Raw genomic sequence first — 72,089 nt, 5'->3', positions numbered from 1 at the left:
CCGGTGCTGGTCCCGGATGGGGGTTCACCCGGAGAGACCCAGCCAGTCGAGAATGATGGGGCCCTGGACCCGGGGGAGGAGTCACTCCCTAATGCCTCATCATGGGGGAGTCCCGTTGATGATGCAGTTTGCATCTCCGCTAGTCCTTTCAGCTATGCTGAGTTGGGAGAGATGCTGAAACGGATTCCATCCGGCTCAGATGTTGATGTGCCTTCAGTAAAGATGTTTGAAGCGGCGGAAATGGTATAGTTTACTTCTTGATTTTTCTTGCCATACTAATGTGTTTGTCATATGGGTTGTAATTTTGCACTTCTTGTTTGTGGGTTTTTCTGCAGCTGGTGAGCGGTATTCGTGGCATGGCTCAACAACGTGATCTTTTTTCTAGTCTGCTGCAGACTGCTGATTATACGAAGGCCTTCGTCTCTCAGCGCAAAAACAGTGAAGAGGAGCTACGCTTGAGACTAGAGCAGGTTGAAGCCAGTTTATCCGCTGCTCGAGAGGACAACGAGGCTCTCCGGATAGAGCTTGCTGAGGCAAAGATCCGGGAGGAATCTACAGACGCCCGCCTGCATGAGGCGAAGGGCGAGATGGCCCAGCTGAGGGGAGAAGTGAGGCAACTCCGGACAGAGGTGTCAATCGAGAAAAAGCAGAGAGAGGATTTACAGTCGCATTTATCAGCACAAAAAGAAGAGTTGGAGGCTGAGTTTGTTGTGGAAAGGGAGGAACTTGAAGCGGACTACCAGAAGCAGGTAGACGAAATGTACTTCTTCGGCTATCGTTGTTGTATGAAAAAACATGGTATCAAACGGGACGTCTCTTCGATTTCCCCAGGTAAGGAGAAGAAGCTACGCGGCAAGCCTGCCCAATGAGAACTTTTCTTTTTGTAATTTTTACTGCTATCCTTTCCCTGTATTTTGTAGTCCGGAGAACTCTTTGTATACAATTTTGACAAGTATTAATAAAACATACTTATTCAAATTGCACTTCTATTTCTCTTTCATTGGTAATACTGCTTTAGATTAGATACATTCCATGATCGGAGCAATGGGGTTTCGTCTAGCTTTTGTAAATGATAAGCTCCACTTTCATTTGTCTTAGATATTATATAGGGGTCTTCCCAATTGGCTTGAAACTTTCCTGCTCCTATCTCAACAGTATTTTCGAAAACCTTTCTAAGGACCAGCGTACCATTTTTTAAGCTTCTGGGCCTCGCTTTGCGATTGTAGTGAGCGGATGTCCTCTATTGATAATCTGCCATCCGGATGGATGCAGTTTCTCTTACTTCGTCTGCCCAGTCCAAGTTTCTTCCTAACTCTGCATTTGCATCGTCCTGCCTTCCTACCTCAGTCCAGATAATGGGTAACCCTATTTCAGTAGGAATGATTGCGTCCATACCGTATGCGAGGGCGAAGGGAGTGTTTCATGTCGGACGTCCGGGTGTGGTTCGATAAACCCATAAGATGCCGGGTAGCTCCTCCACCCATTTTCCTTTGGCTTGCTCGAGCTTTTTCTTTAAGGCAGTGATTAGAGTCTTGTTTGTGGCCTCTGCTTGCCCATTACTTTGGGGATAACGCGGTGTGGAGTATGAATTCCGGATGTTTAGTTCCGAACAGAAATTCCAGAAAGCGATGCTATCAAACTGTGGACCGTTGTCAGCTATAATGGTTTGGGGGATTCCAAAGTGACAGATGATGTTCTTCCACACGAACTTGGTGACATCTTTGTCTTTGATGCTAGCGTATGCTTTAGCTTCCACCCATTAACTGAAGTAATCCGTGGCGACGAGCAGGAATTTCTTCTGGGCGGGTGCGGCTGGTAGGGGTCCTACTATGTCCATGCCCCACTGTGCAAAGGGCCAGGGGCCTAAAATTGGTTTCAATGTCTCCGACGGCACATGTGGTATGGGGGCATGCCTTTGACATTTGTCGCATTTTTTGACGTAGGCTGCCGTATCCTTCTTCATCGTGGGCCAGTAATATCCTTGCGAATGGGCCCTATGCACCAGAGATCGTCCTTCAGAATGATTTCCACATACTCTCTCGTGCAATTCAGCTAATACATACAGGGCCTCTGAATGGCTTAAACACCGAAGGTAGGGACCTGTGAAGGACCGTTTGTACAAGTGCCCCCCGATCAAGGTGAAACGGGCGGCCTGCACCCGGATCTTATGTGCCTGCTTGGGATCCTTGGGCAGAGTGTCTGTCCAGAGGTACCTTATAATGTCGTTCGTCCATTCTTGGTCGTCTGCTTGTTTTGCTTCAATGGTATTGCAAGTGGAAGCTTCTGCGACGGAAGGGTTGGCTTGCACATGTATAGGCAACAATATGGCTTCTTTTATGGGAAGGGAGGCAGCTATGCCTGCCAAGGCGTCAGCGCGCCCATTTTCAGTTCGTCTAATTTTCTCAATCGTCCACTCGGTGAATCGTTGTAAGGTGTCCCTTACTTTAGTTAGATATCGCGCCATGCGCACATTCTTAGCTTCGTATTCCTTGTGGACGTGTCTTACCACGAGTTGGGAATCACTATAGACCTGGAGCTTGGATATGGATAGAGCCAGGGCGAGGTCCAATCCGGATAGGATGGTCTCATATTCCGCTTTATTGTTAGAGGCGGGGAACCCCAGTCGGATGGCTTGCTCCAGATGTTCTCCTGTTGGGGATTGCAGCAGGAGCCCTACCCCGGATCCTGATGATCGGGAGGCTCCATCAACTCGCAAAGTCCACCATTCTTTTTCACTTGGTTCTTTGTGTTGGATAGGCTCTCGGGAGTATTCCAGCACAAAGTCAGCCATCACTTAGCCCTTCATGAATAACCTGGGTTGGAACTCGATTCCATATTCGCTCAACTCTATGGCCCATTGAAGCATTCTCCCGGTTAGGTCCGACTTGTGTAGAATGTTGCGAAGGGGCTGGTCAGTTAGCACGACCACCGGGTGGGCTTGGAAGTAAGGACGGAGCTTCTGGGCGGCACTTCGAAGAGCTAAGGTCGTTAGCTCCATCTTTGAATATCTAGTTTCTACGTTCGCTAATGCTCTGCTGATGTAGTAGATAGGTTTCTGCTCCTTGGGCGATGGGCAGCGGAATAGAACAGCGCTAATTGCCCACTTCTATATAGCCAAATACATATACAATTTTTCTTCAGGGAGGGGACTGTTTAGGATGGGCGGTTGCATGAGGCAGTGTTTGATTTTTTCAAAAGCGTTTTGATAGCTGTCTGTCCATTCGTTTGCTCCAGCTTTTCGTATTGCCAAGAAGAAGGGACGCAGTTCATCAGTGAAGCGGGTTATAAAACGCCCTAGTGCGACGAGCTTGCCTGTGAGACGCTGTAATTCCTTCTTGCTCCTGGGGGGTGGTGTTTCTATGACTGCCTTGACTTGATCCGGGCTAACCTCTATCCCCCTTTGGCTGACCATAAATCCCAGGAATTTGCCAACACTTACGCCAAAGGCGCATTTAGAAGGATTCAACTTCATGTCATACTTCCTTAAGAGGTGGAAGACTTCTTGCAAATGGAGGACATGTTCTTTTCGGGTTTTGCTTTTAACCACAATATCGTCAATATATACCTCTACTGTGCGGCCGACCAGAGGTTTGAAGATCTTTGTCATCAGTCTCTGATAAGTGGCGCCAGCGTTTTTGAGTCCGAATGACATGACTTTGTAGCAGTAAAGACTGTGTGGCATTATGAAGGTTGTTTTTTCCTCGTCAGCCGGGGACATGGGGATTTGGTGGTATCCAGAGAAGGCGTCCAAGAAGGAGAGCATCCCCTACCCAGCAATGGAATCCATAATTTGATCTATCCGCGGCAAAGGGAAACTATCTTTTGGGCATGCATTATTGAGGTTGGTGTAGTCGACGCACACCCGCCATTTGCCTTCTTTTTTGGGTACCACCACTACATTTGCCAACCAGTCCGGGTACTCCACTTCTCTGATGAATTCGGCTTCCAGCAACTTGTCTATTTCATCCAGGATAATTTTTTGCCTGTCCGGGTGAAAATGCCTAACCCTCTGCCGGATGGGTCTGGCTGTTGGCAAGACGTTAAGCTTATGAGAGGTAATGGAGGGATGAATTCCCTTCATATCAGAATGTGCCCATGCGAAGACGTCATGGTTTTGTCTGAGGGCGTTCTGCATGTTCCGGGTTTCTTTTGGTGTCAGGAGGGAACTGATATTCGTAAGGTGAGTACCTTCTTCCGAAATTTGGATCGCCCGCAAGGGATCCGTTGCCGGGGGATCTTTGTCCGCCGAACTCAATAATTGCTATTGGTCACGTGCATGGTTGGACTCAGGGAGGGATGCATCCTCCTGACTGGTCTCTGCTTCTTGCGCTATCTGGTAGCATTGGCGAGCGGCTAACTGGCTGCCATATAGGTCAATTTACTCATCCTTGGTAAGGAAGCTTACCATTTGATGATATGTAGAGGGGATGACTTTCATGTAGTGCAGCCATGTGCATCCCAAGATAACAGTGAAGGGTGATAAATCTTGTACCATCGAAAATTGTACGTTGAGAGTGACTTGGCCAACTTGGACCGGTAGTACAATATCTCCCAAGGAAGTAGTTGATGCCCCGTTGAATCTGAACAAGATTCGCCCAGGGTTTTCGAGGCCTGTGAGACTGTGTCCCATGTGGCTGATGACTGACGCTTGTACAAGATCGGCCAAGCTGCCCGGGTCAACCAGGATGCGTCTTATGTCGAAGTCTCCTATCTCTAGGGATAGGTTGAGGGCGTCGCGGTGCGGCTGCAATATCCGGGTGGGGTCTACTGGTGGGAAAATGATTGTCCCATCTATGGGGCGAGGGCCTCCCCTAGTTATCCCAGGCCGGATGGAGTTGACACGCTCGCGCACCGATGCTGCCCGCAACAACTTTTGTCTCTTTCGTTTGGAGTCGTACTCCTCGTCAGATGGGCCTCCGTTAATATAGTTTATAACGGCTTTGGGGGCGGTTGGGCCCTAGGGGCTCCAGAGTTGTGATTTCGAGAAGCGTCTCTACCTCCAACCTCTGAGCGGAGGTATTGCTTTAAATGTCCCGCCCTTATGAGCCTTTCGACCAAATAATGGAGGCACCTGCATGTCTCTGTTGTGTGACCATGTTCCTTGTGGAAGACACATTTTTTATTATGATCTCTTTTGGATGGATCCGTTCCGAGGGGTCTAGGCCACCTGAAGTCAGACATGTCTTGGATCATAGGGAGAAGTTTCTCATAGGATATGGAAAGGGGCGTGAGGGGCGGCCTTTCCGGGCGACTTGGCCCTTCCTGCCTTCGATCGAACGGCCTTGGCCGGTCCGGAAGTTTGGCACTTCTTTCTGCGCCATTTCTGGATGCCTGTCCAACAACCAAGACTTGCTGGGTGGCTACTCGCACGTCAGAACAAGTCGTCCATCATTATAAGAGGCTTTTTAGCAAGTGATTCAAAAAATGGGGTGCCTGGACAGATGCTTCGCTTGAAGATCTGCAAGACAACATCCATGCTGTAAGCCTCTACCTGTAGTACGGCCTGACCAAACCGTTTTACGAACTCCCTTAAGGATTCGTTATCTTGCATTTTTATGTTTTGCAAAGTGCTGATATTCTGTTTATGTCGAGCGGAGCATAAGTATTGTCCCACGAAGGCTTCCGATAGGTCTCTGAAATTATCAACAGAGTTGGGAGGTAGGCGATGGAACCATGAGAGAGCCTGCCCTTGTAGGCTGGCGAAGAATACTTTGCATAGCAGCGCGTCATTGCCTATATCGAGAGTCATGAGCTATCGATAATGCATGATATGGTCGAAGAGGTCACTGGACCCATCATATGTGGAAAATTTTGGCACGAGGAATCCCCTTGGGGGCTCGTAATGAATGATATGAGAGCAAAAAGGCATGGAGAACATGTCGTCCAGCATTTTGCTGATGGAGCCAATGGGTGGCTCGTTTGGGAGGTTTCTCCCAGCTTGTCGTACCGCTAGGTGCGGATGAACGTTCTGCACCATAGGGGTGACCATAGGGTCACGGTGCGGGAGAACATTCTGCATCCTAGGGGTGACCATGGGGTCAAGGTGCGCTGCCCAGGTTGTGGCTACTGGTGGCTTTGGTCTCCCAGTCTCCTGTAGACCTAGCCTCGCGCGCATTGAGTCTGACAACTGGGATTTTTTATCGTGTTGTCTTTTTGTTGAAAAATGAGTAGAATCCAAGCTTTCCTCATGGGGAGCTCGGTGCATGGGCGTGTGTGGCTCATGCGGTCTAATGTTGCCTGTTTCTGGGATGGCTCCTGCCATCCCAGGGTATATTGACTCTAGGTCTGGCCTTGAGTTTGCTACCTGGCCTCTTGAATGCTGACGACGAGGAGGCCCCGTCGATGAAGCTTGGATGCGTAGCACCACGTTTTCTTCTCTTAATCTTATTGTCTCCTGGAGGAGAGCTTGTAGTTGTCGTTCGCTTGCCAACTATCTTCTTTCGATGGCTTGGCGCCATTCAGAATTATCTTCCTCTCCCCTACCAGATGATCGGCTACGGGAAAGTGTGGTCATCTTTACCGGTGACTGAATCAGTGATTTTCCCACAGACGGCGCCAATGTTGAGGCCTCGCGTCCCTGGTGATCCACGTAATTGCCAAATGGATGGACGCACGATCTTAACCAATATAGATTCCTGGTTCAGTCGTTCCTGCAAAAGGCGTCCGGACACCCTGTCCGAACGCACCCTCCGATGGTTTTGTCAGCCATGGTTAGAGAGATAAATCAATTGGCCTTTTATTAAGTATAGCAAGCTTACCTTCCTCCTTGTGTGAAGGTCCATATATATAGTATCAGAAGTTCTGTCTCTCTCTTTAATGGTAGGGAGATATTTTGGCTTGTCATGATGCCTCTAGGGAGTGGCAGGGTCATCATCACCCTACGGGCGGCTGACAGAGATCGTGGGAGGCGTCGCGGTTGTTAGAGATCGTTGGAGGTGACTTGTCATCATTTCATTCCTGTCCTTTCACTCTGCAGGTGGCGGAACGTGGACCATGGCAGGCTGTTGTAATGACGTGCAAGACTTGCTTACTTCTGTCAATGATCCGGACAAACATATCTGGATAGGATATGTCGGTCGTCCGGATGTGATATGGCGGTCGTCCGGATGTTATGTTTGTGAGTGTCGTGTGCCTCTCCCTGAGGGAGTCCGGATAGGAGAAGCACGCCACGTGTACTCTTGGGGGGAATCCGGATGGGGTTAATCCGGATAAGAATGCGTGTCACGTGTCATCAGGAAATGTGTGTCATGTGTCACTAGGGGGAGGGGTCCCTATAGCCACCAAATTTTCTTCCGTGTTCTTTTGTGTCCTAGAACAGGCGGGGACAAGAACAGCCAGCGCAAGTCAGCATGTATGAATGCCACAAGCTTCTATATCTTTCATTGTAATATGGGTATATTATCAGTGTTTGATATCCTTATCAGCATGCCATCATCAAAGGCTAGCTGTGGATGACAAATTCATCTTTGGGCTGTTTGAATATCCCAAGAAATTAGATCATTGTGTTAGTTTGTTTCTGAGTTAAGGAGTTCATTCCAAGAAGAAGAAGAAGAGAGAGGGAGAGAGATTATTTTCCATGGTCAAAAGATGAAGAAGGAGTTCTACTATTCACTAATCCCAATCTGGAGGCCCCCTAAATTTATACAACAATACTTTGATATTAAAGCCTTCTAACCCACAAAAATTCCAATTCAGCCACTGAAGCTTATCATCGTCATCCTCGAAACAGCTCCTATGCAGAACCCTAGCAAGTTTAGATCTTGCTTCCATGGCTTTCTTGTGCTGCAAATTTGGATAAATTGAAGAACAAACCGAAGAACCTTGAGGTTGGATTGGTTTAACTTGGCGATTTAAGTCAAGATGGGTTTTTAGTGAACAAGGGTTTGAAGGGTAGTGTGATTTCCAGGTTTTTTAGGGAATTTAATAGGCAAAGCATAAGTACTCTTCCCTTGTATATATTAGAGAGCCTCGACAAATAATAAAAAATATATATATATATAGTTCATATATTAAATCCCGATCAAATAAATTGATATTAGCATGTGATTATTCAAGCTAAGGTTGTCATATGTTTATATTGACGTTTTTTCTTATACCATCCAAACTACATCAAAATAAAAAAAAAATAAAAAAAAACAAAAAAAGACGAACAAAAACAAGAATTCAAATGCCACATGAAATCCATTGAACCATAATTCAAAAACAAACACGAACACAACTGCTACAAAGATGCAAAAAACAAACTACAGGAGACTCGACAATAACAGAAAACAATAATTAAAACTCCATATCAAGGTAACTAAAACAACTGCACTTAACATCATTATTAGCTTCATCTTCAAAAATGATCAATGATTAATGGTGGTCTCCCTCGCTCTTGACATTCAAAGCAAAACACAGCTTCAAATCCGCCCGAAAAGTCCATAGTTCGATAGTGTCGAGTTCTGCCCTCAACCCATTGTTTTCAACGAGCTTTCTCCACCCACGATTAAAGACAATTTGATCCAAACTCGGCCACTTCTTCAACATCATACTGTATCTTTCACCCCTCCTCCTCCCACCTCTCTCCTCTCCTCAGGCGACAGCACCCCTAACAGCACCAGAGTCTTGGGTAAGAAAAGGCGGTTGAGATGCACATCTACGTCGGATCTTTCTAATATCTTTCTTGTCAGGAAAACAAAATCACGCCCCCCCATGCCTTGAGCAGTCTGTAGTAATGCAAAAGGCAGCGAATCTGGAGGGGAGGCAGTTGATGAGCTTCCGGTTTTCTTTATCCTGCTCTTTCTCCTCTGAGGCACCAAATCCTTTCCAAATAGCCTTATGGACTTCCTCTTCTTTGTTGTCTTGCCTTTTACATGCGGTATCATCTCCACGCCAAACAGCTTCATCAGCCCAGAAGAAAAAGAATAGGAATGAAGGGATTATGGATGCAATTCTTGGACACAAATAGAGGATGAATGCATGGTAACTTGGGCGTCTTTTTGCTTGCCCATAAGCAGTCTTATTCTGTTTGGGGATGACGTAGCCCATGTCCCATCCAAGTTTTGGGGATGATGTAGACATTCATCAATGAAAAAAATATGATTGATATTGGGGGGATTTTAAGGACAAGTGAAAAGTTAGCCTTATGATTGTTGGGGGGATTTTAAGGATGCTTCCCTAGATATTTGACCCGTATTATTTTCCCAGACGGTGCCTTATACTGCACGTCAATTTGCTCGATGCGTTCCGTTAAAAGGTTAAATCTTCTTAAAAGACAATTTTCATATTTAAATTAAAATTATTTATTTAATATCATAAAAAAAATTTATTTGAAAATAGTTAAAAATTAATATATTTTATTAAATATTTTTAAAAACCATATTTTTAATATCAAATTTTAATCTTTAGAAAGTCCTCAGTAAAATTTATACAAAAACCGTGTGTGGACTCCGGTGCATTCCCACTCAATTTTTATCAATTAAGACAAAGCAGTCGCTATTTCGCTATTCCTGACAACTTGAAAACAATTGTTAAGATCGGCTAATTAATTCACAACCCCCAAGTTATAGATATGATGCAGTGAGTAATTTATACAAAAAACCGTGTGTGGATTTTTCCCACGGTGCAGTGAGTAATTTATACTCAATTTTTATCAATTAAGACAAAGCAGTCGCTATTTCGCTATTCCTGACAACTTGAAAACAATTGTTAAGATCAGCTAATTAATTCACAACCCCCAAGTTATATATATGGTGCAGTGAGTAATTTATACAAAAAACCGTGTGTGGATTTTTCCCACGGTGCAGTGAGTAATTTATACTCAATTTTTATCAATTAAGACAAAGCAGTCGCTATTTCGCTATTCCTGACAACTTGAAAACAATTGTTAAGATCGGCTAATTAATTCAAAAGCCAACCCCCAAGTTATAGTGGATTTTTCCCACGGTGTAGTGAGTAATTTATACAAAAACCGTGTGTGGACTCCCACCGGATACTCAATTTTTATCAATTAAGACAAAAGTCGCTATTTCGCTATTCCTGACAACTTGAAAACAAACCTTGTAAGATCGGCTAATTAATTATTCAAAGCCAACCCCCAAGCTTATTACTAGATATTTTTGCCGTACCTAATGGAACTGTTGAAGTATCTCATATTTTTTTTTTCCGTTAAAATTTTTTTTCATATTTTAATTATTTATTAAAAATTCTTATTAATATCATAAAAAAAAAAAAATTATATTTGAAAATAGTTAAAAATTAATATATTTTATTAAATATTTTTAAAAACTATTTTTAATATCAAAGTAGTATAAATTTTAAAATACAAAACCGTGTGTGGACTCCACATTTTCTCGGTGCATTCCCACTCAATTGCGAATTTTTGTTTGGTGAAGATTTGATTTTTAAAAAAACTTGGAATCGCCACTTATTTTTATTTTATTTTTAAAGGAAACAAAATAAGAAAGAAAACAAAATGATCTTTCCATTTATTTACTTATAAAAAAAATCAATTTATTTTCTCAATTTCAGTTGTATTCAATTTTCAAAAAAGTTATTTACACTTATTGTATCAAAAGAATTACAAAATTTCAATTTGGGTACAAAAATTATTTTTACTTGCTTTTACTAGAAAATAATGAATTTTTACAATTTTATTTAATTTTTATAAATTATTTAATATGACACAACTTTATTTTAATTAAAAGGAAAAACAAATATTTAAATTCTCTATTTCTGAAAAACACTTTTAATTTTGTTTTAATTAAGGAAGAAAAAGAATTCGTTTAAAAAAATATTTTTAGACAATTTTACTAAAAATTAATATTTGGGACAACTTTATTTACAAGACAATTTTTGGGCAATTTTTATTAAACATGAACAGTGTCATTAAAAACAATTTTTCGAAATCTATTAAAAACAATTTTTTTTGCATTTTTCTGAATTTTCATAAATAGATAAAAAATAGTAAAAATAAATAAATAAATAATAAAAATAAAATAAAATAAAAAACTTTCTTTTATTAAAAAGGATATTTTGAAATTAGTATTTTATTAGAACATATTTACTGAATTCATCATCTCATTTAAACAAAATTTCTAATTTGTTCGATGTTCAATTCTGTACACACTCAATAAATATAAACGAACAAATATTTACAAGAGTTAATTAAAATAAAACCAAATAAAAGTGGTAAATAAAATATATACCCCAATAAACTTACAACAAATTCCACATGTCATCAATTCGTACTCAGCCAATAAGATTGCAGAATGAGTCCATGCAAAAACAAAAACAGCGCAAATGTAAATATCCATAGATGTATAAAATCACAAACAAATATACCCAAATCCCAATTCTCAAATTAGTCCCATAAATTTTGTCAATTTAATAAATTATTATAGGTCTTAACCCAGAACATCCAAATTAATAACCAAAAATACAAACACAATCAATCAAACCTAAAGTTGGATAAATTAAAATAAATTTTACTAGACCTAAACTTAATATTTTATAATATAAGCCTAATTTAATATACACCATAATTGTCCTATGTCCAAATTAAACAATTTAAATTGGCCAAACCCATATCAAATATTCAAATAATCCAATTAACAAGCCCACATAAAAAAAAATCACATGGTCAAGAGAAATAATATTTCAAGCCCAATTCAATAAGCCCAAACAAATAACAAGTTAACAATAGGCCCAAGTCCAAATAAACAATATGTAATTGATATAATCTAAATATCCTCAAATTAATCACCCAAGTTGGGGGTTGGATTTCCAAGTTATGGGGAAGTTAGCCGCTTATTACAAGATATTTTTCCCACGGTGCCTTATACTGCACGTCAATGCCGTACCTAATGGAATTGTTGAAGATACTCATATTTTTTTTTTTCCGTTAAAAAAAATTTTCATATTTAAATTAAAATTATTTATTAAAAATTCTTATTAATATCATAAAAAAAAAATTTATATTTGAAAATAGTTAAAAATTAATATATTTTATTAAATATTTTTAAAAACCATATTTTTAATATCAAAGTAGTATAAATTTTAAAATACAAAACCGTGTGTGGACTCCACATTTTCTCGGTGCATTCCCACTCAATTGCGAATTTTTGTTTGGTGAAGATTTGATTTTTAGAAAGGAATCGCCACTTATTTTTATTTTATTTTTAAAGGAAACAAAATAAGAAAGAAAACCTTAAGTGTGATCTGTGAAAAATCGAGTCTGAGTCCGAGGGTCAAGTTACTCATTGGAAAGGTACGGTAGTGAGCCGTAGCACCCATCTAAGCCAGTATACGTACGGCCTCTACTAAAGAGGAAATTGTGGCAATTAATTAATTAATTATGGATATCAAGAAAAATAATCAATATACAAGTCATGATGAAAATTAAAAAACGATGATGAAACACAAAATAAATAATAAGAGGATTGTGCAAAATAATTTATTCAAATAAATAAATAAAAGATATTTAAAAAAATTTTAAAGAAATTTCAAACGATTCTATAAAATGATCTTTCCATTTATTTACTTATAAAAAAAAATCAATTTATTTTCTCAATTTCAGTTGTATTCAATTTTCAAAAAAGTTATTTACACTTATTGCATCAAAAGAATTACAAAATTTCAATTTGGGTACAAAAATTATTTTTACTTGCTTTTACTAGAAAATAATGAATTTTTACAATTTTATTTACAAAAGTATTTACATTTTCATTTAAAAGAGTGATTTTTATAAATTATTTAATATGACACAACTTTATTTTAATTAAAAGGAAAAACAAATATTTAAATTCTCTATTTCTGAAAAACACTTTTAATTTCGTTTTAATTAAGGAAGAAAAAGAATTCGTTTAAAAAAATATTTTTAGACAATTTTACTAAAAATTAATATTTGGGACAACTTTATTTACAAGACAATTTTTGGGCAATTTTTATTAAACATGAACAGTGTCATTAAAAACAATTTTTCGAATTCTATTAAAAACAATTTTTTTGCATTTTTCTGAATTTTCATAAATAGATAAAAAATAGTAAAAATAAATAAATAAATAATAAAAATAAAATAAAATAAAAAACTTTCTTTTATTAAAAAGGATATTTTGAAATTAGTATTTTATTAGAACATATTTACTGAATTCATCATCTCATTTAAACAAAATTTCTAATTTGTTCGATGTTCAATTCTGTACACACTCAATAAATATAAACGAACAAATATTTACAAGAGTTAATTAAAATAAAACCAAATAAAAGTGGTAAATAAAATATATACCCCAATAAACTTACAACAAATTCCACATGTCATCAATTCGTACTCAGCCAATAAGATTGCAGAATGAGTCCATGCAAAAACAAAAACAGCGCAAATGTAAATATCCATAGATGTATAAAATCACAAACAAATATACCCAAATCCCAATTCTCAAACTAGTCCCATAAATTTTGTCAATTTAAAATGAGCCTAAATTATTATAGGTCTTAACCCAGAACATCCAAATTAATAACCAAAAATACAAACACAATCAATCAAACCTAAAGTTGGATAAATTAAAATAAATTTTACTAGACCTAAACTTAATATTTTATAATATAAGTCTAATTTAATATACACCATAATTGTCCTATGTCCAAATTAAACAATTTAAATTGGCCAAACCCATATCAAATATTCAAATAATCCAACAAATCCCACCCACATTGTGGACCCCAAAATTCACATCAATTAACAAGCCCACATAAAAACAAACAAATAACAAGTTAACAATAGGCCCAAGTCCAAATAAACAATATGTAATTGATATAATCTAAATATCCTCAAATTAATCACCCAATACAATATGCCCACAAACCCAAATTAACAAATTTCAAATTAATTCACTAACAATAAATTAAATCAAATTATGTATTAATCTACCAACAACAAATTAACCTCAAATTTCATATTAATTCAACAATCCAAATTTCATAAACAACAATTACTACTAAAATAAATTAAAATAACAACAATAACAATAACAATAATAATAATAACAATAACAATAATAATAATAATAATAATAACGGAAACGGATGAGATGGGAAAGGGGTCGCCGGCCGACGGTGGCTCGCCGGCGATCTTGCCGGCAGTAGTGGATGATTTTTTTTAGGAATCACAAATAAAATAAAATAAAATACACTGAAATAAAAATAATAAAATAAAAAATGAAAATGGAATAGGAATGGGGGAGTTGGTTGTTGGGTGCTTTTGGGGGAAGAAGAAAAAGGAAAAAATAAAAAATAAATAAAAATGGGGGTCGGCTCTCTTGGGAAAACAGGAGGAGAAAAACTAAAAAAAGAAAAAAAAAATGGAGAAAGGGAAAAAAAAATAGGGGTTGGCTGTGGGAAGAAGAAGAGGAATGGAGGAAGAAAAGAAAAAAAAAAAAAAAAACTGGTCCGTTCCCCGTCTCTAGAGGGAGTAGCAACAAAAAAAAAGGAAAAAAAAAAAAAGTCAAGAAAAATAATATTTCAAGCCCAATTCAATAAGCCCAAACAAATAACAAGTTAACAATAGGCCCAAGTCCAAATAAACAATATGTAATTGATATAATCTAAATATCCTCAAATTAATCACCCAATACAATATGCCCACAAACCCAAATTAACAAATTTCAAATTAATTCACTAACAATAAATTAAATCAAATTATGTATTAATCTACCAACAACAAATTAACCTCAAATTTCATATTAATTCAACAATCCAAATTTCATAAACAACAATTACTACTAAAATAAATTAAAATAACAACAATAACAATAACAATAATAATAATAACAATAACAATAATAATAATAATAATAACGGAAACGGATGAGATGGGAAAGGGGTCGCCGGCCGACGGTGGCTCGCCGGCGATCTTGCCGGCAGTAGTGGATGATTTTTTTTAGGAATCACAAATAAAATAAAATAAAATACACTGAAATAAAAATAATAAAATAAAAAATGAAAATGGAATAGGAATGGGGGAGTTGGTTGTTGGGTGCTTTTGGGGGAAGAAGAAAAAGGAAAAAATAAAAAATAAATAAAAATGGGGGTCGGCTCTCTTGGGAAAACAGGAGGAGAAAAACTAAAAAAAGAAAAAAAAAATGGAGAAAGGGAAGAAAAAAATAGGGGTTGGCTGTGGGAAGAAGAAGAGGAATGGAGAAAGAAAAAAAAAAACTGGTCCGTTCCCCGTCTCTAGAGGGAGTAGCAACAAAAAAAAAGGAAAAAAAAAAAAAAAAAAAAAACCACATGGTCAAGAGAAATAATATTTCAAGCCCAATTCAATAAGCCCAAACAAATAACAAGTTAACAATAGGCCCAAGTCCAAATAAACAATATGTAATTGATATAATCTAAATATCATCAAATTAATCACCCAATACAATATGCCCGCAAACCCAAATTAACAAATTTCAAATTAATTCACTAACAATAAATTAAATCAAATTATGTATTAATCTACCAACAACAAATTAACCTCAAATTTCATATTAATTCAACAATCCAAATTTCATAAACAACAATTACTACTAAAATAAATTAAAATAACAACAATAACAATAACAATAATAATAATAACAATAACAATAATAATAATAATAATAACGGAAACGGATGAGATGGGAAAGGGGTCGCCGGCCGACGGTGGCTCGCCGGTGATCTTGCCGGCAGTAGTGGATGATTTTTTTTAGGAATCACAAATAAAATAAAATAAAATACACTGAAATAAAAATAATAAAATAAAAAATGAAAATGGAATAGGAATGGGGGAGTTGGTTGTTGGGTGCTTTTGGGGGAAGAAGAAAAAGGAAAAAATAAAAAATAAATAAAAATGGGGGTCGGCTCTCTTGGGAAAACAGGAGGAGAAAAACTAAAAAAGGAAAAAAAAATGGAGAAAGGGAAGAAAAAAATAGGGGTTGGCTATGGGAAGAAGAAGAGGAATGGAGGAAGAAAAGAAAAAAAAAAAAAAAAAACTGGTCCGTTCCCCGTCTCTAGAGGGAGTAGCAAAAAAAAAAAAAGGGAAAAAAAAAAAAAAAAAAGCCCCCTTCCCACCCCCCCCCCCCCCCCCCCCAAAAAAAAAAAAAAAACCTCTTCAATGGCCGACTGCAGCCAAAAAAGGAAAAAAAATAATAAAAAAAATCAAAGTCGAGGGGTCCGGCGTGTTTCGATGAGGGAAAAAGAGGAAAAAGTAGAGAGAAGAGAATAGGAAAAAAAAATGGGGGGAAAATCTTATCATTGTTGATATCATCTTTGGGGCCTATTTTCTTCATGTTTAGGGTGTGTACATTTGTATATATGTATGGTAAGTCGAAAATTGAGTGACATGAACCATCAATTGTCAAATGTGTGATCTCCGTAATCCAAATCGAACCCAAACATCAAGGAAATGTCTCTCGAAATAAGGAGCATGATGACATACAAATGCCAAAAAATACGGGTCTGACTAGATGGCTCAAGAGAGGCTCCACCGAGGGACCATGATAAAACAACGAACATGTCCTCGTCTCAGTGTGCATCCCGCAAGTGGGAGTGATCATGTAGCTCCATGAAGATCTATAAATCTCAATCAAAATGAAAATATACCCCAGTATAGAATCAGATGTGGAATAAGCCAAAAATCGGACAACATCAAATAATCTATCATCAAATGTGTGATCCCAATCATCTAAATCCATAGTTGAATCCAACCCACATATCAAAAGGCGTATCTCAAAAGAAGAAGCATAAGGACATCTAAATGTCAAAAGTGTGTGCCTGACTGAATCACTCAAGAGAGGCTCTCCTGGGAGATCATGATAAGATAACGAACACGTCCTCGTCTCGGTGTGCATCCCGCAAGTGGGAGTGATCATGTAACTCCGTGAAGATCTATAAATCTCGTCTAGTCGAAAATATGCCCTAGTATGTCGTCGAATGTACGGTAAGTCAGAAACCAGGTGACATGGAATCATCTATCATCGAACATGCCAAACAACTAGGGAACATCTCCTTGGATAAGAAGCATGGCGGCAACCAAATGCCGAGAAATGTGGGCTTGACTGAATGGCTCCACAGAGGCTCCACTAAGGGATCATCATAAAATAATGAACCAATCAATCATCTCAACGTACATCTCACAAGTGGGGATAATCATGCAACTCCCTGAAGACCTATAGATCTCGCCCGAAACGGAATATGCCCCAGTATGACATCGAATATGTGATAAATCTGAAAAATCAGGTGACATCAAATCATCCATCGTCAAGTGCATGATCCAGGTAATCCAAACACAGCTGAATTAGATCTAAACATCAAAGAGACGACTCCCAGAAGAAGAAGCATGACGATATTCAAATATCAACCAGATCTCAAACACCTGTCCAAGTAGAGGCTGTCGAAGACGACATCTGATCCCATGGCCTCAGGGTGGTCTTAAGACACAGGACGTAACGTAGGCCAAGGTGATAGGGTGATAGAAATAAAGGAAAACTAGGCTCAAATACCCAATGATAAAAAACTCATACCCTCGTATATGAAATGCAACATGTATAGTGAATCTCGTGAGCCATAGACCTAAGGATGCCTAATGTGAATATGATGTCGATAAGGAGACAAATGAAGCAAATGAACTGATAGTGATATGTGTAATGATGATGCGAAGAGAGTATCAAACCCGAGATGGGTTGCTGTAAGAAAAGAATAAGATGTGAAGTGAAAATGATGAATCAGAAGCAAAAACGAGGATGATGATGGAACAAATAACACAAATAGGAGTAGTGATCAACTCAAATCAGACATAAAGTGAAGTCACATCAATAATGAACGTAATGATGGAAGAGACAATGACCCAGAGCTCCTAGGAGAAGGTCACTCATCTCACTCTCGAAATATACAATAAAAATGAATACAAAGCATGAAGGGCCTCGGAAAGCTCACATACGAACTCCCATCAACAAACATACTCAATCAAGTGACCCTCGAATATCAATATACACACTCAATGATAAAAAATAATACACACCTGCGCTTTTTTTTTTTTCAATTTTTTTTTCCTTCTTTTTCTTTTTTTTCTTTTCAATTTTTTTTCATTCATTTTTTTTTTTTTTTTTTTTTACATATATACAAATGTACACACCCTGAACATGAACAAAATAGGCCCCAAAGATGATATCAACGATGAATAGACACACTCTCAAAACTAAGGTAACAAAAACTTTCTCTGACAAGATGACCTTCTCAAACTAAGAATCTCTGAACCAGTGTTCATAGAATAAATAGTGGAAATGATGTGATTATCCTTCATGTAATGAACTGAGGAGGATCACCACTCAAGGTGGAGAGCATATGAAACAAAACAAGCAATAGATAGAACAAAGAAGAAAAGATGAAGGACAACCACTAAGATACGATGGAATGCAGTAATGTGATGGTAGGAAAAAATGATGAGAGAAAGATGCACCTGTAGGTCCAAGACTCATGAGACTCCCAAACAATGCATGCATACACTAAAGGGTCCCTATCCCGGTGTAGAAATGTGTGCAAGGCGATAAGAAAGAAAGGTTATAATGCACATGTGAGGCTCAATGGGCTAGCAACGGTCTATGTATCAAAAAAGTGAAAGGGTATATGGCTAACCGAAATGATGGCCACCCATCCTGCAACCATGGTCTCAAACATAATTCCTCTTTAGCTGATCCACATTGGTCAACTCTGAGAATCGGTTTCCATCTAGATCCATCAACCATGCAACGCCCTCTGGGGTCAACTCCCTGATGAAATAAAGTCTGCTCCAGTTGGGTCCGAACTTCCCTCTAGGATCTCTAATCAATCCTCTGATGAACCTCAAGACTAAGTCACCTCTCTATAATGGTCAATCAATAATCTCTGCTATCTTCCCCCACCAGCGGGAGATGAAGGAAGAAATGGATTCATCTGATCTCTGTCTGAAACCCTCAAGCTCTCTCCTCGACACATCTACGACAGTACTAAATGAAAACTGTCACAAAAACTCCTAAGCTAGGTCATCCTATGTCCTGTGTCGCGAGGACTCCAAAGATGCGAACTAATGCTGGGCTACGCCACTCAGAGATAAAAGAAACATGGTGATCATCTGTGACTCGTCTAACCCATGGACCTTCATCACAGTACTGTAGAGTCGAAGATGAATACATGGACAACCAACGCTCGTGTACCTCTCAATGTCAGGCATCCTGAACTTGGCTGGTAGACTGGCTACTGGTATACTATCAAGATCATCCCAAGTCGATGAACTATCAGATACTCTCAACTGCCTGATACGCTACTCAATACGATCCATACATGAATGAGTATCCTCAAGGACTGTCTACTCTGCTGATTGTTTATCTCCTGCCTGAGACTGGCCAAGGCCTCCTAAATAGAAGCCATGGCGGCCGTGAACTAATCAATGTGACAACCCGCTGATCCATGTCTGATCTCTCGGACAAGCGAACTAATATCCCCTCTACTCTGACCCAAGATGACAAATCCACATAGAGAATGAAAAACCAATCCTGAAGAGCATGAAGCACAAGATACCTGAATAGAATCCATGGCATCTGTGAACTAGCCAACTGTGACAACCCGCTGATCCATGTCTGATCTCTCGGAAAAGCGAACTAATATCCCCTCTACTCTGACCCAAGATGGCAAATCCACACTGAGAATGAAAAACCAATCCTGAAGAGCATGAATCACAAGATACCTTAATAGAATCCATGGCGTCTGTGAACTAGCCAACTGTGACAGTCTACTGATCTATGCTTGACCTCTCGGAAAACCAAACTAAGCTCCCCTGTACTTTAACCCAAGATGGTAAATCCACACTGAGAATGAAGAACTAATCCTGAAAAGCATGAAGCATGAGATATGGTAGGCATAGGGAAAACATGGAAGAAATGCTAGTCTGAATTGGAATGAGCAGGGCATCAAAAACGAAGACGGACCGTCTGACCATACCCAAACTCGTACTGATCTCGGTGCACTCTCACTAGAGACTAAAAGAGGGAATATTGAATCCCAACTATGATCAAAAAGGCTCTGAAGGCCCTCAGATGCACCCAGGTGTAGGGAGGGAGTCCTAATTGAAGAATCTACGGCTCAACCTACAAGGTCAAAGTGACTCTAAAAGGATAAGGGTGGACTTTAAAAGATCCTTTAGCAGAAGCGATCATACCCTCTGACGGTACGCAACCCTCTGCACGCCTCCGAAGAGGCGGGGTGCTTCCATGCAAGGTGGTCATCACCTCCACACATACACTACCTCGACATCCTAGGGGGTTTCCTATAGTGAAACCTCTTAAAACTCTCAACTCTCAATGGTCAGCTAGAGTGCACAGTGATGGTGTGGGTGCATCCGAAAAACCTTACGAAGCTAAAATAGAAAAAGAAACACACTGACTACACAAATATCCATGAAACCTAGCTTCGGGCTATACAGGTCTTCAATGATCGGACTACAATCGACATCAAAGTGTCGCTTTCCTCCACAATGCTCCCAAACATCGGTATAGCCCGTCGCTAGACCCTACTCCTAACCCCTAACTCGGTCAAAGAGCAAACAAAGTAACAAGTCTCATATCGAATACGATATCAAGTGAAACAAGGTTGACCGAGTCTAGGGAGTTGAAGGTAAGGGGATAGATGTGTGTCCCACACAAACAAGCAATACATGCATCACATAAAAGAATAGCAGTCATGCACCAAAGCAGTCATGCAAATAACAGGTATATAACTCATATCTACACACAAGCTAAGCAAGAATATGATAAGCAAGATAGAAATATAACAAGAATAGACAATATGTCGAGATAAACAAGATAATACATAACAAATTGAATCAATCATGCCAAGATGAATAAGATACAAAAATGATAATATACATGTCTAGGAAAGCAAGATAAACATACAACAAGAAGAGTCACTATTCTAAAGTAGGTAAGAGAATCAATCGATGTAATCAACATATCAACATCACAAATGAACATAACAACCAAACATATATTACAGACAAACATATCAAAGCTCTCAATGTGTAATCAACAACCAATCATACCAAGACACATAGAGAGGGGTATCCATTAATCAACCAATCAAACGTCACATTCCCTTCAACTTGAGTTCAAGTTTGACCCTCTAAAAATCCCTAGTGGAGTCGCCATTTTATGGACCCTGTATTTTCTCGATGCGTTCCCACTCGATGGTGAAACTCGCTTTTTATTTTGTTTGGTGAAAATTCGATTTTTAAAAAAAGACTTGGAGTCGCCACTTATTTTTGTTTTATTTTTAAAAGGAAAAACAAAATAAGAAAGAAAAACCCTAAGTGTGACTCTTGAAGGAAAAAACGGGTTTGTGAAAAACCGAGTCTGGGTCCGGGGGTCAGGTTACTCATTGAGAAGGTACGATGGTGAGCCGTAGCACCCCTCTAAGCCCGTATACGTACGACCTCTACTAAACGAATTAAGGAAATTATGATAATTATTTAATTAATTATGGATATCAAGAAAAATAATCAATATACAAGTCATGGTGAAAATTAATATGCACAAAAACGATGATGAAATCTAATTACAAAAATACACAAAATAAATAATAAGAGGATTATGCAAAATGATTTATTGAATTAAATAAATAAAAGATATTTAAAAAAAGTTTTAAAGAAATTTCAAAGGATTCTATTAAAAATGATCTTGAATTAGTGATTTCCATTTATTTACTTATAAAAAAGAATCAATTTATTTTCTCAATTTCAATTGTATTCAATTTTCAAAAAAGCTATTTACACTTATTGTATCAAAAGAATTTATTACAAAATTTCAATTTGGGTACAAAAATTATTTTTACTTACTTTTACTAGAAAATAATGAATTTTTACAATTTTATTTACAAAAGTATTTAGATTCATTTTCATTTAAAAGAGTGATTTTTATAAATTATTTAAAATGACACAACTTTATTTGCAAGAGAAATTTTAATTAAAAGGAAAAACAAAGATTTAAATTCTCTATTTCTGAAAAACACTTTTAATTTTGTTTTAATTAAGGAAGAAAAAGAATTCGTTTAAAAAAATATTTTTAGATAATTTTACTAAAAATTAATTTTTGGGACAACTTTAATTACAAAACAAGTTTTGGACAATTTTTATTAAACAAAGAAATTTTTTAACAATGTCATTAAAAACAATTTTTCGAATTCTATTAAAAACAATTTTTTTATTATTTTTCTAAATGCATTTTTTTGAATTTTCATAAATAGATAAAAAATAATAATAATAATAAATAAAAATAATAATAAAATAAAAATAAAAAAACTTTCTTTTATTAAAAAAGATATTTTGAAATTAGTATTTTATTAGAATATTTACTAAATTCTTCCTCTCATTTAAACAAAATTTCTAATTTGTTCGATGTTCAATTCTGTACACTCAATAAATATAAACGAACAAATATTTACAAGAGTTAATTAAAATAAAACCAAATAAAAGTGGTAAATAAAATATGTACCCAAATAAACTTACAACAAGCTCCACATGTTATCAATTCGTACTCAGCCAACAAGATTGCAGAATGGGTCCATGCAAAAACAAAAACAACGTAAATGTAAATATTCAGAGATGTATAAAATCCTAAACAAATATTTAAACCCAAATCCCAATTTCAAATTAGTCCTATAAATTTTATCAATTTAAAATGAACCCAAATTACTATAGGTCTTAACCTAGAACATCCAAATTAATAACAAAAAATACAAACACAATCAACCAAACCTAAAATTGGATAAATTAAAATAAATTCTACTAGACCTAAACTTAATATTTTATAATCTAAGTCTAGTTTAATATACACCACAATTGTCCTATGTCCAAATTAAACAATTTAAATTGGTCAAACCCATATCAAATATTCAAATAATCCAACAAATCCCACCCACATTATGTGCCCCAAAATTCACATCAATTAACAAGATCACATAAAAAAAAAACACATGGTCAAAAGAAACAATATTTCAAGCTCAATTCAATAAGCCCAAACAAATAACAATTTAACAATAGACCCAAGTCCAAATAAACAATATGCAATTGATATAATCTAAATATCCTCAAATTAATCACCCAATATAATATGCCCACAAACCCAAATTAGCAAATTTCAAATTAATTCACTAACAATAAATTAAATCAAATTATGTATTAATCTATCAATAACAAATTAACCCCAAATTTCATATTAATTCAACAATCCAAATTTCATAAACAACAATTACTACTAAAATAAATTAAAATAACAATAATAACAATAATAATAATAATAATAATAATAATAATAATAATAACGGGAACGGATGAGATGGGAAAGGGGTTGCTGGCCGACGATCTTGCCGACAGTAGTGGATGATTTTTTTTAGGAATCACAAATAAAATAAAATAAAATAAACTGAAATAAAAATAATAAAATAAAAAATAAAAATGGAAGAGGAATGGGGGAGCAGGCTGTTGGGTGCTTTTGGGGGAAGAAGAAAAAGGAAAAAATAAAAAATAAAATAAAAATGGGGGTCGGCTCTCTTGAGAAAACAAGATGAGAAAAACTGAAAAAAAAAATGGAGAAAGGGAAGAAAAAAATGGGGGTTGGTTGTGGGAAGAAGAGGAATGGAGGAAGAAAAGAAAAAAAAAACCAGTCTGTTCGGGGGGGATCGTGTGGGAAGAATGGGAAGAGAGAGCAGAAGAGGGTGGGGTGGTTGGGGAGTAAGAAGGAGAGAGGAGAGAGGAGAGAGAAAAGAAAGAAAAAAATAAATAATAATAATAATAATAATAAAATAAAAGTATTAATAATAAAATAAAATAAAATGATATACAAAATAATAAAAACTATGAAATAGTGAGTGGGCCAAAAAATATATGTAATTGGAATTCAAAACTGGACTCAAAATTAATGTAAAGATAAAATTGTAACAAATTTTGGGGTCTACACCGTGACATTTTAATAAATATATTAAATTACAAGTTATTGTTGAAATTAAAACTGTATAATTTAACAATAAAAAAATTTATATGTTTAAACTTAAAGATCTAATATTATTTCAATAAAGATAAATTGATAAATATAATAATAAATAAATATTTTATTTATTTTAAATTAATAATCTTAAAATAATAAAATTATATGATATATAAATAAGATATAAAATTATATAATTTATTAATTTAAGTTATTTAATTTATTATATTTTTAAGATATTAATTTATTTGTATTTTAAAAAATTTATCTTTATTTAAATAATAGTATATTCTTAAGTTTTCATATATAGATTTTTTTATTATTTTAAAACATATGTTTATAATTTTACGTAAAAAAAAATACTATTATTTGTACACATAACATATATGCCTTGAAGATACATTTTGAAATTAGTTAATGAAATTACTTAGAAAAAGTCTATTATAAAATATCATTTTCAATAGTTTCATCAAAGTTACAAAAAAATATCTACTAAACATTTAGATAATGAAAAAAAAAAAAAACCAAAAACCCCTTTCTAATAGTGGCAAGTATTACATGTGATATACTTTTATATCTTAAAAATAAAATAAAATAAATATCTTAAATTAATAAATTATATAATTTTATATCTTATATATGTATCATATAATTTTATTATTTTAAGATTATTAATTTATTAATAAATAAAATATTCATTTATTATTATATTTATCAATTTATCTTTATTAAAATAATATTAGATCATTAAATTTAAATATATAAATTTATTATTATTAAATTATATATTTTTAATTCCAACATAATTTAATATTTTTTTAATTAAAAAAATTAATGAAGTTCAATTAGTAATTAAGGTTTTAGTTCAAAAATAAAATCTCAATTGTTAATTGTAGTTTCAATTAAATAATGAAACGTTGGTTAACAATTGAGATTTTAACTTAAATTTTGAAAAGAAAAAAAATTATGACATGACTTGGTAATAAAGAGACTAGTTTGACCATAAGTTTTACAAAGGGACTAAACTTTATATATATATTTTTCTATAAAATGACTATTTTCACATAAAACTAGTAGAAAGAGATGTTTGATTGATAGGAATAGTAGTACTTTCTTGGACTTAAGATTGCGCGCGTCTCATGCTAGACAAGTTAGATGATAAGGAATATTTTTTTAATAGAAACAGAATATGTATGTGCAGTTTTTCCTTTTTTCTTTTGGGCTTAACAGTTAAACAAAGCATGGCAAGAGAAGGAGATGACTTACAATGTACCACCAACTTTGTTTGTGTTAGCATCAAGCTGATTACTACCAAAAATCCTAGCAGTTCCAAAGTCTCAGATCCTTGGGTTCATCTCTTCATCCAACAAAATGTTGCTTGCTTTCAAATCCCTATGGATGATTTTGAGCCGAGAGTCGTCATGCAGATACAGAATCTCTCTTGTTATTCCCCCAACAATGGCAGCAAGCTTGGCCCAGTCTAGTTGCCTGCTTTTTGTAAGAACATAAGAAAAAAAAATTCAGGGGAAAATCTCATAATAATTTTGAGGTTTAGACCATTCTTGAGAAGGTTTTTCATGATACTGGAAGAGCAAAGTATTAAGAAGATGACGCTACATGTGTGTGGGAGAGAGAGAGAGAGAGAAGAAGAGAAAGAGAGAGCAAACCAAATAGAAAGGCATCAAGACTAGTGTTGGCCATGTACTCATAGACAAGGAGCTTTTCCTCTCTCCCTATGCAGCAACCCAGCAGCCTCACAAGATTCTTGTGTTGAAGTTTAACAATTAACATAACTTCATTCTTGAACCCTTCAAGACCTTGCCCTGATTTCCTCGAAAGCCTTTTAACCGCTATCTCTTCCCATTATGCAGCTTAACCTGAAGGCATTTCAAACTCAATCAAACAAGTAGTGGCCAAGCATTGTTGTATGTCATGAAAGTAAGATTCACAGAGTTTAATGTGCATATATCGTGTAGCATCTCTTAGAACCCTTTTTCTCTAAGGAAATTAAGTTCTTTCTTGACCTTGTAAACAGGCCCAGAACCTCCCTCTCCAAGCTTATTGGCATCAGAGAAGCGGTTCATAGCAGTCAATATAGTAGTTAAATTGAAGTCATGCATTTCCCCACTGTTATCTTGATCCCTTGCTTGCATCTGTCCCTCCATGAAGAGTGTGCCAGCAGTAGGACGATTTAAAAAAATTTCTTCACTTACGTGCTCCTCTGGGTGATTATAACATCAAAATTAGAAAAATCCCAAAGACTAAGATTACAAAAAATATTAAAGAGAAGATGACTTTCTGCAAATAAGACTAGAAAAATGCCATAAACCAAGTGAAATTTTTTTTTTTTTTTGCATTTCTCATATTTGAAGCATCTGTGACTCAAAAAGCCAGCTTCTCTTGTCAATATTTTCAAACAAAATTCCTCTTGGTCATGGTGTTACCTGTAAGCTAACTACACCAGCATATAAATCCCTCACGGTGTGCCCACCAGCTGTATTGGTTCTAAAATCCAAACAAAACCCTTAATGAGAACAATTTTTTCAGACCAATGCCATTAAATCCTCCATACCAGCTTCGAAGATCCATTATCCTCAAAAACAGGAAATGATTTTCTAGAAAATATGAATGTGAAGTTTTTCAAGCAATGGTATCTTAGTAAGTACTATGTTTGAGTAGTAGATGATAGGCCACCAGTAGTCATAGAATTCAATTACAGAAGGTCCACTAGAAAGTAATGAATTATTGGGTTATCATTTGCTCATTACAATTTTCGTAATAATATCCCATAAAAGAAAGCTAAAAAATAAGAAAATTTAAAGTTACCAAGAAAATTTATATAGCTGGACGAGCAGGTACACATATTATAGCAGGATGATGTCCTAATCACAGCATTTTGGCTAAAATTATAGTAATGGCTAATGATAAATCATCCCTTTGTGATTACTGGTTCTATCCCAACCATTTTAGTCTAAAACTACAGATGCTTCCCATAATGTCATTCCGAACCAAAGCCCATGAAGGCAGTTGTATAGAACCAAAATGTGGCAAAAATGAATAGTTCTAGAGCTTGACTCTTTACAATTTTGAAATGCAAAAATAATGTATGCCCACCAGTTTTGTTTGGTTATTATGGGTCAGCCTCACATACAGCAAGGCTACCAGATGTCCAATTACGAACAGTGGTAAAAGTGATAAGCTCAAAGAATATGAGCAAAAAAAGCATTGCTCATGAATGATATGTGTGTGGCCCCAGAAGAATACCATTTCAGCAGTACAAGATCCATAATGAAGGAAATCAAAACCAAACAAAGAAGAAAAGAAAAAGGATCAATATGAAAGGTAAAAAACTAGTTAAATTATGGAACTTTAATTACATTTCAGGAAATGAAACAATTTTGCGTGGTCAATTCTTCACTGCCCTACCGAATTTTGGATTTTACTTGCTAGAAGTTGAACAAAGATTAGCAAAAGGTATTAATTGCAAAGCACTGAGAAAACCAGCTATAATTGTAAGATGAATTCAGAGCTTCAAATGGAGAGTTCCATTTCTATCATTAGAGTTCATGAGACCAATTTGGCGGAAAGCTAATAATATATTTAAAAAATGGAAGACAAACAAAGGTCTATGACTGTGGTCTTGTCCGAATCAACATGAACATACCAGCAAAATACAAGGGTCATGTAGACCTTCATATAAGAAAAAAGAATGACCTATTTAGGGTGGGGTGCTTCATTACAACTAGTTCTAAACCTAACGCAGAAATTAACAATCAAAGGAGAAATATTTACCAAATAATCAGCGAGGCAACCAAATAACTTTCTTGACTCCAAGATAGGACTTAAGCTCAGCCTCTATTTGCTCCTTAGTCAAATGTGGGTTCCTATTTTTATTCAAGAGGCAGTCCTCTGTGGTTAGGCAAGTCCCTGAAAGAAGAAAACAAATCCTGAATCAATCCAAACCACGACGGTTATAGTGGCAGTGCACATATATATTTTAAGGGCAACATCTATATAAAGAGAGGCTAAATTCTGATCATGCTGAGCAAAGGGCTTATATAAGAAGAAGCTATGAAAAGGAAATGTCTTCTTAAACTATTTAGACAAACAGAAGTAAAAATCAAACAATCTCCATGTGATTCATCAATGTAAATACTACATATTTACCTTCTCAATCTCCATGTGACCAAATTCAAGTATTTATGCATGAAAACTGTAAAATTGAAAATTTATTTTCCTTAAATTTCGATAGGAATCGCAATATAAAGAAGAATTTCTTAACAAAAATGTACAGAAAAATACATAAATAAACAACATTCTCTAAACATACGTATACAAGTGCTAAAATAGGCATGAACACAAAAAAACCCTAACCCTAATCAAACACCAAAATCTCGTGATTTTGACATCCAAATCCTAATACCAAAACCCTAATTCTGCAACTCAATATTGTGATTTCCACAGCAATGGAAGAAAAATACACATACCAAAAAAAACATAAATTCATAAAATAAAAAAATAAAAATAAAAAAACCCTAAAAGAAAACAGCACAAATAGGTTGAAGAATTGAAGAAAACTAGAAATCCAAACGGGAACCCCAGATTTGGACATGTTTGATACTATGGTAAAAGACAAAAGGCAACAAAAGCATACCTGTGGACGGGCAAAGAAAAATAAAAAACAAAAAAGGCAGAGTCAGTTGTCCTTCGACGAGAAGGTTTAAACTGAGAATGCTGGCGGTGCTGCTGCTCCATCACAATTCAGAGAGAGAGAGAGAGAGAGGACGAGGGGAGATGGAAAGGAAGGAGCTTGGAAAGTGCAGTGCCACTGAAGCACATGTAAAGAAGCCGATGATGATGGGTATCCCACGCCCTTGGATCTGCGTCGTCCAGTTGTGACAAGAAGAGGTTAGGGTTAGGTTTCACCGTATTCTTGGGATTCCGGGATATATGGGAAAATAAGAGGTCCGTTTTTGACGGGATTTGGGTTTTTCAGATTGAGATCAACACGAGGAAGGTGTTGGGGTTTCTGGATTTTTGGGTTTGAAGAGGGATAGAAGCAGATGGAGGATGGAGTTTCTGTTCAGTGTTAGTGTGAGGCAGGGCAGGGTAGGGAGAGAAAAGTGAGGGTGTTTTCAGTTTTTTGTTTTTTTTTTTTTATCCGGTGTGGAAGCTGAGCTGGAGGAAAGGAGAGGGCAATTCGGGTATAAAATAACAACTAAGCTGCAACCGCATCAATCCAAAATTATATTTTTGGAATCGGCACTTGAAAAATCAAGAGTTGAGTTTCCAGTTTCTTATATTTTGCCTATTGCCTACCCAAAAATGGATTCAAACAAATCCTTTTAGCAAAATTTGTATTTAATTAAAATTATTCCATTTATATTTCAATATTTGGCATCATTATTATTTTAAAGTTTTATGAATTTGATATATTATAGAAACAAGTTTTGGAAATATTTTCTAATATAATTTTAATAGACTTTATTTTATTATTCAATAGTTTTAATTAATTTTAGTAAAAAATTGTTTAATTATTTAAATTTAACAGTTAAATATTAAAAATTCAATTCTTCTTCCATTTCTTATTTTATTTAATGTATTTAGTTTGTTATAAACTCTGAAGGAATTTTAAAGAGAGAAAGAATATTTATTTTTAAGGTTTGACCGTCGAATAAACGACGAATAATTTGAATGAAGTATTAGATAAAAGACCAATTTAGAACCCAAAAAAAAAAAAAACAGTAGTTCCTTTCGTGATTGTTGCATATACATCTGCTGTATTTTGCATTTACAAAGAAATAGAACAAGTTTTTCTCTTTCTTTTTTATTTTATTTTTTTATGATAGGGAAAAAAGTTATGTATACGGTTGTCTAACCAAAAACATGCTCTGTAATGACTAGTTTAAGTGGAATATACGGTTGTCTAACCAAAAATACCAAAAAAAACATGCTCTGTGAAGTTTCCTACTTGTTGGAAGGCTAATGAATTTGGCCTCATGTAAACCAAGAAATAACTAATTAGGGTGCATTCCTGGTTGCCCTCTAGCTTCAGAATTTACAGTTTGGTTTTACTAACAAAGCAAAACAATGTGGATCAATCACTTCCGTATAAACTGCCAAACATGATCCTCCAATGAATACAACAGAGCAAGCTGCAAGATCTGTTCCTTAGAGAATCTCTATGCCTAGCCCGTAGCATATTAACAGCCTACCCCTTGAACTACTTCAGCAAAAATGGGAAGTGTTCCACATTCTGTAAAGTTTGGCCTTTTGTCTATATTAGGCTAACTAGCTCAAATAGCCCCAGTGTGTGTCAAGTTACAATCAAACTCTTCAACCAGCATTAACATAAATGTCTCTTTAATAGTTCAAATTTATTGATAGATGGATTCTTGCTTACCATCACATGTGTTGAGGTCACAGACAGGGCATCTAACAAGTTGTAAATCTGAAAAGACAAATCCAGGAAAAATATGTAATTAGCTGGAGTGACACTAGTCGGAGTAATTGAACACAACATCCTTCAATGCTTAGAAGTACCAGCTATCCAGATCCCCGTTTTGATATTGTTCAATATGCAGAAGCCGCATGACTCCAATGTTTTCCCTAAGTTTTCACCTTGTGGGATTTTCAAGGGGCAACTCAGCTTCTCAGCTAGGAGCGCAATTGGATTCGATTCGCATACAATCTATTTGGTTTCATTAAAAGAAAAAAAAAAAAAGAAATGCGTGAAAAATTATGAATCTAGAGATAGACTTTGAATTCATATTTTGAAAACTGCATTTCATGATGTTTGGTGAGAATGATGATAAGGAGAAAAAAATTTACAAATTGTCTATCCCTGTTAAGAAAAAAGTAGATGAAAAATAGGGTAAACTTAAAATTGATGCGTCCTGAGTCCTATCCAAGGGCAGAACCCAAAACTAGATAATAATCTAATCTTTTGAGACTCATGGGATTGATCCTTTCTACTGTGCTAAAGCACAAGCAGTGGCATAATGTGGCACAATGAGTTCCATCACTCTTTTAAGACTCGTCAGTAAGAAAAGTTACAATACTTTGATGGTATACAATTATTGTCTGTGCTTTCCAAACAATTTGTCACCTTAACTGCATCGAATTAGCCTCCTCCCTAAACAATGTGCACTGTTATTTAATAACTGAAAATTGTTCATAAGAACAGTCTTCAAAGACTATGGAAGCAGCCGCTTCAACCATGAGAACTAATTGGTGTCTCTTGCAACTAAGGCAAAAAAATCCAGATAACAGTAAAAAGGGAAGGGCAATTACCAATATGTTTCTCCCGCTGACGGAACATGAAAGAGTGACTTCCATCTGCAAGGCAGTCATTAATTAAGCAGATGGTGATACTAATCCACTATAAGAACCATAACATAACTGAAATATGGAGAAAATTTAACACCCTGCTCATTACCGAAGGCAGAAGCATAAAGCTTGATCCAATTGAGGAATGTGTGTTGTGGTTCTGGTAGCTGGAGATCACGCAGACAAGCAAACTTCCATATACTGTCCTCCATGATCAGACAGTGGAACCACTTATTTGTTGTTCCCAGCATCACCAGAGATTTGCCATCCAGGTGCTTTGCAATCTCTGTCCATATGTCTTCTACATACCTTTTTGCATGCAATACAAAGCAATACACATAAAAAGGTCAAAATAAAAAAGAAACATTTGACCAGTATTGTTGCAACGAATCTGGATGAGAGAAGGATAAATTTAGGACTCATATAGTATTAATTTTTATAAAAATAAAAACAGTAAAGGGTATAGAGATCCAAATCAGAAAAGAAATTCACTTCTTTCATTGGCTGTGAAATATATATATTTAAAAAAAAGGAAAAAAAAATGTTTCCATTATTATAAACTTTATTATTTGAAATGTACAGCATTCAAAATAAACATTCAAGATTTCATGAAAATCCAAGCAATTTGACAGAGAAATTCATAGAGTTCTCAAGCAAGGGAGAGAGAACTGCTGGTAGTGTTCGACAATTCTTCTGATTGTGCTAATGAGTGAAGATTAATATTACCTCTGTATTAAGATTAATGGATAAGTATAGAAATCCAAATTCGACTTTAGTCTTCCATATTCTTCTGATTATGATAATGTAAAACAGTTCAAGACAATATCAAATGATATCCATATTCACATTGATTTTTCACATCAAATTGCATCGGAAGTGAGAGATAGTTGTCCATAAATGTACCAAACTTGAAGGAGAGAGAGTTTCTGGTAATAGTTTACATTTTTCTGATTATGCTTATTCATGAAAACTCGAGCAAACTTCAAATCATATTTGCAGTGGCATTGTTTTCCAAAGAAAACATTACAGAAAGAGAGTTCGATTGATAGATGTATCAAGGTTGAAATTGATCATTCAAATTTTCATGAAATTCCCGTGGATCTGTAAGAGGAATCGGTAGAGTTTTTGAGAAAGAATAGAGAGAGACAGCTTCTTCTACATCAAATATGATAGAATTCAAACTAAATATTCATTGCCTGGAACTATTTTACATTATCATGAAGTTTCATCAAATTATTTACGAAATTCAAAGTTTCAGGAAATTCGAGTTTGGATTTACAGATAAATGTGCTGAATTCAAACCAAATATTCAAAATTTCATGAAATTCGAGCTGATTTCAGAGAGAAACTCGCAGAGTTGAAGAGAGTACAAGTACCAGGAGAAACCAGCGAGAGGAGAGTTGCAGCAGCAAATGGACTTCTCTCTTCTCATTCGCTTCCCCATTTTGTCCTCTTCAAATCTCAATCCTCACTCCTCAGAAACAACACAAACGGAGCTCTGAGAAGTTCATGCTTCGCTATTTATAGACGCGGGAAACGCTTGGATTCAAAAGTGTGGATGAGGGCCTGGATCCTCTGTGATGCGGTGCACTGCAATTTCCCACAGTGTGCATGAGTTTTCGACACGTAAGATTAATTCAAAAGTTTGGGTAAGGACCTGGATCCTCTGCGTGGTGGTGCACTGCGATTCGCTGCAGTGTCCACAAGATTTTGACACGTTAGCTAGTGGAATTTAAAAAATACTTAATCATGCCTGATTATTTATTCTTGGAGATCAAGTGATTGAATCATAATTAAACCTTACAAAACTAATTTCTAAAATTTAAAACTACAATAAAAGATCTATTTTCTAGAATATCTTTACGACCCTAAAATGTGATGTAAGAATATGAAAATTAGATTTTTGTAAAAGTATATAAATTTTTTTTTCAATGATTTGTATTTTCTAAAATTAGTAGAAAACCTATAAATTATAAATTGGATACATTCAATTAAATAAAATACTTTAATCTAATACCAACTTATTAAAATGATCTAAAATTAACTTTACATTAAAATTATTTTAAATTCTTCTCAACCCATTTATATTTATTTATATAAAAAAGGAAAATAAATATTTTTTTCTAAATGTTCTTTTTGAAAACTTTTTTCTTTTCAAAATATTCTTCACAAATTTTTCTTATTATTTAAAAGTTATTAAGATTATTAAATATTTATTTATGAATTTTAATTATATTTTTTTTACTTTCTTTCACTTTATTTCTCTAGCTTTATATTTTCTGAACATAAAAAATAGAAGGATGATTTAATTCTCGTTGCACAACCCACAGCTTTGTTTCCACTCATGTTCAAAGGGGGTTAAGAGCAAGCATCCCATAACCGGAGCAAGAGGGATCGGAATTGTAGGAAGTCTTCTTTTCTCTCTCTCTGAGTTATGGCTCGAAGTAGAGTTATGGTCGGGATGAAGCGAATCGAAGACGAGCAGTCGCCAAGTGACCTTCTCCAAGAGGCGAAATGGCTAGATCAAGAAACCTCGCCAACTCTCTGTTCTCTGCGATGTCAATGTTACCGTGGTTGTCTTCTCCAGCCGTGGAAAGCTCTAGATTGTGGAAACAAGTATGTCTCTTCTCTGCTTGGTTGCCAAGAAAAATGAGGAAAATTGAGCCAAGATCGAAGAACTTTTACTCTCAAGACTTTTCGCTTCTTATTTCTTGATTTCTACTTAGCTTCGGCTTCGTTAATTCAAAATAAAGAGAACTGAAAAAAGGAAGAATTGCAGAGTGGCTCACCTCCTCTGGTTTCTGAGAAAATGTAAGAAAATGAAATGAAAATTGGATGTTTTTCAGTTTTAAGTTTCGCTACTTGTTTGGTTCTCTTTACTTGACTTGCACTTCATCAATTTATCGGAAAATGTAGAACAATCAAAACTGAGTTTTAGGCTCTTTGATCATTTCCCTGATCTGTCGTATTTCTTTCTTTCTTCTTTTTTTCTTTAATTTTTCTCAACCTCGATTGATTTCTTTTGGAGGCGCTTCCAAATTCCACCTGTTTGTACGAGATAGAAAAGATGAAACTGAAACTTTGCTCTCTTTGTTTTTGAAGCAAGAGAGAGAAATTGAATATATATATTGTTCAAAGAACTCTGTTACAATAGATGGAAACATGTTGTAATAACAGCTGGTACAACTAAAATACAGCTGATAAAATAACAAACCAATAACAATAAAGCTAACAAATAACAAGTGGGCTTCAACATGTTGTAATAACAGTTGGTACAACTAAAATACAGTTGATAAAATAACAAACCAATAACAATAAAGCTAACAAATAACAAGTGGGCTTCATCTCGTGAGATCAGTAACTAACTCCTCTTTTCTTGGCTTATCATCCCCCCTCAAGTGAAAGGGTCTTGGAGCTATACAAAGCTGAGATTTGAGGGACAAGAACCTTGAACTTGTGAGATGCTTAGTCAATAAATCTGCTGGCTACTCTTCAGTGGGAACAAAGTGCAGTTGTATCTTTCCTCTCATGACTTGATCTCGTATAAAATGAAGGTCTATTTCTATGTGTTTAGTTCTAGCATGAAACACAGGGTTCTTTGCCATATGGTAAGCATTGATATTATCATACCAAAGTAGAGGTATTGCAGGTATTGGCACACATAGCTCTTGAAATAAGGCTTGCATCCAAACAATCTTAGCAGTAGCGAAAACAAGGCCACGATACTCAAACTCTGCACTGCTGCGAGACACTATTTTTTGTTTGGTAGAGGACCAAGAGACTAAGTTACCTCCTAGATAAACGGGATATCCACTTGAGTTGCGCCTATCATCAAGGTGAGCACCCCAATCTACATCTGTGAATCCCTCTATTGTCAAGTTGCTTGAAGGACTTAACAAGAGCCCATCTTGCATTGTTCCTCTTAGATACCGAAGTATTTGTTTGACTGAGAGCTAGTGAGTTGTGGTTGGTTGTTGCATAAATTGGCATGCCTTATTGACAGCAAAGGCTATATCAGGTCTTGTCAAGGTAACGTACTAAAGTGCCCCTACTACACTTCGATAATGAGTAACATCTGCCATAGGATCTCCATCAAATTTAGACAAGTTCTTCCTAATAGTACCAGGTGTTTTTGCCGGTTTGGTATCAAACATTTCAGTTCTATGAAGCAGATCTGAAATGTATTTGGTTTGGCTCAAATTCATAGAGCCTTCATTGTAAGAAACCTCTATACCGAAAAAGAATGAAAGTTGACCCAAGTCTCGTAAGGCAAAAATTGAATCAAGTTTAGCTATGAGAGAAAAAATCTGTGTGGAGAAGCTGCCTGTTATGATTATATCATCAACATAGACAAGAACTATCAAAGTAGTAGCCTGACCAAAGTGTAGAAACATAGAACTATCAGTCCGAGACAAGCTGAATCCCCACTGAAGAAGAGTAGAGCTGAGTCTTTGAAACCAAGCTCATGGGGCTTGTTTCAAGCCATATAAAGCCTTCTTCAATCTACACACTCCATTTAGGAATTGAGTGTCGAAGTATCTAGGAGGTTGAGACATATAGACTTATTCTTCTAACTCACCATTGAGGAAGGCATTGTGGACATCAAGCTGCCGAATTTCCCACTTAAAACTGAGAGCAACAGTAAGTATGATGCGAATAGTGGCAACCTTAACTACTAGACTAAAGGTCTCAAAATAGTCCAGACCATGAGTCTGATTATATCCTTTTGCCACAAGCCTAGCTTTATACCTCTCTATACTCCCATCTGGCTTATGTTTCAGTTTATACACCCACTTAGAACCAATCACATTGACATCGGGTGGTTGTTCAACAAGATCCCAAGTATGGTTTCGATGAAGAGCAGCAATCTCCATTTCCATAGCTTTAGTCCAGTTTGGATCTTTGAAGGCCTGTTTGAGAGTAGATGGTTCTGAAACCTTTATGGCAGAGAGATCAAGAATGGTCTTTTTCTTGGTTATACCTTCATAGACCTTGTTGTCATTCGTAGAGCAGGAGCAATGACTTGAGGTTCTGGAACAGATTCAGGTGGCAAATCTGTAGCAGGAGAAAAACTAGATGTGTCCAAAGGTGAAGAAGAGTTTGTAGGAATAGGACTTTCACTTATGGATAGAGAATGAGAATCTGTGGAAGTATGACTGATATTTGAATCTAGGATAAGACATGAAGTAGGAAAAAAAGTATGAGCTATAATGGCAAGAGTAGAGCCTTCTGCTAAAGTATCATTAGACAAAATGGAAGACTTGGACTGAGCAAATGGGAAAGTTGATTCATCAAAGACCATGTGGGGAGTAATATAGACTCTTCTAGTTGCATAATCAAGACATAAAAACCCCTTGTGATTCAAACTATAGCCAAGAAAAAGACATTGGACAAATCTGTACTGCAATTTATGAGTGTTGTATGACCGAATGAAAAGATAACAGAGGCAGCCAAACACACAAAGAGATTTATAATCAGGATGCCTTCTAAAAAGAGTGAAGTAAGGAGAGTCATACTCGAGAACTTTGCTTAGCATTCGATTGATAAGAAAAGTTGTTGTTTGAAAAGCGTAGTGCCAGTACTTCATTGGCAAGGAAGCATGAGATAACAAAGCCAACCCAATCTCAACTACGTGTTTGTGCTTCCACTCAACTTTACCATTTTGAGTTGAGTTGAGTTGTATGGACAGGAGAATCAATGGGCAATACCAACTGCTTGAAGAAAAGACATAAAAGATTGAAATTCTCCACCATTATCAAACTGTAAGCACTTAATTTTCGTGTCAAACTGATTCTCCATTTGAAGCTTGAATCGCTTAAAGATGGGAAAGGCCTGATCCTTTGTTTGTAATGAATAAAACCAAGTGTACCTGGAATAATCATCTATAAAAAGAATGAAATATTTCGCTCCAGATGTAGATTTAACTGAGGCAGGTCCCCAAATATCAGTATAAACAAGTTCTAAAGGTTTAGATGCACGAAAATTTGAGAGCTGAGTGGGTAGTCTATGACTTTTAGCTAACTAACAATCAGAACAAACAGTAGATTTATATTTCCTAGAAGCAACATTACAAGTATTCATGACTTTTGAAACAATGTCAGAAGCAACATGGCCTAGTCTATTGTGCCATAACTCTGCTTTATTTTCAACAGTACTAGAAAAATGGGAATGAAAAGCAGAAGCATTATTAATACTACTATAAGGTTTCTTGTTGCTGAACACAGGAAACTTGTAAAGCCCATGTTCAAGCTTGCCTTGAGCAAGAACCATCTTCGTATGTCGATCCTTCACAAAGAAAACATTAGAATGAAACTCAATCAAGGCATTATTATCTGAGCAGAACTTAGCCACACTAATCAAATTAGCTAAGATAAAGGGAACATGAAACACCTTCTTGAGTTGAAAAGAATGTGTATGAGAATGAAGTTGTTTAGAGCCAATATTGGAGATAGAGAGATGCTTACCATTACCAATAGTGACTCTATCTGTTCCCGTGTATGGTGAAGTATTGGTTAGATTTCCCAAATTCTGAGTCAGATGGTGACTTGCTCCAGAATCCAAATACCAACTCTCATCTGTAGGACTATTAGAAGAAGAAGCAACCACAGTAGGTATATTGTTTTGATTCCCATTATTCAAAGAAGGAGAAGTAGTAATCTGACCACCTTGAAAAGAGATATCAAACTTGTGATAACAGATCTGAGCAGTGTGGCCAAACTTACCACATAACTGACATTGAGGTTTCTCACTTGGATTGGAATTTTGTCTTCCACCTTGTCCATTTCTACCTCCACGTCCACGACCTCTGTAGGTGTAATTATTGTTATTTGGAGCGTAGCCTTGTCCACGACCTCCATTAAACTTCCTTCCACCACCTCTGTTATTAGAGGAAGAGACATAATTGGCAAACATTTGTTCAATCAAGCTTTGTTGCTCAAGACAATGCTCAAAGGCTAATAGCATACTATGTATAGCTGCAAGAGAGATCTTATCATCTCTAATGTTGATAGCAGTAACAACAGGATTGTAGTCGGATCCAAGACCTCCAAGAAGATTCATAACCTGATCTTGTTCTGAGATAGGTTCTCCAATAGCAGCTAGATTATCAGCAGCTCCTTTGATCTTCATTATGTAGTCTATCATCAACATTGATCATTTCTTTGTGGTTTGTAATTCGAGTTTGAGTTGCATTATCCTAGCTCTTGAAGAAGATGAAAAAAAATACTTTCCAAGGCATTCCAAGCAGAGTGAGAAGTATTATGGCCTATGATCTGTGCTATGATACCTGGTGTGAGCAATGAGTAGATCCAATTGAGGATTGTTCGATCTTGTCTCCTCTAAGCAACAAAAGCTGGATTGATCACTCCTGGACTCAGATCTTTCTCCGAACAGATAGAGGTTCCATCAATGAAATCCTCAAAGCCATTAGCAAAAACAACATTATCAATCTGAGATCTCCACAGGAAGTAATTCGTATAATCAAGTTTCATAGCCAGAGTGTGATTAAGCATCTAATAGGAAGGAATGGACACCATTGTTGAGCTTTGTCCATATCCAATCGAACTAGAGGAAGAAGAAGATTGTGTCGAAGTAGAGGCCATGTTTGGATAGAGAGAAACAGAGAGAAAGTGAGAAAGAGAAGAAAAATTCACACCTTGAACGTGAGCTCTGATACCAAGATAGAAAAGATGAAACTGAAACTTTGCTCTCTTTGTTTTTGAAGCAGGAGAGAGAAATTGAATATATATATTGTTCAAAGAACTCTGTTACAATAGATGGAGACAAGCTGTAATAACAACTGGTACAACTAAAATACAGTTGGTAAAATAACAAACCAATAACAATAAAGCTAACAAATAACAAGTGGGCTTCATCTCGTGAGATCAATAACTAACTCCTCTTTTCTTGGCTTATCAGTACAAAACGTCGGAATTTAGTGATGTGACCAATAGTTCTGCCCATGGTTCGCTTAATAGCTGACTCTCAGGTATTAATTCTGATTGCATGTGATGATAGGTAAGTGGTCTTTGACCTTTCATGAGCATGGGATAATTGATTTATGTCTTGAAATATATCGTATGATAAAAATGAGCTACACTGCCACTACTGGTACTGCTTCAGGTGACACACTATTGCTGCTTGTGAAACATGCAGAGCTTATTATCAATAAGGTAATTGAATGGAACTAGCAGGATCAAAATCAAGTTGCGATTGCCTGGGAAGTTAATTTACCTGCAGAGGAGATATCTCCAGAACCCCCAGAGCCTGCACTAAGGATCAGATCACAAAAGGTATTTCTTCAGGCTTCAATAAAGCTTTCAAGGATGCCATAATTGTGGAGAATTTTCCAAAGACAATGGTGGATAGTAAGACGGAGATTGTTGCTGCTGGCCAGGGAGCAGTTTTGAAGCTTGTTCGGTACACTGGTGCTCATGCAGTTGCTGGAAGGCACACACCAGATTTTCAAGGAAACTGAGATTGCCGAGAGAAGGTGTGGACAAACTAGACCTCTATTTCACGGCACTGCTTCAAGCTTTGATCCTAGCAGGGTCTGAGATATCTTTGTTGGGGAAAGAAGTATGAGCAAAGTGAAATCGCAACTTGGTAGGGGAGAATGAACGTCGATGCATGAAATGGCAAACAAGATGATGTTCGAGCTGCATTTTGCCAGCCTGAGGAAGCAGAGATGCTTGGTACAAGAATATGGAGCCTTTCACAGGTCCCTACCTTGATGCTAACAAACCAGAGTGAATTTTCAGATGGAGAACTAAAACCATTTCCAGAGAGGCTTTATGTGGTCCTTTCTGGAGTAGCCAATGAAGAAACCTAACCCCAAAAGTCTCCAGAAATGGGAGTCATAGATGATGATATAAAGTTTAGGTTCTTAGCAGTCACCAAAATGCTGATAATCCAGGATCTGTGGTGCCCAAGTCTTGTGCATGAGCACGCTTCAACTGATGAACTATGTGTAGACTTCGTGTTACCATGGCTGAGAAGGTACTGCGATCCCAATTGTGTAATGTCCGTCCTTCACCTCTCCTTCATGGCACTCAAATCACTTCAGCATACCCGGTCTTAAAGGGATTCCAGGGGACTCTCTTTTTGCTAAGCTATGGTCTGAATACTTACTTGAAGGACTTAATCAGGTCATGCATGGAATGGAAGGTGCTAGACATGGCCATAACATGACAAAGAACAGTTTCAACAAGTAGCAGTTTGGTGAGAAGCTCGTTAATGGTGTATGGCTAGATCACCATTCATTTTCAGAGGTCTGTATAGTGGCTCTGGTGCAATGGCATTGCCAAAGGTGCCGAGTCTTTACATGAGAAGAAAGTGATGCAGCAGCAGTGTATGCAAAAGCTATCAAGGTTGGAGGTTTTTCTGATTTATTTGGAGGTTTTTCTGAAGAAATGGGACTCTCTCATTCAAGGCCTCTGTGTGAAGCTTAAAGACCCCGAAAAAGGAGCTGCTCCTATTGCAAGATTGCTTGACAAATTTCGGTTCCAGATTTACTGGAGCAAGGACAGCTACCCACTTCGGATCAGAGGAGTGAATCAAAGACACCCACAATGAAAACAACAGTTGAGCTAGAATTCACTGATGAGTTACTAAGCAAGAAGCCAAAGGAGAACAAGTCATCCATGTTTCTTGCCTTCCTTCCACCCTCATCTCCACTGTAAGCAAATGGTTCCGCCTAATGTTTCTCTAGCCCTGCAGAATTTGCAATTTTCTGTAGGTTGTGATATTTTAGAACCAGAAAGCATCAGACTTCTTGTTCTTTTGCCTTCACACATGCAAAGAAGTTGTTGAATCCAATTGATTGGGGATTAATTTTCGATTCTGGGTGTTTTGATACGTCTGAAGCACAAAAAGTTATTTGTGAAACTGAACACCTGAAGATCAATGACAACATGATATCTCAGTTGAAGGAAACTGTCTGTGAGCAATTTGTGGAAGTCTGAATAAGAATGTCGTATCACCAGCTGCATGGAGATTTTCGTCAATGGCAAAAGGACCATGGTGGAATCCTCCCAGGTTTGGCTGCCCTGTACAAGGGAAATAAAGCAGGAGATGCCATGTCATGTGCTTGAATGAAGCATCAGAAGTCGATCCAAGATTAGAAGACCTGAAGTCCATATTCAATGCTCAACTATAGCACCATGGGCCCCCACTTCTGCATAAGAGTGCATGGCCACCTTTGGGTGCGCCATTTTCAAGCCCACAGCTGCCGGGAATGCAAACGATGAAGAGGACTCGTTCAATGCTCCTTCCAGGAAAAAGTTTGATCAGTACCAGATTCTCAAATGTCATCTCGTCACTGAACCTATAATGAAGAAAATTGGAGACAACGATTGGCCTTCTACATGCAAGGCGTCAGAGTGATTCTCTTGTGATTGAGAGCACTGTATCCGCACTTGTATCTGCTGAAGCATCTGGTGGAAATACCCATGGACATGAATAGATTCAGAACTGGCTCAAATGAGACACTGAACGTGTTGAGATATTAGAAATGTTTTCCTTATATCATTCTTTCCTTATGTCATTCAGTGTTGGGATATTAGGAATGTTTAGATATTAGGAATATTGAGATATTAAGAATATTGAGATATTAGGAAAGTTGAGATATTAGGATATTAGTTGTTATTTCCTTATATTATTCTTTCCTTGTATCATCCTTTCCCATTCTTAGAATGGTGATTACACTCTATATATAATCTGTACATGAACGAATGAAAGTATGAATGAAAAACTACCATTCATCAATTTGAAGTTGGTATCAAAGCCATAGAACTGAAATCCTGGATAGTTTGTCGGAAAAAAATACTATTGTTTTTCAATCTGAAGGTACTTTCAATCCAGGAATTATTTTGACTGAATCAAACTATGACGTTTGGTCATAACTCGTGGAGATGCATATTGCCGAACGGGAAAAACTTTCCTACATTCGAGGTAAGACAAATCTACCAAAAGAGTTAGAAGATGGATATGAAAAATGGTATGCTGGGAATCAAAAGGTGAAGAGATGGTTGTTAATGTCCATGAGTCCAGAAATTATGAAGCGTTACTTACGCTTACCCACCGCTCAAGAAATTTGGAGTGCATTATCAAAGGCTTTCTATGATGGAAGTAATGAATTACAAGTTTTCACTTTGAATCAAAAAGCCTTCACTGCCAAACAAAACGGTAGGTCTCTTTCTATATAAAAATCAGCAACTCATTAGTCATTACATGATTGAATGTTCATCTCAATTTTTGTATATTTTGGGTGATTAAATTAGAACAAAAAATAATTATTGATCCAAGATTTTATATTATTCTTTGTACTTAAAGATAAAAATATTAGTTTTGACAAATATGTCAATAATTTGATTTTATAAGAAAGTAGATATTTTAATACAACATATGAATGAGTAAAAATGGATTAGAACTTATGGAAATGTTCGGAAAAAATTCTAAGAAAGTAATAATAGATGTTTTGAAATTGTTTTATAGAAAAAAAATTTAATATATATAATACATATAATTTGTCAACAATAATAAAGTATGTGTCAATAAAAAAAATGAATTTGGTCGTTCGTTTATTATTAAACTACATTAAATATTATTCAAAAATAATATTGTCAAATTTCATAATAATATATCTAATTTAAAAATATATTTAATATTAAAAATATCATCTATTTAATTCAAATATATTTAATTATATATTTGAGCTGTACAAATAAGGATGATGTCATCATCTTCTCTCTCCAAAGCATGTGGGATTCAAGGATTTCAAAAAATACACCGTAATTTAAAAATAATAATAATTTTTAAAATATCATAATTCAAAAACATTTTTAAATTTGCAATCCGGTTAAGAAAATTAGAAACAATTTCATTACTATTTTAAAATTATCTTCTTAAAAGGCAATTTTCATATTTAAATTAAAATTATTTATTCAAAAAAAAAAACTTCTTATTACTATCATAAAAAATGTTTTATATTTGAAAGTAGTTAAAAATTGATATATTTTATTAAATATTTTTAAAAACCATATTTTTAATATCAAAGTAGTATAAATTTAAAAATAGTCTCAAAACCATGACATTTTAATAAATATTTATATCAAATTCCTCAGGTTACTCTGCAAATAACAATGACTTCTAAAAGCCTGTCAAAGTTTTAATTATTACATAATAAAAAAATTTCCAATCCTTAACAAAATTTAAGACCCACTTATTTCTAAGTGTAAATTCTTAATGCATTTCAAATATTTTAGTAAAAGCTGTTCTTTTAGGTTTTATTTTTAAATATTTGAATATTTGACCCAAAATTTGAATAACACGTTTATCCGAACCTATCAAGTTCAGTCCATGAACACCCACAGTGTGATTTGTCTAATTGGACATCAAACAAAATTGTTTGATTTGAAAAGTCTATAAGAGTAAAGTAATTGATGGTTCTTGAAAAGAATTGGAAATATAAAAATATAATTTTTTTTTTTTTTAAGACTAAAATGATAAGAGATAGTTTGTTTCGATTATTTGACTTGGTCAACTTGCGCTGCCTCTTGGCGAATGGTCATGTCCAAGTTCATTGCACTCTCCTTCATATAGGCTAGTGATTTCCTTTTTACATAAACTTGAGAATCAAGCAATCCCTTGATGTGGGATTTTTGGTAATTGTACGGTGAATTTAAAATTAATTTTAAAAATTATTTTTAAATCTATAACACTTTTTTGTCACTTTAAAAAATATCTCTTGAAAAAATAGTTTTTATAATTTTTATATGAGTAATACACGTTAAAAAAAATTGAATTTACTTTAAAAGTATCTCTTCACATATTTTATAATTCTACAAAATCGAATTTATATTAAAAGTATCTTTTAAAAGTCACTTTCTACCATTTTATAAAATTAAATTTATATCAAATGTGTCTCTTTTATTGATTTTTTTATTAGTAATCTATTAAAATAATTAAATTTATATTAAAAGTATCTTTTCAAAATACATTTTTCATAATTCCATAAAATTAAATTTATATTGAAAAGTTTTCCTTCAAAAAAAGACACTTTTAGAATAAATTTAATTTTTTCGACAGATGACTAATATAAAAATTGTGAAAAGTGTTTTTTTAAAAGAAACATTTAGTATAAATTCAATTTTATAAAAGTGTACATACGTCTTCAATGTAAATTCATTTTTTTTTCATTGTGTGACTAATATAAAAATTGTGGAATATGTCTTTTCAAGAGATACCTTTAGTATAAATTTTGATTTTATGGTATTATAGAAATGAGATTTTTTTTCGTATAAATTTATTTATTTTTAATGTGTATGACTAATAAAAAAATTATGAAAAAGTATCTTTTGAAGAAATTTACCTTTAACATAAATTTAATTTTATGGAATTATGAAACGTGTTTCTTGATAAAATACCTTTAATGTAAATTCAATTTTTATATATGATATATACATCATTTTATGACTCATATTTTCATAATTAACCAATAAATTAAATTAGCTACTTTTAACTTCCCAAAATCCATATATACAAAATCCACAAACTCTAAATTAAATACACTAGATTAAATGAGGAATCGAAAAAAAAAAAAAAAAACCACAATCTAGCTCTTTCCTTTTAATTTAAATTAGGTGTAAATTATAAACCAACCTCAAGTTTTATAATTTTACTCGGTTACGTTCTATGTAGGTCTAAAAATAGAGGACTTCTAATGCAGTCATTCTTCCTTACCCAATATATTTTTTTTGTTCATTTTCCTAACAAATAAATAAAATATTGTTTTCATAAAATAACATAGACCCATGAAAAAATATATTCTGCGTGATATTAATTTGGATTTTAAATATAAATTACAAAAATTAATACATAAAATAATAATTATTGTGCCAGTTGTTTTGAATCATTTTTTTTTATTATTATTTTTAAATGGGCTCATATTAATTATAGGTTACTGAAAATATACTTCTCACGCATTGAAATGATAAATATTTATATAGAAAAAGGAAATGATAAACTATAAAAAAAAATTAAAATTAAAGGACTTTATATAATTAAAAATACAGTTTCTATATATAAAATAAATATTTGTGTTGGAGAAGGAAAGAAAGAGTTGAAAATATCAAAATTAGAAATAAGATTTTAGAAACTCTTCCTCACTCATATTTATTGGAGATATTAGAAACAAATCTCCTTTCCAAACTAAAACAATCTTCCACTTTCCTTTCTGAACTTAAACCCAACTTTACACCCTGTAAAATCAGACCCTCGCATGCAAACTCTTCATTCTCTTCTCTTACTTTTCATCCATATTTTGTTTCTGCCACGCTACGATGATCTCACTGTTTGGAGTGAAGATGCAGCCGAATCAAAACGAAGAGGTGAAGATCATCAGACTGTTTGGAGTGGAGATGGCGCCCAATAAAAAAGAAGGAATGAAGATGGAGCCTCCTAAAGAACAAGAAACCAAGCGACCTGAAAGGAGGAGGAGCGCAATCAAGAAAACCCGAACCTCATCACCGCCTTTACCTCCAGCCCCGTTACCTTCTCCACTGCTGCAGACGATTCATGACATGGAGGGCAAGGATCAGGTTTTTATTACCAGAAAGATACTAGAATGGTCAGACACTGATGCGGGTCAGAACAGATTTTTCATTCCAAAGAATGAGGTGCTATGGGAGGTCTTATCTGAGGAGGAGAGGAGGCAGGTGGAAGGAGGCGGGGGCGTTGAAGTAATGGTGGTGGATCCGAAAGGTGGGAAGCACGATATGAGGTTGAAGAAGTGGGTTAGTTTAAACATGATAGTGCTGAATTCTGGGTGGCGAAAGCTTGTGGAGGGCAACGACCTGAAGGCAGAGCTGGATTGTGTAGAGCTGTGGAGTTTCAGGGCGGACTCGAAGCTGTGTTTTGCCTTGAATGTCAAGAGACAAGTCCAGTAATTAATGCTTGAAGAAGAAGAAGAAGAAGAAGAAGATGAAGTTGTAAAGAGCAATTGTGCATAGTTCTTGATGTTGAGTCTGTGTTATGTTACTGATTCTTGTTTTTAGTTTTTGCATTAAGTTGTTGATGATCAACTCAACAGAATGACTTGGGTTGTTTTTGAAAGTTAGAAGGTTGATTTGATTATCAATATATGTAAACAATCTTTATCACTCTTATTAATATAGTAATTGTTTAATCTAACTACGTATTTCTTTTCTTTATTTGATTATCATTATTGCTATTATATAATTATTGGAGTTCAATTTATTTTCTTTAATTATTATGGTGAGGCATTAGAGATTCCCGGAAAATTTAAGAGAAAACACAAGGGAAAAAATTATTAAAGAAAATTAAAGAAAAACAAAAATTAGATTAAAAGTTAATAAATCATTTTTATTTACTACTTCAAACTCATTTTATTTATTTTAACTCATCAATATAAAGATTAAATAATTTAAAAATATATAATTTTTTAATTAGTTTTTATTATATTTGATTTCCTATGATATTTTTCATGGAACAACCAAATATGAAATAATTATTTTTTTTACATTATTTTTTCTATTCCTAATAGTTTTTAGAACCAAACATAACCAAAAGATATGATGATTTTAAATAAATAAATAAACTTGCAAAGCAAAACTTTATAATATTTTTTTTAAATAAACAAAAATAATATTTCACATATATGTTAGTTATGATTTATATGGATGAAATGAAATAATTCAAAAAAGGGATAGGGGGAAGGGGGCTAGGGGAGTTATTTTACTTATTGTCAAGGAGTTGTTGATAACAAGGCATCTTGTTCAAAAAAAAAAATTCATAATTAGGTTTAGTCATGCCAAATATTCAAATATAAATGGAATCATTTTAACAAAATACAAATTTTTCTATAGAAAAATCTATTAGCTTTAGTCTAAACTAATCTCAAGAATCATAATTGTACTTTATTTTCTATTTTAAAACAAAAATAAATAAATAGAACTCTTATTTAAATCATAGACATTGCTTTAAAAAAAATTAAAACTACTGAAATATACTAATATAAAGAAAATCATTAACTTAAATTTTAAAAATTTTGATAAAGATTTTTTAATAATATAGCATATAAATTGCTACTTTTTATATAAGACATCCTATTTTATTTAATTTAAAAGTTATTATTAATTTTATTTAAAAATAAAAATATATTTAGACATTACCATAATAATTCTAATTTTATATGAAGAATAATACATTTGTTACGTCAATAATGAAGAATATAAAAAAAGTCAGGTACAAATTTTCAAAAAAAATCTATATATTAGAAATTAAATGGAAATGCCTATAAAAAAATTGTGCCATAAATTAAAAAAAATTTAAAGGATTTCAGATAATTAAAAATGTACTTAAAAAAATAAGTAGTTGTATCGGAAAAGGAAATAATTCGAAGAAAGAGTTGGATTAGGAAGTATGTTGCAATGAAAATATAAAGATTAGAAATAAGATTTTTAGAAACTCTTCCTCACTCATATATCTTGCAGATATCAGAAACAAATTTCCTTTCCAAACAAACACAATCTTTCACTTTCCTTTTTCTACTCAAATTTGGCTATCGCATTTCATATCCTCACCCAACTCTATACCCTATAAATTCATACCATTGCATGCAAGCTCTTCATTCTCTTATCTTAGTTTTTATCAATTTTTGTTTCTGGTACGCCGAGATGAGACTGTTTGGAGTGGAGATGGAGCCAAAGGAAAAAGAACAAGAAACGAAGATGGAGCCAAAGGAAAAGGAACAAGAAACGAAGCGAACAAAGAAGAGAAAGTCCGCGAGGTTATTTGGACGAGACCTTGTTCCTGAAAGGAAGAGGAGCAAAATAAAGAAAACCCGAAGCTCATCACCACCTTTACCTCCAGCCCCGTTACCTTTTCCACTGCTGCAGGCGATTCATGACATGGAGGGGAGGGATCAGGTTTTTGTTACCACAAAGATACTAGAACGGTCAGACACTGATGCGGGTCAGAACCGATTTTTCATTCCAAAGAGTGAAGTGCTATGGGGGGTGCTAACTGAGGAGGAGAGGACGCAGGTGGAAGGAGGAGGGGGCGTTGAAGCAATGGTGGTGGATCCGAGAGGTTGGAAGTACAATATGAGGTTGAAGAAGTGGGTTAGTTTGAATAAGGTTGTGCTGAATTCTGGGTGGCGAAAGCTTGTGGAAGATAACGAGTTGATGGCAGAGATGGATTGCGTAGAGCTATGGAGTTTTAGGGCGGATTCGAAGCTGTGTTTTGCCTTGAATGTCAAGAGAGACCAACGTCCAGTAATTAATCTTTGAAGAAGATGATAATCGTGTAAAGTTCAATTGTGTTATGTTCTTGATGATCAACTCAACAGAATGACTTCGGGTTTTCTTTTTAAAGTTTGAAGGTTGATTTGATTATCAATATATGTAAACAATCTTTATTACTTTTATTAATATAGTAATTTTAACTTGAATATTTCTTTGCTTTACTTTATTATCATTATTTTTAGATTATGCTTGGTTCTCATAAAATTTAAAGGAAAATTTGAGAGAAATAAAATAGAGAGAAAAAGTAAAGAAAATTAAAAAGAATTTATATTCAATAAATCATTCTAATACATTTCTTTAAATTCATTTTACTTTTTTTTGTGAAAAATTAAATAATTTAAAAATAAATAAACTTTTAATAAATAAATTATTATATATAAACTAAATCTTAATAATTCTAATTATCTATTTGGGGTCCAATATAGTAAATTTTTTCATGTAAAATTATTAGCATTTTTATCATAATATGAATGACATTTATTTTAAATTTAATGAATAATTAATTAAAAATTAAATAATTTCAGATAATTATAAATAAATATTTGTATCGAAAAAAAGAAAGAAAGGCTTGGATTAAGAAGTACGTTGCAATCAAAATATCAAAATTAGAAATAAGATTTTAGTATTTCCCACAGATATTATAAACAAATCTCCATTTCGAACGAACAGAATCTTCCACTTTCCTTTTCCTACTCAAATTTGGCCGTCACCTTTCATATCTTCACCCCAACTCTGCAGTATTCTCTATAAAATCAGACACTTGCATGCAAGCTCTTCATTCTCGTCTTTTGCATTCTATGATTTCTTTCTTTCTGGTACAATGATGAGACTGTTTCGAGTGGAGATGACGCCGAATGAAAAACCAAAAGAAACCAAGAGAGGAAAGAAGAGAAGGTCCACCATGAAATTTGGAAGAGATTTGGTTCCTGAAAGGAGGAGGAGCGCAATTAAGAAAACCCGAACCTCATCTCAACTCCTTTACCTCCAGCCCCGTTTCCTTTTCCACTGCTGCAGATGATTCATAACATGGAGGGAAGGGATCAGGTTTTTGTTACGAGGAAAATATTGGAGCGGTCTGACGTTGACGCGGGTCAGAATCGATTTTTTGTCCCAAAGAGTGAGGTGCTATGGGGGGTCTTATCAGAGGAGGAGAAGAGGGAGGTGGAAGGAAGAGGGGGCGTTGAAGTAATGGTGTTAGATCCGAGGGGTGGGAAGTACACTATGAGGTTGAAGAAGTGGGTTAGTTTGAATAAAGTAGTCCTGAATTCTGGGTGGCGAAAGCTTGTGGAAGATAACGGGCTGAAGGCAGAGGTGGATTGTGTAGAGCTATGGAGTTTTAGGGCGGATTCGAAGCTGTGTTTTGCCTTGAATGCCAAGAGAGATGGAAGTCTAGTAATTAATCTTTAAATTAAGAAGATGATGATAAAGGTTTCTTGATGTTGTGTAGGTGTTCGTGATTATTGTTTTTAGTTTTTGCATTAAGGTTTTGATGGTCAACGGAATGGCTTTTTGTTGCATATTATCATCTTGTTACAGTCCCAATCCTCAACCCATCTTCAAATAACGTATCATTATGCTGTCTACTATACCGTTACGATAAAGTAACAAACAAACATGCTTGAAAACTATAAGAATCTAAAGTGATTCATTATTGCCAACATAAGGGCCCCTTTGAACCAACCACCGAAGCACGCCATCTCTCGCGCCCTGATTTTGGGCAATTCAAAACTTGACTCCTTACCCCAAGTTAAAGATTTTATCCTAAGGATTATTCTTATCCATATTGATAATCAATCAAAATACTCTGAATTTTAATTTTATTTTTATATTTTTTTTAGATTTACTATAACATATTATTTTATTTTTTTCCAAAATCAACCATTACACTATCTCATGTTCACAAGTATGATAAATCCATCAGTCATCTTCCTACCCAAAAGTTCAAATATTTATAATAATTTCTAAGTCAAAAAAAATATTTCAAAAAATGTTTTACAGACTAACAAAATATAATTTAACTTACAAAAGTCCATAATTCAAATTAGTACATGTCAAAAGAGTAATATAAATTTAAAAACAACCATTATTATGGTTCTTTTACTTTTTGGAACACTTTTTGTCTTCCCGTGGTCTTTACAAAACTATATCTGCATCCAAAATTTTAGAAAATAAAGGGGTGAACATTTTCACATTGCTCATTAGGGTGTTTTACACCCAAATGGGTTTGAAATTCTAGGTAAAAAAAAAAAAAAAAAAACACACATACACACACAACCATATGTCAAAAGATAATATTTCATTTACATTATACACATTAAAAGAAAATTCAACCATACAAATTTAAACCAATCAAAATTATCATTTTTCCTTATTCAATCATATGTTTAGTATATAAACAATTCTAAATTTACAAAATAAACAAGTCATTTTAGTCTTGAATAATATATTCAAACATACACTTAATAAATAATACAAATCCTTCTTTCAAATGCAATCATGATGCAAATACTTACATGCAATTCACTGTCATTCTCAGGTTTTCACCAAATGATACGCGTTTGTACCCAAATACACCCCTCATTCGAAATCTTTCTGGAATAAAATTTTGGGTCTTTCACCCTAGGAATCTCACTCCCTTCTTAATTCGCCCTCTCTCGGGTCATTCCATTTTTATTTTTTTTCCTTTTTGCCCTCATTAGCATCTTGTCATTCTCATTTCCATTTCATACAACCATTTCTTTAATTTTTCTTTTTCTTCACATTATCATAATGCATATGAAGTGCAATCAAATCATATTTCAACATTCATAATTTTCTAAGACATAATTCTATTTACTCCCATTATGTTTCGTAATTTCCAATAACCAACACATCGATTTTTCTTCATTTTAATCATTATCAACATCAAAGAAAATTCACAATTAATTGTATAGCATCAAAACATAGTTTTAAATTGTAGCCATGGAAGAAAATATCGATAATCACGGATATATCGGTATTTCGATTTTACGGATATATCGGATATATCGAAGATATATCGCTGGATATTTTGGAAAAAAATATCGGTAAGCTTAAAATTGTTAAAAACTCATAAAAATGTAAGGAAAACCTCATAATAATATAATTAGAAATATAATAGACATTTTAAAGTTATTTTATTGAAAATTTTGATATATGTATAACATGATTTATCATATTTAATAATAATGTCGTATGCATCGATAAAAATATGAATTTTATAAGTATACATTTATTATTAAATTACACTTAATATTATGATATTTGATTATAATATGTCTAATTTTAAAATATATATTAGTATTAAAATATGATCCATTTAATTCAATTGTATTAAATAATATAAAATAAATAATGATATATATATATATAATTTTTTAATATTTAATTAATTATTAATGATATTAAAAACATTATGAAGAAAATTATATAATTTTTATATTTTTGGTAATTAATTAAAAGACTTTGCATTTAATTATAAAATAATTATAATTAATTTGCTCTTAAAAATATTCTTATATTTTCTTTATATAATGAATTTAAGTATATATATAGTTGTTGCATTTTATATATCAAAGGGCAACTTAGCCCAGGTGGTAAGCGGGTTTGGGGTTCAAATCCTCTCAGCAACAAATAAAGGTGAGGCACTGTAGCAGGCGACTGTAGCGCGTTGACGGCACTGTAGCGGGTCTGACTTTCGTTGACCCGCGTTGACCATGCGATATATCGCCGAAAAATCGGCGATTTATCGCCAAATCACCTATATATCGCGAGAAATCGGCAATTTCTCGCGAGAAATCCCGAAATATCGCCGGACCAATATTTCTCCATGAAACACGATATATCGCCGAAATATCGCGATATTTTCTTCCGATATTTTCTTCCATGATTGTAGCCACATAAATTCTATTTATTCCCGACGTACTTAATAATTTCCAACAACCAATATAACCATTTTTTTCTTTAATTAAATAACCACACATATCCAAGAAAATTCTCACTAATAATATCAACAAAAAAAAACAATTTATATCATAATTTATTTATCTCCAATAATCTCAATAATATTAACACTTCAAATATTACGCCACCACAACATTTCAGAAATATTTTTTCAATAATTCAAATATTAACAAAAACTTAATTTATATCATCAATTTTTTTTTCTAATAATATTAATAATTTTAAAACAATCATTTTAAACATATCTCAATACTCAAAATTTTCAACAAATATTTTCCATTATTTTCAACACTAATATATCACCAATAAATTTATATAATTTCTAATATAACAACAATCATAAAAATATATTAACCAATACTCCAATAAAAAGAATTTTCACAACCACAACAATTTGGTAAATCCTATCACAGAAACAACAATTAAATAATAACAATTCTAATATTTTTATCTTGCATACTTTCATTTACTTCTCATTTAACATTTTCAAAGCAAAACCAAATTATTTTACACGTTTAGGGTTTCCAAAAACAACCTAAATAAAAGCTATATGACAATCTACTACAATGCAACAACTCACTCATTTTCATAGAGTTTTTTTAAAGTAAATAAAAGTAAAACGAAAAGCCCAAAAAAAGTCAAAAGAGAAATTTAGAAAAAACACACCCCTACCTGTACAGTAAAATCCAACCATGGGATCGAAAATCCAACTCTATAAAAGTGTTCACCACGTTGAAGACTATCACTGTCTGAAATTTCGTCACGATCGAAAGTCATTTCACCATCGGATCGACAGAGACATGCAATAGAAATCCTCCCCAACATCTCCCCTGCGCATCCCCCACCTTTCTTTCTTTCTTTTCCTCTTCTTTTGCCTCCTGCGCCCACCAATTCACTTTTATATACATATTAAACAAATTTGAAAATGTGGCGCACCTCCTTTCTTTTAATAATAAATTAAACTATTATTATTTATTTCATATTTTATAATTATAAATTACACTCAACTTATAATTTTCCACCTCACGAAAAATACTATCGTATTCATAATTAAATTTACTACAAGTATGTTCTTGAAAAAATATAATTTGAGTTTAATTACCTGAAGCATTTTTACTTTGAAATTCATTTAAAACATAATATAATTTACTATTAAAAAAATCCAATTTCATAAAAAATTATAAACATAAAATAATTTTTTTTCAACACCCAAGAAATTGAAATTTGTAATAACCCTTAACCCATTAATTTTACTAATATTTATTTATCAACAAAAATTTAAGTAATATTCTAAAACTTAATTTCATAAATTAATCAGTCATTCAATTTATAAAAATCAAATCATCAACCCTTTGGTATAAATTTTATTTAATTTACTTCATTTGTCAAATTATTCAATCACATCAAAATTTCAAAAGTTAAATTTGTAAAATTCACATTTAATTAATTTACCCATTTTGTATATATTTTCTAAATTCACATATCAAAATTTAATTTCAATTCAACTCTGTTTAATGTTTTGTAATTTTATAAAGTTTAATTCCAATTTTAAGAATTAAATTGATTTGTTATAAAATTAAATTCAATTTTTTTTAATTATCCATTATAACAATTTGATATAATATAAATTTTTACCAAGTTTTTCTTACTACGATTTTATAATAATTATCAAATAATAATTAAATTAACTCTCGTAACATACTTAATATTCAAATTTTCAAAACCTAATCTCAATTATTTAATGGTTAAATTTTTCTTTAAATCTAAATTTAATTTCTAAAATTCTCATTCCTTACATCCGACAAAATTTTTAAATTATTGATTTTTGATCAACTTCTCCAAAATCTCTCCCAATTAAAAACTAACACATAGATCTTTATCACTCTTTTTAACTATTTGACCCACAATTTTATAAAAGACTTTATACTCGGAGAATCTGACGTGTACTTAAAAACCCGAGTATTACACCATCACTATATATTGTCAGTAGTGAAAATCCAATCAGCGTGACCTTGAGATAACAAGCCAAATTCCATCATGCACATTTTATTTATATTAAAAAAAAAAGTACATAAAACATGAAATTTCAAGAGAAAAAGTGTGTATGGACTAAAGTCTCTATACCCACATATTACAATCTTCATCGCTATTCTCACGTGCATATTTCACTCACATATTTCCAAGGAAATCCAAGTGAAAAAACAACCGGACCAACGCACTCTTATATAGTACCATTATAGCTAGATTCAGATTCTTGAAAATTAATAATGTATCATCATCATGGATGGTATTGTCAGTTGTCTCTCAACATTCAAAGCAAAGCACAGCTTCAAACCCATCCTAAAACTCCACAACTCAATAAAATCCACCCCCGCCTCCAGCTTATTATCCTTCACAAGCTTTATCCATCCAGAACTCAACACAAGCGTAGTCGAACTCCCCCGCCTCCTCAACTTCATCTCATTCCTCTCCCCCCTCGGATCCACTACCTCAACTTCAACGTACCCTTTTGGTCTCACCAGCTCCCTCTTCTCCTCCTCCGATAACTGCCCCCACAGCACCTCACCCTTGCTGATCAAAAGCCGACCCTGACGCACGGCCACATCGGATCGTGTCAGTGTCTTTCTCGTCACCAAAACTAGGCCACGCCCCTGCATGCCTTCAATAGGATGCAGCATTGCAGCAGGCAGTCGGGAGGGAGGTGGTGGAATTCGTGGTATCTCGTTTTCTCCTTCATTCGGCACCATCTCCGTACCAAAGAGCCTCATCTCAGAGATTTAGAGAGAATGAAAAGTCTTTTTTTGCATGAGGCCTGAGCATAAAGCTTGATTATATAGTGTCGAGCGTGCTGACGCACATCAGTGATCCAGCTCACTCCTGGAGACCTAATTTCCATGTCTACCACCATTAATTTCCACCAAGCAACATCAAAACCTCCATTAATACTAATGAAAACAAGAGAATGGCGAAATTAGTAACATATATACTTGATGCAACTAGTTTAAACTTTGAAAAAAGCAGAAAGAAATTTAAAAGAAGATTTTTATTACAGATAAGCACCTTACGTTTTTTTCCAAGCTATTTGAAGTTGCCGAGATGTTATCTCGTGATTGTCCAAAATACCGTACAATTTTTTCAAACTTTTTGAAGTTATTGAGAGCCACGATCTTTACGTGGAACCCGGCGTTAAAATGTCGGTGCTAATTGTCAATTTAATGACTTAAATGATTAAATTAATCTTAAATTTTTTAAATATAATTTTAATTTAAATAAAAATAAATTAATTTTAATTATTATGGCAAAACAATTAATTCTATTCTTACTTCAATCTAAAATTATATTTTTTAAAAATTATAATTGATATAAATTAAGTCATTAAATTAATTTATCAAATAGTTAAACTATTTTCCTAAACGTTGTCATGTTATAATTCTTATGCACCATTAAATTATTGACTTAAATGATTAAATTAATCTTAAATTTTTAAATGTAATTTTTATTTAAAAGAAAATTATTATGTTTTGTTTGGAATATATTTTTTATTTATTTATTATTTTTAAATTAAAATAATCCTAAAATTTTGAAATTTTTTATACCATAATTTAATTTGTGACCCATCATAAATAAATGAAAAAATACTAGTAAAGGAATTATGTTATTTTTAAAGTATATTTCAAAATAATTTTAAAAAGTATTTTTAATATTTAAAAGATAAAAAATTTTAAGTGTTAAAAATAATAAAAATATTTACAAAAATCACTTTTGCACACTGTAGACCCCCCATACGGTGAGGGCTTTTGGGTCTTTTTGTTTTTTTTTGTTTTTTTATTTTATCCTTCTGACCACCCCGGGAATGCGGCGGATGGGAGAGGCAGCAGGGAGGCTTGCGGGGGAAGCCAAAGAAAAAGCTAAAAAAGAGGGAAAAATAAAAGAGGAAAAAGGGGGGGCGTGTGAAGGAAGGAAGAGGAAGGAGGAGCAAGAGCTGGTGGGAAGATTCGCGCAGGTATGGCCTTTCTTTCTTTTCTTTCTCTTGTTCATTTCACTTTGTTTTTCCTTTGCTATCAACTGCTTGGCGATGGAGGCGCGATGCTGGCGGCGTCGGCGACGCAAGCTGACGGCGTGGAGAAACTGATGGCGGAGGAGCTGATCGCGGAGAGGCTCTAGCAGGCTGCGCGCTGGCCGGCTGCGTGCTGGCCGGCTGCGCGCTGGCCGGCTGCGTGCTGGCCGGCTGCGCGCTGGCCGGCTGCGTGCTGGCCGGCTGCGCGCTGGCCGGCTGCGTGCTGGCCGGCTGCGCGCTGGCCGGCTGCATGCTGGCTGGCTGCGTGCTGGCCGACTGGTGCTGCTCTGGCCGGCGGCGCGGCTGGCGGCTGGCGGCGACGGGCGAGCTGTCCGGCGGCGCGGGCATGGCTGCCATTGGTGGTGCGGCTGGTGGCGCTGCGCGGGGGGAGAGGAGAAGAAGAAATAAAAAAAAAAGGAAGAAGAAGAAGGAAAGAAAGGGGTTTTTGGGCCTTGGAGTTTTAGGCCCATCTTGGTGCTGAATTGGGCCATTAGGCCCAATTCTTTGTTAATCTTTGGTTTTTGGGCTTAAGCCCATCACCCTCTTAGCCTTTAATTGTTATTATTATTATTGTTGTTGTTATTGTTGTTATTATTACTATTATTATTATTGCTATTATTATTATTATTATTTATTATTATTATTAATTCTCATAGTTATTATTGTTGCCCTTATTTTTAATTCTTATTATTATTACTATTGCTATTATTATTGTTATTATTTCTCATAATTGTTATTATTGTTATTATCATTAATTCTCACCATTATTATTACTATTGTTCTTCAAAAATCCTATTCTCGTATATATATTTTTTTCAAATTCAATCCTATTTTAATTTTTCAAATTGCCAAATCCTATTTTCAATTTCTAAATTTCCACATTTATTTACTTAATCATTATTATTTTATCCGATTTATTTATTTATTCACTTATTCATTTATTTAAAATTTCATTCTTAATTAATTATTCAATTTCCCAATTTCTAAATTCAATTTCTGATTTCTAAATTTCCACATTCATTTACATAATTCTTCAAATTCTCAATTTCCAAATTCAATTCTCAATTTTCAAATTCTAAATTTCCACATTTATTTACTTAATCATTATTATTATTATTTTTATCCAATTTATTTATTTATTCACTTATTCATTTATTTAAAATTTCATTCTTAATTAATTATCCAAATTCCCAATTTCTAAATTCAATTTCCAATTTCTAAATTTCCACATTCATTTACATAATTCTTCAAATTCTCAATTTCCAAATTCAATTCTCAATTTTCAAATTCTAAATTTCCGCATTTATTTACTCAATCATTATTATTTCTTTATCCAATTTATCTATTTATTCACTTATTCATTTATTTAAAATTTCATTCTTAATTAATTATTCAAATTCCCAATTTCTACATTCAATTTCCAATTTCTAAATTTCTACATTCATTTACATAATTCTTCAAATTCTCAATTTCCAAATTCAATTCTCAATTTTCAATTTCTAAATTTCCACATTTATTTACTTAATCATTATTATTTTTTATTCAATTTATTTACTTGTTCACTCATTCATTTACTCAAAATTCAATCCTTAATTAATTTCCATAATTGCCAAATTCATAAATTCAATTTCTATTTTCGCAATTATTTATTTAATCTTTATTATTTCATCATTATTATTATTATTCCATTCCTTTATTTATCCACGTATTTGTTTATTAAAATTCCGTCTTTAAATAATTTTTCAAAATTCAGATTCCCAAATTTAGCTCTTTGAAATTCCAATTCCTTTCGAATCTAATTTCTAAAATTCTCATTCTTATATTTAATCTCTAAAACTCCAATTTTCAAATAATCCACATCCAATTTTCAAATAAATTTCAAAAACCCAATCTTCTCTCAAATTGTTTTAATTCTACTCTGATTTTCAAAACAATCTTCTGCTCTTCTTGATTTTAGTAGGCATGAATGAATTTTTCTCAATTCCAGAATAATGGAATCTGTGATATTAATTCATGCAAAAATGAATGGGCTTTGGTGGGGGCCCAACATATGTGTTTTCCTCATGATTGATTGATTGTTTATATTCTGCCCTACGACATGCTAGGAATTATTCTTTTAATTGTGTACTAATCCTCTTTCTTGATAGCGCATTGATCGATTGATGCCAAGGTATGCCCCGTTCTCACTTCGGTCGATTCTTTATTTGAGTGTTTTGATTTCCCCATGTGCACGATCACCCTGAGTATTCATTGATTCCTTCATCAATTGTCATGATTGCTTCATTTTATTAGTAGAGACCCGACTTTAAGGACTTAGAAGGGTGCTACGGTTTTTACCGTACCTTCCTGATAAGTAACCTGACCCCCGAACCCGATCCGGTTTTTCACAGACCACCTTTTCCAAAATAAGGAGTCACACTTAGGGTTTTTCTTTCTTATTTTGTTTACCCTTTAAAAAATAAAACAAAAATAAGTGGCGACTCCAAGTCATTTTCAAATAATCAATAAAAATCAATTTTTCAAATAAAAAATCGAGCTTGCCATTCGAGTGGGAAACGCATCGAACAATCGAAATGCGGGGTCCACAAAATGGCGACTCCAAGTCATTTTCTTAATCAATAAAAAATCATTTTTATTTTTCAAATAAAAATCGAGTCTCGCCATTCGAGTGGGAAACGCATTCGAGCAATCGAAAATGCGGGGTCCACACACACATTTTTCAAGTGGGTTTAACAAGCAAAACCCTAAAAGTCAGCATTCATGCTTTTAGAAAGGCTAAAAAAACCATTTGAAGGACACAGACGACTTTAATAATTTACGGCATTCTATGCTTTTCTATTTTTCTTCTTGCGAAATGCCCTCACGCATTCCACGTGCTTCTAGCGGAGTCGAATTGATATGCTTCTAAAAGGTTCAAAGGATAATATACATTTTTTTAGGATCGAATGGTATCTAATGTTTAAACACATTCACACCCGACCTATAAATTTTCAACCTTCAAATCCTGATCAAAGGATTTAATTTTTAGAAATTCATGAATAAATACAAAAAATAATGTTTTTGAACATCGGTTTTGGAATAAAATATTTTCAAAAATAAAAATAAATTATCATGTTTTGAAACTTCTAAAATTATAATCACATTATCAATCAACTATCCATTTAAAACTATACATATTAATCATGTACATATAAATTGTAAATAATCACAATATGCCAAAAAAAAAAAGGTCAAATAATTTTTTATTTTATAAATGTTTTTTATTTGTTGTGACGACAATAACAAATATTTAGGTTGTAAGTTGTTAATTTTTAAATTGGTAAAAAATTTCTTCCTAAGTTCATTTTTTATTATGATATTTTTGCATTCTTTTGGAAATATGATGTGATGGGGTGTTTTTTTTTATTTAATTTTAAATAGAATTTTAATGTTAAATAGAATTTTAATGTTTAATAAGGTTAAGTGTTAGATTTTTTTAATATTTTATTTTTATTAAATATTAAAAAATAAAGAAAAGTTAATATATTTTTTTTATTTAGGAAAATCATATTCTAACTTTTTTATTTAATAAAAAAATTTATAATAAATCATAAAATAAAAAAATAAACAATGTGAAAGCAAATGAACAAAAAGTTTTAAAAAACAAGCGCTCTAGCCGTTGATAGGTACAAAAGGTCAACAGGTCAAGGGGACAAAAAACGTTGGCTGGTGTGCTGGGCCCAGAAAGGAAACCGAGTGGCGGCTGTCCGGGTTTATCAAAACTAGTAGGAAAATTCTTATCTAGAAAAAGATTTATTTTCGATTTTCCAAAATTTTCCCAAGAATCCCAGGAGCACACCCAGCTAAAATCACGCTGCTCTTCAATTTTGATTGCACCACTATTTTTTTTTTTTTTTTTTTAATAATATTGATCCTGCCAATCTGCTGGAGAATTTACATTTTATTGCAGCTGAAAAAGATTACAGAATAAATTGAGGTATGAAGAATTCAATTAAAAAAGAAAGAAGAAAGAAGAAAGAAAAAAGAAAATTGAAAATTTCAAGCTCAATATGCTTGAACACCAAAAAATAAAAACGACTGTGTGATCCATTCTCTCACTGGGTTGGGAGATGGATCAATACCCCTTTCTACTAAAAAAGAAACTGTCTTCCATTCCAACCCCACCCCGTTTAGTTTTTCTTTTTTAAATTACTTTTAAAATTTTTAATTACATTAAAATAAATATATTTTATAAATAATAAAATTATTATACTTTTTATAACTTATTTTATTAAATTTTTTTATTATTATCTATATATTAAAAATAGTAAAATAAAATTTTAAATTAATTTAATTTTAAAATTCAAATTAAATTTAATTTTAAAATTAATTTTATATGCAAACGGTGCGGAACGAGACGGGACAATACCCGAACCCGCTCTAGGTTTAAAAAAAAAATCTCATACCTATCTCAAACTCATTTATTAAATTTAAACTCCGTTTCATTAGGGGCGGGACGGGTACCCAAAAAAACCCGCCCCACCATCCCTAGACATGTCAAGCCACATGTCAAACAAGCTGTCCAACCTATTTGACACCTTAACATGAAATGATAAAAAATCACTATTTTCTTCTTTTCAACCTCTGAACCCACACACCTAACCCTTTTTCTCTTCTTTTCTTTTCATTCCCCACTTTTCTTCCCTTCTACCCCTCTGTTTTCATCTTCTTCCTAAAAAATTCTTTTCCTTTACTGAAAAGACAACAACAAAAAATGAGGGTGCACATTTCAGATATTTAATCAATTATGATTACATGCATGAAATGCAGTAATTCATAAAAATGGCACCTGCCAATCTGCTGGAGAATTTACATTTTATTGCAGCCGAAAAATATTACAGGATAAATTGAGGTATGAAGAATCCAATTAAAAAAGAAAATTTCAAGTTCAATATGCTTGAACACCAAAAAAGAAAACAACTGTGTGATCCATTCTCTCACTGGGTTGGGAGATGGATCAGTACCCCTTGCTGTTACTGCTGTAACTTTCTATAAGATAAGACTGAACCAACAATAAAAAACTTCCCCTATGTTTGGATCTTGGAAATTTGAGAGAAAATGAGGGAGAGGAAATAAAGAGTACCTATAGCTAACAATTCCAATGACAATCAAACGAACCCAATAATGATTGGGCAATTCAGAAACTAAACCAAGATTATCATTTGATGAACTGAGCAAGTCATAGCGAAACATAGTCAAGACAAAGCGTGAGACAAATATACACTATAGAATCATAAAGAATTTACTCACATAACAATCTTTGCCTTCTAATCGATACCGTGCCTCCCTAAGATCTGCAACACTGCGCCTCACCTGCTCACAACGTACGATACCCAATAACCTATATCCCATAATTAATAATTCTATCCTTTTGAGGAAACCACACAATATATTCTTCAATTAATTTTCGTTTACTCTGCATGTGTATTAGCCTTGCTGTAAAATCAGTGGAATGCAACCATTTGGAGAACTTATCAACAGTAAATTTATCACAACAAATGATGTGGTCCTCCAAAATACTATATGGTATTAACTTATAACTTATACCATTTCTCCTTCTTGAATGCTCCGACGGGCAAAGAGGCCCCATCCATGTATTCCAGATTTGCCAAAAACTTTATAACATTTTTTTTAAATAAACAAAAATAATATTTTACTTATATGTTAGTTATGATTTATATGGATGAAATGCAATAATTCAAAAAAGGGATAGGAGAAGGGGGCTAGGGGAGTTATTTTACTTATAGTCAAGGAGTTGTTGATAACAAGCCATCAGCTTGTTCCAAAAAAAAAAACATAATTAGGTTTAGTCATGCCAAATATTCAAATATAAATGGAATCATTTCAACAAAATACAATTTTTTCTATAGAAAAATCTATTAGGTTTAGTCTAAACTAATCTCAAGAATCATAATTGTACTTTATTTTCTATTTTAAAATAAAAATAAATAAATAGAACTCTTATTTAAATCATAGACATTACTTTTTAAAAAAAAATTAAAACTACTAAAATATACTAATATAAAGAAAATTATTAACTTAAATTTTAAGAATTTTGATAAAGATTTTTTAATAATATAACATATAAATTGCTACTTTTTATATAAGACATCCTATTTTATTTCAAAGTTATTATTAATTTTATTTAAAAATAAAAATATATTTAAACATTACCTTAATAATTCTAATTTTATATGAAGAATAATACATTTGTTACGTCAATAATGAAGAATATCATAAAAGTCAGGTACAAATTTTCAAGAAAATTTATATATTAGAAATTAAATGGAAATGCCTATAAAAAAAAAATTGTGCCATAAATTATAAAAAAAATTAAAGAATTTCAGATAATTAAAAATGTACTTAAGAAAATAAGTAGTTGTATCGGAAAAGGAAAGAATTCGAAGAAAGACTTGGATAAGGAAGCATGTTGCAATGAAAATATAAAAATTAGAAATAAGATTTTTAGAAACTCTTCCTCACTCATATATCTTGCAGATATCAGAAACGAATTTCCTTTCCAAACAAACACAATCTTTCACTTTCCTTTTTCTACTCAAATTTGGCTATCGCATTTCATATCCTCACCCAACTCTACACCCTATAAATTCATACCGTTGCATGCAAGCTCTTCATTCTCTTATCTTAGTTTTTATCAATTTTTGTTTCTGGTACGCCGAGATGAGACTGTTTGGAGTGGAGATGGAGCCAAAGGAAAAAGAACAAGAAACGAAGCGAACAAAGAAGAGAAAGTCCGCGAGGTTATTTGGACGAGACCTTGTTCCTGAAAGGAAGAGGAGCAAAATTAAGAAAACCCGAAGCTCTTCACCACCTTTACCTCCAGCCCCGTTACCTTTTCCACTGCTGCAGGCGATTCATGACATGGAGGGGAGGGATCAGGTTTTTGTTACCACAAAGATACTAGAACGGTCAGACACTGATGCGGGTCAGAACCGATTTTTCATTCCAAAGAGTGAAGTGCTATGGGGGGTGCTAACTGCGGAGGAGAGGAGGCAGGTGGAAGGAGGAGGGGGCGTTGAAGCAATGGTGGTGGATCCGAGAGGTTGGAAGTACAATATGAGGTTAAAGAAGTGGGTTAGTTTGAATAAGGTTGTGCTGAATTCTGGGTGGCGAAAGCTTGTGGAAGATAACGAGTTGATGGCAGAGATGGATAGCGTAGAGCTATGGAGTTTTAGGGCGGATTCGAAGCTGTGTTTTGCCTTGAATGTCAAGAGAGACCAACGTCCAGTAATTAATCTTTGAAGAAGAAGATGATAATCGTGTAAAGTTCAATTGTGTTTAGTACTTCTTGGTGTGGCGTCTGTGTTATTTTCCTGATCATCAACTCAATAGAATGACTTAGGGTTTTTTTTTTAAGTTTAAAGGTTGATTTGATTATCAATATATGTAAACAATCTTTATTACTTTTATTAATATAGTAATTTTAACCTGAGTATTTCTTTGCTTTACTTTATTATTATTATTTTTAGACTATGTTAAGTTCTCATAAAATTGAAAGGAAAATGTGAGAAAAAAAGTGAAAAAAAATTAAGAAGAATTTAAATCGATAAATCATTCACGTTTCTTTAAATTTATTTTACTTATTTCTTTTTGTTGTGAAAAATTAAATAATTAAAAAATAAATAAACATTTAATAAATTTTAATTATATTTGATTTTTTTTTTATATTTTCTGTGATGGAACTAAATATAAGAAAATTATTTTTTTTAACACTTTTTTTCTTTTCTTAATATTTTCCCGGAACCAAACATATTCTTATTAATTATTGGAATTGATTTTTTAATTATTATGTTGAATAAGAATAAAAATAAAAATAAAAAACTTTTTATTAAGACCACTTGATTATGTTATAAATGGTGTGTTTGAAGAGCCATTGTGTTCTATTTTTAAAAACAAAATGTTTGTAGAACGGTTATTTAAATAATGGAAATTGCTTCAAAAAAAAAAGTAATGAATTTCAGATAATTATAATATGAATGACATTTATTTTAAATTTATTAAATAATTAATTAAAAATTAAAGAATTTCAGATAATTATAAACAAGTATTTGTATCGAAAAAGGAAAGAAAGGCTTGGATTAAGAAGTAAAAATATTAAAATTAGAAATAAGATTTTAGTATTTCCTACAGATATTAGAAACAAATCTTCATTTCGAACGAACAGAATCTTCCACTTTCCTTTTCCTACTCAAATTTGGCCGTCACCTTTCATATCTTCACCCCAACTCTGCAGTATTCTCTATAAAATCAGACACTTGCATGCAAGCTCTTCATTCTCGTCTTTTGCATTCTATTGATTTTTTCTTTCTGGTACAATGATAAGACTGTTTGGAGTGGAGATGACGCCGAATGAAAAACCAAAGGAAACCAAGAGAGGAAAGAAGAGAAGGTCCACCATGATATTTGGAAGAGATTTGGTTCCTGAGAGGAGGAGGAGCGCAATTAAGAAAACCAGAACCTCATCACCGCCTTTACCTCCAGCCCCGTTTCCTTTTCCACTGTTGCAGATGATTCATAACATGGAGGGGAGGGATCAGGTTTTTGTTACGAGGAAAATATTGGAGCGGTCTGACGTTGACGCGGGTCAGAATCGATTTTTTGTCCCAAAGAGTGAGGTGCTATGGGGGGTCTTATCAGAGGAGGAGAAGAGGGAGGTGGAAGGAAGAGGGGGAGTTGAAGTAATGGTGTTAGATCCGAGGGGTGGGAAGTACACTATGAGGTTGAAGAAGTGGGTTAGTTTGAATAAAGTAGTCCTGAATTCTGGGTGGCGAAAGCTTGTGGAAGATAACGGGCTGAAGGCAGAGGTGGATTGTGTAGAGCTATGGAGTTTTAGGGCGGATTCGAAGCTGTGTTTTGCCTTGAATGTCAAGAGAGATGGAAGTCTAGTAATTAATCTTTAAATTAAGAAGATGATGATAAAGGTTTCTTGATGTTGTGTAGGTGTTCGTGATTATTGTTTTTAGTTTTTGCATTAAGGTTTTGATGGTCAACGGAATGGCTTTTTGTTGCATATTATCATCTTGTTACAGTCCCAATCCTCAACCCATCTACAAATAACGGTGGAGGGAGGCGGGGGCGTTGAAGTAATGGTGGTGGATCCGAGAGGTGGGAAGCACGATATGAGGTTGAAGAAGTGGGTTAGTTTAAACAAGATAGTGCTGAATTCTGGGTGGCGAAAGCTTGTGGACGGCAACGACCTGAAGGCAGAGCTGGATTGTGTGGAGCTGTGGAGTTTCAGGGCGGACTCGAAGCTGTGTTTTGCCTTGAATGTCAAGAGACAAGTCCAGTAATTAATGCTTGAAGAAGAAGAAGAAGAAGATGAAGTTGTAAAGAGCAATTGTGCATAGTTCTTGATGTTGGGTCTGTGTTATGTTGCTGATTCTTGTTTTTAGTTTTTGCATTAAGTTGTTGATGATCAAAACAGAATGACTTAGGTTTTTTTGAAAGTTTGAAGGTTGATTTGATTATCAATATATGTAAACAATCTTTATTACTCTTATTAATATAGTAATTGTTTAATCTAACTACGTATTTCTTTTCTTTATTTGATTATCATTATTGCTATTATATAATTATTGGAGTTCAATTTATTATCTTTTAATTATTATGGTGATGTATTAGTTGTTCCCGGAAAATTTGGGGAAAAATACAAGGGAAAAAATTATTAAAGAAAAGTAGAGAAAAACAAAAATTAAATTAAAAGTTAATAAATTATTTTTTATTTACTATTTCGAACTCATTTTATTTATTTTAACTTATCAATATAAAGATTAAATAATTTAAAAATATATAATTTTTAAATTAGTTTTTATTATATTTGATTTTCTTTTATATTTTTCATGGAACAATCAAATATGAAATAATCATTTTTCTTTACATTTTTTTTCTTTCCCTGATAGTTTTCAGGAACCAAACATAACCAAAAGATATGATGATTTTAGATAAATAAATAAATAAGCTTACAAAGCAAAACTTTATAATATTTTTTTTAAAATAAAAAAAAATTATATTTCACATATATGTTTGTTATGATTTATATGGATGAAATGAAATAATTCAAAAAGGGGATAGGGGAAGGGGGCTAGGGGGCTAGGGGAGTTATTTTACTTATTGTCAAGGAGTTGTTGATAACAAGCCATCTTGTTCAAAAAAAAAAAATTCATAATTAGGTTTAGTCATGCCAAATATTCAAATATAAATGGAATCATTTTAACAAAATACAAATTTTTCTACAGAAAAATCTATTAGGTTTAGTCTAAACTAATCTCAAGAATCATAATTGTACTTTATTTTCTATTTTTTTTTAAAAATAAATAAATAGAACTCTTATTTAAATAATAGACATTGCTTTAAAAAAAATTAAAACTATTAAAATATACTAATATAAAGAAAATCATTAACTTAAATTTTAAAATTTTTTATAAAGATTTTTTAATAATATAACATATAAATTGCTACTTTTTATATAAGACATCCTATTTTATTTAAAAGTTATTATCAATTTTATTTATAATAAAAATATATTTAAACATTATCATAATAATTTTAATTTTATATGAAGAATAATACATTTGTTACGTCAATAATGAAGAATATCATAAAAGTCAGGTACAAATTTTCAAAAAAAAATCTATATATTAGAAATTAAATGGAAATGCCTATAAAAAAATTGTGCCATAAATTAAAAAAAAATTAAAGGATTTCAGATAATTAAAAATGTACTTCAAAAAATAAGTAGTTGTATCGGAAAAGGAAATAATTCGAAGAAAGAGTTGGATTAGGAAGTATGTTGCAATGAAAATATCAAAATTCGAAATAAGATTTTTAGAAACTCTTCCTCACTCATATATCTTGCAGATATCAGAAACAGATTTCCTTTCCAAACAAACACAATCTTTCACTTTCCTTTTTCAACTCAAATTTGGCTATCGCATTTCATATCCTCACCCAACTCTACACCCTATAAATTCATACCGTTGCATGCAAGCTCTTCATTCTCTTATCTTATCTTTTATCAATTTTTGTTTCTGGTACGCCGAGATGAGACTGTTTGGAGTGGAGATGGAGCCAAAGGAAAAAGAACAAGAAACGAAGATGGAGCCAAAGGAAAAAGAACAAGAAACGAAGCGAACAAAGAAGAGAAAGTCCGCGAGGTTATTTGGACGAGACCTTGTTCCTGAAAGGAAGAGGAGCAAAATAAAGAAAACCCGAAGCTCTTCACCACCTTTACCTCCAGCCCCGTTACCTTTTCCACTGCTGCAGGCGATTCATGACATGGAGGGGAGGGATCAGGTTTTTGTTACCACAAAGATACTAGAACGGTCAGACACTGATGCGGGTCAGAACCGATTTTTCATTCCAAAGAGTGAAGTGCTATGGGGGGTGCTAACTGAGGAGGAGAGGACGCAGGTGGAAGGAGGAGGGGGCGTTGAAGCAATGGTGGTGGATCCGAGAGGTTGGAAGTACAATTTGAGGTTGAAGAAGTGGGTTAGTTTGAATAAGGTCGTGCTGAATTCTGGGTGGCGAAAGCTTGTGGAAGATAACGAGTTGATGGCAGAGATGGATTGCGTAGAGCTATGGAGTTTTAGGGCAGATTCGAAGCTGTGTTTTGCCTTGAATGTCAAGAGAGACCAACGTCCAGTAATTAATCTTTGAAGAAGAAGATGATAATCGTGTAAAGTTCAATTGTGTTATGTTCTTGATGATCGACTCAACAGAATGACTTAGGGTTTTTTTTAAAAGTTTGAAGGTTGATTTGATTATCAATATATGTAAACAATCTTTATTACTTTTATTAATATAGTTATTTTAACTTGAATATTTCTTTGCTTTACTTTATTATCATTATTTTTATATTACTTTTGGTTCTCATAAAATTTAAAGAAAAATTTGAGAGAAATAAAGTAGAGAGAAAAAGTAAAGAAAATTAAAAAGAATTTATATTCAATAAATCATTTTAATACATTTCTTTAAATTCATTTTACTTTTTTTTTTGTTAAAAATTAAATAATTTAAAAATAAATAAACTTTTAATAAATAAATTATTATATGTAAACTAAATCTTAATAATTCTAATTATCTATTTGGATCCAATATAGTAAATTTTTTCATGTTACCATTTTTCATGTAAAATTATTAGCATTTTTATCATAATATGAATGACATTTATTTTAAATTTAATGAATAATTAATTAAAAATTAAATAATTTCAGATAATTATAAATAAATATTTGTATCGAAAAAAGAAAGAAAGGCTTGGATTAAGAAGTACGTTGCAATGAAAATATTAAAATTAGAAATAAGATTTTAGTATTTCCCACAGATATTAGAAACAAATCTCCATTTCGAACGAACAGAATCTTCCACTTTCCTTTTCCTACTCAAATTTGGCCGTCACCTTTCATATCTTCACCCCAACTCTGCAGTATTCTCTATAAAATCAGACACTTGCATGCAAGCTCTTCATTCTCGTCTTTTGCATTCTATTGATTTTTTCTTTCTGGTACAATGATGAGACTGTTTCGAGTGGAGATGACGCCGAATGAAAAACCAAAAGAAACCAAGAGAGGAAAGAAGAGAAGGTCCACCATGAAATTTGGAAGAGATTTGGTTCCTGAAAGGAGGAGGCCGGAGCGCAATTAAGAAAACCCGAACCTCATCTCACCGCCTTTACCTCCAGCCCCGTTTCCTTTTCCACTGCTGCAGATGATTCATAACATGGAGGGGAGGGATCAGGTTTTTGTTACGAGGAAAATATTGGAGCGGTCTGACGTTGACGCGGGTCAGAATCGAATTTTTGTCCCAAAGAGTGAGGTGCTATGGGGGGTCTTATCAGAGGAGGAGAAGAGGGAGGTGGAAGGAGGAGGGGGCGTTGAAGTAATGGTGTTAGATCCGAGGGGTGGGAAGTACACTATGAGGTTGAAGAAGTGGGTTAGTTTGAATAAAGTAGTCCTGAATTCTGGGTGGCGAAAGCTTGCGGAAGATAACGGGCTGAAGGCAGAGGTGGATTGTGTAGAGCTATGGAGTTTTTAGGGCGGATTCGAAGCTGTGTTTTGCCTTGAATGTCAAGAGAGATGGAAGTCTAGTAATTAATCTTTAAATTAAGAAGATGATGATAAAGGTTTCTTGATGTTGTGTAGGTGTTCGTGATTATTGTTTTTAGTTTTTGCATTAAGGTTTTGATGGTCAACGGAATGGCTTTTTGTTGCATATTATCATCTTGTTACAGTCCCAATCCTCAACCCATCTTCAAATAACGTATCATTATGCTGTCTACTATACCGTTATGATAAAGTAACAAACAAACATGCTTGAAAACTATAAGAATCTAAAGTGATTCATTATTGCCAACATAAGGGCCCCTTTGAACCAACCACCGAAACACGCCATCTCTCGCGCCCTGATTTTGGGCAATTCAAAACTTGACTCCTTACCCCAAGTTAAAGATTATATCCTAAGGATTATTCTTATCCAAATCAATCAAAATAATCTGAATTTTATTTTATATATATATATATATATATTTTTAATAAAGCATCTTATCCTAAATAAATTTATTAAACTAAGATTTACTATAATATATTATTTTATTTTTTTCCAAAATCAACCATTACACTATCTCATGTTCACAAGTATGATAAATGCATCAATCATCTTCCTATCCAAAAACTCAAATATTTACAATAATCTCTAAATCAAAAACTATATTTCCAAAAATATTTTACAAACTAACAAAATATAATTTAACTTACAAAAGTCCATAACTCAAATTAGTACATATCAAAAGGGTAATATAAATTTAAAAACAACCATTATTATGGTTTTTTTGCTTTTTGGAACAGTTCTTGATCTTCCTGTGGTCCCTCCAAAACTATATCTGTATTTAAAATTTTAGAAAATAAAGAGATAAGCATTTCCACATTAGGGTGTTTTACACCCAAATGAGTTTGAAATTCTAGATAAAAAAAAACACACACACACACACAACCATATGTCAAAAGATAATATTTCATTTGCATTATACACATTAAAAGAAAATTCAACCTACAAATTTAAGTCTATCAAAATTATCATTTTCCTTATTCAATCATATGTTTAGCATATCAATAATTCTAAATTTACAAAATAAACAAATCATTTTAGTCTTGAATAATATATTCAAACATACACTTGATAATAATACAAATCCTTCTTCCAAATACAACCATGATGCAAATACTTTCACGCAATTCACTATCATTCTCAGGTTTTCACCAAATGATACACGTCTGTACCCAAATACACTCCTCATTCGAAGTCTTCCCAGGATAAAATTTTGGGTCTTTTACCCTACGGATCTCACTTCCTTCTTAATTCGCCCTCTTTGGGGTCATTCCATTTTATTTATTTTTCATTTTTGCCCTCATTAGCGTCTTGTCATTCTTATTTCCATTTCATACAACCATTTCTTTAATTTTTCTTTTTCTTCACATTATCATAACGCATATGAAGTGCAATCAAATCATATTTCAACATTCATAATTTTCTAAGACATAATTCTATTTACTCCCATTATGCTTCATAATTTCCAATAACCCACAAAACGATTTTTCTTCATTTTAATCACTACCAACATCAAAGAAAATTCACAATTAATTGTATAGCATCAAAACATAGTTTTAAATTGTAGCCATATAAATTCTATTTATTCTCGACATACTTAATAATTTCCAACAACCAATATAACCATTTTTTTCTTTAATTAAATAACCACACATATCCAAGAAAATTCTCACTAATACAAATATCAACAAAAAAACAATTTATATCATAATTTATTTATCTCCAATAATCTCAATAATATTAACACTTAATATAAAAATTTTCCACAATTACGCCACCACAACATTTGGGAAATATTTTTTCAATAATTCAAATATTAACAATAACTCAATTTATATCATCAATTTATTTATTTGTAATAATATTAATAATTTTAAAACAATCATTTTAAACATATCTCAATACTCAAAATTTTCAACAAATATTTTCCATTATTTTCAACACTAATATATCACCAATAAATTTATATAATTTCTAATATAACAACAATCACAAAAATATATTAACCAATACTCCAATAAAAAGAATTTTCACAACCACAACAATCCAGTAAATCCTATCACAGAAACAACAATTAAATACCAACAATTCTAATATTTTTATCTTGCATTAAACTTTTATTTACTTCTCATTTAACATTTTTAAAGCAAAACCAAATCATATTACACGTTTAGGGTTTCCAAAAACAACCTAAATAAAAACTATATGACGATCTACTATAATGCAACAACT

The 72,089-nt window shown here is 33.6% G+C and overlaps 6 protein-coding genes and 1 long non-coding RNA gene across 8 annotated transcripts; 3 read left to right on the top strand and 4 right to left on the bottom strand.

Annotated features, from left to right (window-relative positions):
- Positions 1–25,043: 25,043 nt before the first annotated feature.
- LOC104881934 (uncharacterized) lies at positions 25,044–29,144 on the bottom strand. 2 transcript variants are annotated; one of them, XR_787819.3, is made up of 6 exons: positions 28,660–29,144; positions 27,798–27,932; positions 26,450–26,510; positions 26,030–26,226; positions 25,673–25,882; positions 25,044–25,493 (listed from the first exon to the last, which is right to left on the bottom strand). It is a non-coding gene; the product is annotated as an uncharacterized LOC104881934 (long non-coding RNA). The 2 variants fall into 2 exon arrangements; XR_002031904.2 differs by lacking the exon at positions 26,450–26,510.
- Positions 29,145–29,973: 829 nt separating this feature from the next.
- LOC132252551 (probable F-box protein At3g61730) lies at positions 29,974–32,932 on the bottom strand. Its single transcript, XM_059743059.1, has 4 exons — positions 32,711–32,932; positions 31,444–31,643; positions 31,276–31,343; positions 29,974–30,696 (listed from the first exon to the last, which is right to left on the bottom strand). Exons 1-4 carry the CDS (start codon positions 32,776–32,778, stop codon positions 30,532–30,534), a joined length of 501 nt encoding a protein of 166 aa, XP_059599042.1. The 5' UTR covers positions 32,779–32,932; the 3' UTR covers positions 29,974–30,531.
- Positions 32,933–45,673: 12,741 nt separating this feature from the next.
- On the top strand, positions 45,674–46,279 carry LOC104881963 (B3 domain-containing protein At1g05920). Its single transcript, XM_010663709.1, has one exon. The coding sequence runs from the start codon at positions 45,674–45,676 to the stop codon at positions 46,277–46,279; it is 606 nt and encodes a 201-aa protein (XP_010662011.1).
- An 8,569-nt stretch (positions 46,280–54,848) lies between these two features.
- On the bottom strand, positions 54,849–55,406 carry LOC104881964 (putative B3 domain-containing protein At4g03170). The gene has a single exon (XM_010663710.2). The coding sequence runs from the start codon at positions 55,384–55,386 to the stop codon at positions 54,901–54,903; it is 486 nt and encodes a 161-aa protein (XP_010662012.1). The 5' UTR covers positions 55,387–55,406; the 3' UTR covers positions 54,849–54,900.
- Positions 55,407–56,678: 1,272 nt separating this feature from the next.
- Positions 56,679–57,053, bottom strand: LOC104881965 (uncharacterized). Its single transcript, XM_010663711.1, has one exon. The coding sequence runs from the start codon at positions 57,051–57,053 to the stop codon at positions 56,679–56,681; it is 375 nt and encodes a 124-aa protein (XP_010662013.1).
- A 6,348-nt stretch (positions 57,054–63,401) lies between these two features.
- LOC104881966 (B3 domain-containing protein At1g05920-like) lies at positions 63,402–64,090 on the top strand. Its single transcript, XM_010663712.3, has one exon. It carries the CDS (start codon positions 63,417–63,419, stop codon positions 63,996–63,998), a length of 582 nt encoding a protein of 193 aa, XP_010662014.1. The 5' UTR covers positions 63,402–63,416; the 3' UTR covers positions 63,999–64,090.
- Positions 64,091–67,796: 3,706 nt separating this feature from the next.
- On the top strand, positions 67,797–68,451 carry LOC104881967 (B3 domain-containing protein At1g05920-like). The gene has a single exon (XM_010663713.3). The coding sequence runs from the start codon at positions 67,797–67,799 to the stop codon at positions 68,409–68,411; it is 615 nt and encodes a 204-aa protein (XP_010662015.2). The 3' UTR covers positions 68,412–68,451.
- The last annotated feature ends 3,638 nt before the right edge of the window (positions 68,452–72,089 follow it).

Source organism: Vitis vinifera, chromosome 15 (assembly GCF_030704535.1).
Source record: "Vitis vinifera cultivar Pinot Noir 40024 chromosome 15, ASM3070453v1".
Taxonomy (NCBI): Eukaryota; Viridiplantae; Streptophyta; class Magnoliopsida; order Vitales; family Vitaceae; genus Vitis; species Vitis vinifera.
Note: the sequence above shows the minus strand (reverse complement) of the source record. Positions and strands in the feature narration are given on the sequence as shown.

Bases quoted from the DNA above. Each gene is read 5' to 3' on its own strand.
- LOC104881965 (XM_010663711.1), bottom strand. From the start codon at position 57,053: ATGGCAGCCATGCCCGCGCCGCCGGACAGCTCGCCCGTCGCCGCCAGC.
- LOC104881964 (XM_010663710.2), bottom strand. From the start codon at position 55,386: ATGGTGCCGAATGAAGGAGAAAACGAGATACCACGAATTCCACCACCT.
- LOC104881966 (XM_010663712.3), top strand. From the start codon at position 63,417: ATGAGACTGTTTGGAGTGGAGATGGAGCCAAAGGAAAAAGAACAAGAA.
- LOC104881963 (XM_010663709.1), top strand. From the start codon at position 45,674: ATGATCTCACTGTTTGGAGTGAAGATGCAGCCGAATCAAAACGAAGAG.
- LOC104881967 (XM_010663713.3), top strand. From the start codon at position 67,797: ATGAGACTGTTTGGAGTGGAGATGGAGCCAAAGGAAAAAGAACAAGAA.
- LOC132252551 (XM_059743059.1), bottom strand. From the start codon at position 32,778: ATGGGGAAGCGAATGAGAAGAGAGAAGTCCATTTGCTGCTGCAACTCT. The intron at 31,644-32,710 runs GTACTTGTACTC...GCATGCAAAAAG, and splicing joins CCTCTCGCTGGTTTCTCCTG to GTATGTAGAAGACATATGGA. The intron at 30,697-31,275 runs GTTATCTGGATT...GAAACCAAATAG, and splicing joins ATTGCCCTTCCCTTTTTACT to ATTGTATGCGAATCGAATCC.